Source organism: Triticum urartu, chromosome 3A, assembly GCF_056163025.1.
Source record: "Triticum urartu cultivar PI428250 chromosome 3A, HENAU_Tu73, whole genome shotgun sequence".
In the NCBI taxonomy this organism is placed as follows: Eukaryota; Viridiplantae; Streptophyta; class Magnoliopsida; order Poales; family Poaceae; genus Triticum; species Triticum urartu.
The window spans coordinates 52,782,436-52,854,524 of record NC_141875.1 but is presented as its reverse complement, the minus strand read 5'-3'; positions in this window follow the sequence as shown (position 1 = coordinate 52,854,524).

The window sequence follows — 72,089 nt, the reverse complement described above, 5'->3', positions numbered from 1 at the left end:
CCAAGCTTAGACGCTTGAGTCTCCTTGAATATTTACTTGGGGTGCCTCGGGCATCCCCAAGCTTGAGCTCTTGCCTCTCTTCCTTTTCCTCATATCGAGACCTCCTCGTTTAGACACTTCATCCACACAAAACTTCAACAGAAAACTCGGTAAAATCTGTTAGTATAATAAAGCAAATCACCTCTCTAAGTACTGTTGCAAACCAATTCATATTTTGTTTTTGCATTGTGTCTACTGTAACATAACTTTTTCATGGCTTAATCCACTAATATAAATTGATAGTTTCATCAAAACAAGTAAACTATGCATCAAAAACAGAATCTGTCAAAAACAGAATAGTCTGTAGCAATCTAAACATCCACCATACTTATGGTACCCCAAAAATTCTACCAAAATTAGGAAAAACAAACAAGTTGTATAGCAAGACAGTGAAGAAGGAATCAGAACCAATTGACGTTCCAGTTAAAAATGTAAAATCTCGCACTACAGCTAAAGTTTCTGTCCTGCACCGTACAAACCAACAAGCATTGTAAACATCCTAAAGGCAAACCATGGCACATTATTTTTATAATACAATGGAATTGTACAAGGGGATAATTATTTTTGATGAAAAGTCTCTGTAATCAAGATTCACAAAGTTTCTGTGAGCATGAACAAAGTTCAAGGAGCTCTCCCACTTCAACAATGCTTGTCTTTCTCACTTTCACTTTCCTTTTTGAAAAGTTTTTTGGGTTACCCTCTTTTTTTTAAACTATATGAAAGCACTCAACAGAAATAAATGACTCTCTAAAACTTTCGGGTTGTCTCCCTAGCAGCGCTTTCTTTAAAGCCATTAAGCTAGGCATATAGTGCTCAAGTAATGGATCCACCCGGATCCCAAGGTATATCAAAGCCAATTTTAATTAACAATGATTTGTAATTTAGTAGTGAGCAAAAAGTAACATATATCATGCAACAACGAAGTCTAACTCTCTTCCTATGCATCGGCATGTCATAAAAGAACAATTCATGCACATAAAGTAAAGGCCAATGCATAGTATAAGCAGTTTCTTGCAATTTTATCATATTGGATACATAGAGAGGTGGAGATGTAGTTCCTCTCTCATAATAATTGCAAGTAGGAGCAGCAAGAACATGCATATTATATTCATCAAAATCATCACGTGCAACCGTAAAAGGCAACCCATCAATGTAATCCTTAATAAGCACAAACTTCTCCAATATAGTGTAGTTGGGAGAATTCAAAAAGATAATAGGATTATCATGTGTGGGTGCAATAGCAACAATTTCATGTTTAACATAAGGAACTATAGCAAGTTCATCTCCATAAGCATAATTCATATTGGCATCTTGGCCACAAGCATAGCAAGCATCATCAAAAAGGGATATTTCAAGCAAATTCAAGGGATCATAGCAATCATCCTTCGGTAAGCACGAAGGGGAATTAAACAATGTATGAGTTGAAGAGTTAATCTCATTAGAAGGTGGTCACGGGTGATCAATCCGCTCTTCCTCCTTTTGTTCTTCGCTCTCCTCATCATCTTTTTCATCCAATGAGCTCACAGTTTCATCAATTTCTTCTTCCATAGCTTCCTGCAAAATATTAGTCTCTTCTTGGACAGCGGAGACTTTCTCAATAAATGCATTAATATTGTAATTGTATTCATAATTTTCATAGAAATATCTAAGTATAGCAAAATTTTCAGGCCTATAAACACCATCATCATCAAAAGCTTCATACTTTTCAATCAAAGATTCAATTTCATAAGTAGCCTCAAAAGCAACACATTCTTCTATTTGTTCAACATCATAGTAATCATATATACCATTATCATAAGAAGCTAAGGTTTCATTATCATTAAATTTGCATGAAAAGGGAAGGTGCGGAGCCTTCATCCTAGAGCAACAATTATAATCATATCTCAAGCATATATCCCGAGCATACCAACGCAACATATTAATTTGATCCCATAATAGTTTCCCTTTTTGTGTAAAGCGATAATCCCTAAAGTATTCATGTTGATCCAATGTGTCTCCCATTATAAAGTTGAATGGGGTTTTCTCAGGATTATCAAAGTAGTACATAATATCTCTCACATAATGAGAATTGAGGGTTTTAGGAGTTACCCCATCTCCATGAGTAGCAAGTACACCTAATTTTTTTGGTATTTCGTGTTCCATATCCATAACTAAAGATAGAGAACAACTGAGAACAGCAAATAAAAATTCCTTAGTGATAAAGCAAACAAGCACACACGAGAATATTCACCCCACGCTATGACTCCCCGGCAACGGCGCCAGAAAAAGGTCTTGATAACCCGCAAGTATACCGGATAGTTGTAGCCTCTTTCGATAAGTAAGAGTGTCGAACCCAACGAGGAGCTAAAGGTAGAACAAATACTCTCTCAAGTCATATCGGCCACTGATACGACTCTATGCACGCTTGACGTTCGCTTTACCTAGAACAAGTATGAAACTAGAGGTACTTTGTAGGTGTGATAGGATAGGTTTGCAAGATAATAAAGAACACATAAATAAAAAGTAGGGGTTGTTCAGATAAAGATTCAAAAAAGTAAATATAGCGAGTGTGGAAAAGTGGTGGTAGGAGTTGTGGAATTGTCCCTAAGCAATTGACTACTTTATTAGACCGATAGCAAGTTTTATGTGGGAGAGGCCACTGCTAGCATGTCATCCCTGACTTGGAATTCTATGCACTTATGATTGGAACTATTAGCAAGAATCCGCAACTACTAACGTTCATTAAGGTAAAACCCAACCATAGCATTAAGATATATTGGTCCCCCTTCAATACCGTATGCATCAATTTCTATGCTAGGTTGAAGCTTCTGTCACTCTAGCCCTCCAATACATAGTCCTATCAACATACAACTAACCCTATGGTGTGATCCACGCGCGCGCTCATATGATGGGCACCAAAGGACAGCAACATAACCACAAGCAAATTAAATCAATCATAGCAATTCATCAACCACCAATAGGACAATGAAAATCTACTCAGACATCATAGGATGGCAACACATCATTGGATAATAATATGAAGCATAAAGCACTATGTTCAAGTAGAGGGTACAGCGGGTTGCGGGAGAGTGGACCGCTGTAGATAGAAGGGGGAAGGTAATGGAGATGTTGGTGAAGATGGTGGAGGTGTTGGTGAAGATTGTGGTGATGATGATGGCCCCCGGCGGCGTTCCGGCGCCACCGGAAGCAAGGGGGAGAGAGCCCCCTTCTTATTCTTCTTCTTCTTCCTTGACCTTCTCCCTAGATGGGAGAAGGGTTTCCCCTCTGGTCCTTGGCTCCCATGGCTTGGGAGGGGCGAGAGCCCCTCGAGATTGGATCTATCTCTCTGTCTCTCCCTGTTTCTGCGTTCCCAGATCCTTCCCCTTCACCGTTTCTTTTATATCCGGAGATTCGTAACTCCGATTGGGGTGAATCTTTCGCCCAGATTTTTCTCATAAAATTAGCTTTCTTGCGGCAAAAGAAGAGCGTCAACTGCCTTACGGGTGGACCACGCGAGTGCCAGGCGCGCCCAGGGGGGTGGGATGCCCCCCTGTCTTGTGGCCACCTCGGACACTGTTTCGCGTTGATTCTTCCTTCGGAAAATCCCAAATATTCCAAAATAATTCTCCGTCCGGCTTTATCCCGTTTGGATTCCGTTTGATATTAGGTTTCTGCGAAACATAAAACATGCAACAAACAGGAACTGGCACCGGGCACTGGATCAATATGTTAGTCCCAAAAATAGTATAAAAAGTTGCCAAAAGTATATGAAAGTTGGATAATATTGGCATGGAACAATAAAAAATTATAGATACGACGGAGACGTATCACCGCCCTCCCCTAGTCCAATTCGGACTCCCCATGGGAGGGGCATGCCACCTCCTGGGCTGCTTCCCTCTCTCTCCCCTGAGGCCCACTAAGGCCCAATACTTCCCCTGGGGTTCCGGTAACCCCTCCGACACTCCGGTTTTCTCCGAAACTTCTCCGGAACACTTCCGATGTCCGAATATAGCCGTCCAATATATAAATCTTTATGTCTCGACCATTTCGAGACTCCTCGTTATGTCTGTGATCACATCTAGGACTCCGAACTATCTTCGGTACATCAAAACACATAAACTCATAATACCGATCGTCACTGAACGTTAAGCGTGCAGACACTACCACTACAAAAAAATACACTTCCGTGATGATACGTGTTTGTCACACTAGGTCACTTTTTTTTTCATGCATGTACATCCATGACAAATTTATGACAGAATCAAGATAGTCATACCTGTGCTGTCGTAGAAGTGTTCCATGACATTACCAAAATTATCATCACGGAAGTGTCCACTTCCATGACGATAAATCACGCGTCACAGAAGTGCTTTCGTCAAGGGTGACCAACATGTGGCATCCACCATAACGGAACGCTGTTAAACTGTCGGGTCGGGTTTTGGATCTGATAACCCGTTAACAGCCCCGACCAATGGGGATTTTCCACGTGTAAAATCATCATTGGCTAGAGGAAACACATGTCGGCTCATCGTCGGGACAGATATCATCCACTCACTGGACAGAAGGCGCCTATGATACGTCGACATGTGGCATGGCCAACAAGTTTAAATGGGCCGGCCCAACTAAAGGCCCACAAGATTTTGCGGACCATAATGGGCCGGCCCAGCTAAAGGCCCATGAGATTTTGCGGATCATAATGGGCTGGCCCAGCTAAAGGCCCACAAGATTTCGCGGGCCATAATGGGTCGGCCCAGGTAAAGGCCCACAAGTTTTTTGTGTGCCATAATAGGCCGGCCTAGGTAAAGGCCCACAAAATTCTTGCGGATCATAATGGGCCGGCCCAGCTAAAGGCCCATGAGATTTTGCCGACATTAATGGGCCGGCCCAGCTGTAGGCCCACAAGATTTTGAGGACCCTAGTAGGCCGGCCCGTTAACTGGCTGCCATGTTTTGGGCCAAATGCCGGCCCATATTTGATCCGGTATATTAATGGCCTGCCACGGTCCGGGCCAAATAGTGGCCCATATGAGATCCGGCCCGTTAAAAGCCTACCACATTCTGGGCCAAATTATGGCCCAGATCAGGTCCGGCCCTTTAAGAGGTTTTGGGCCTAATTATGGCCCATATCAGATTCGGCCCGTCAATTGGACACTAAGATTTTGGGCCCACTTGCTAAAGGCCCACTTAGTAATTCGGCCTGATATTAGTTTTGGCCTGTTAAGGGCCCGTTTAACATTTCGGCCCCATATTAATTTCAGCCTGTTAAAAGCCCGTCATATAGTTGGGCCTAACTACGGCCCGGTTTGCATCCGGCCTGCTCACAGCCGATATCTGATTGGGCCAAACAAGGACCGAGACAATTTTTCGGCCTGTTAAAAGCCCGTGATTTGATTCACACAATCATGGGCCGGGGTTCATTCCGGGCTGCTGCCGGCCCATGAGCTGATCGGCACGTTTCAGGCCCAACCTACATCGTGATTGCATGACGGCCCGATTATGTACCGTAATTTTACGGTTTGGCCAGTTTACTACGAAGACAGGATATATATATACTGTAGAATAACTACAGCATCGTGAATAAGAAAAAACCTATACTATACAATAAAGAAATTATGGCATATTACATCCACTGGGCATCAAAGTTCGCCACTATGATAATAAAGCACAACCAGACAGTAGATTACATACACTGGGCATCAAAGATCGCCACCAGTGCAAATAAACACGCTGACAAAATAATATACAAAACCGACAACACTTCAATAGAGTTCAAGAAAGGTTAGCCCTGCTGGGGAGCTGCAGCGCAAGCAGCTGAGCAAGATGATGAGACTGCACTTGTCAACACTTATATCTTCCTCACTCTGAAAGATAAACAAGCGGACAGATGACATGTTTTGCACATAAAAGTATCAGTGCTGACAATTCGTCACATTTCTAAAGTGACACAGTTTAAATTTGCATTAACACAATATGGTATTGTTCAGGTCAAGACATGGCAGGAAATGACATTGTGAAGGAGTTGGCAGCTTCACGACACCACTGGATTACAGATCAAGAACTCATAAGTATCAATGGTTAGTGTGCTGTCAATTTATACCATTTCAGATTGGCAAATAAAGAGACGGTTTAAATAACAGTAGAATGATATGACATTCTTCATAGTTAAGACATTGCAGAATATGACATTGTGCTGTAGTGGGTAGGTTCACCACACCACTGGATTACAGATGAAGAACAGAAGCATACATGCAGTGCAAAAAAAGATCACTTGCTCTGTATAGTTTAATTTACATGGTATGAAGAAGGAACTTGGTTGTACAACTGAAAACTTAAATTGAGAAAGGACGAACTTTTGTTTATGAACTACATATAATAAACTTTAAACAAGCAATTTGATGCAAACACCAAAAATAAACAACTGTTGCAGTCATGCCTAACCAAATATGTACAACAAAGTTTGAAGGCTTGAGATGGACAAACTTACATTATTGGTGAAGACAGGCTCTATAAAGGCCATGTCCATGCTGATGGGGGGGGGGCAATTCAAGAAGTTTACCACAGAATCTTCTTCAAAAGCATTGCCTTTATTCTACATTTTGTTAAGAGTAAATATAGATGTGATAATATATGAAAAAATGGAGAATATTTAAGATAAGATGAAGAGTGATGCTACATAACCAAGTAGCTATAAATGTAAGTGCAGCGAGACAGGCAAAAGGTACAGCCAAGAGCAATGCACAGCTAAACTTCTTCGGTACCAACCTTATGGTAAGAGTAAATATAGATCTGATGTGTAGAAAATGGAGGGCAAAGGAAAATAAGCTGCAAAGTGATGGTACATGAACAACTACCTGTCATTACAAGTACAATGATAAAGGACAGCATGTACTTACAAGAACAATGCAGAGCTAAAAAAACATTGGCATTGGATATATTCTACACTAATGTAACCATTCATACAGATCAGATAATTTGGAGCGAACAATTGATAAGCAAGCTATCATGCATACTGCTGTCACATAATGAACCAGGTATGTATGCAAGTACAGTGATACAGGACAACAGGTACTAACAAGAGCAAAGCAGCGGGCAGCATATTTGCGATATCCTGTCGTTCTTGTCAAAGCAGAATTCTTCTTCGAGCAGATTTCCTGCAAAAAAGATCCGTAAGGCACATGCGGAAAAGTAGAAGTTCAAATTTTCATGTGATTTCATAGAGAGTACCTCATCCTGGGAACGAGACCAGTGCATAAGAAGGTTTTTCCATTCAATGTCTTCTAAATTTAGCACAGGAGACTTCACCGGAAATTCGTTTATAGACTTGCCATCAGAGTGTGATTTCCTCAGGTAACACCGATACTGCTGCAATGCTTCCTTGAAAAGCACAAGCAAGCTTTGCTCGTCATGACAACAATGTAATGTAAATCATTGATGTGTTCAATCAGCAGAAAACAGGAAAATAATAACCATGAATAATAGCACTTACACGTAAGTTGGAGAGGAAGATGTGAAAATGGTGTTTGTCTTCACAATAATCTTCCCATGATGGGAATATATGCACGTAGTCCCTAACAACATTGAAAGCATTGTCTTTTAAACTGGGAATAAATGGAATGGGGTTCCAATCTGCAGGAATTGGCCGTCTTTGCAGTTGGGATAGGTCTTCGGCCGGTGGACTTGCTGTACTTTTTGCTGGAGTGAGATTTTTCTGTGGTACAGCTGGTGCTATGGCAAATGGAATCGGTATACCTTTTGCTGGAGTGCAGGTCCTGTGTGGTGGGGCTAGTGGTGTGGCCAGTGAAGTATGGGTACAGTCTGCTGAAGTCGGTCCTACGTTTTGTGTCACTGGTTGTACAGCCAATATAAGCGGGGTGTTGTTTGATTTCTCCGGCACCACCATGTTTTTCAAGGACTTTGCTGGTTCTCCTTCAGGTTCGGCAATCACCCTCTTCCTTTTTGATGTCTGATGCACAAGAACAACATTTGAGTGGAAAAACATGGTATGATGACAGATGAAATATGTATTGATAATGGATGGGCATGGCATCTCGACATATATGATGAGTAAACTAAGCAGATGGCGGTGCAACAAAGTAGAAGAAATGCAAGACAACATATGCAAGATACGCGCAATCAATAAAACCTTGCCAAATTAGAACATGCACCTTGATGGGTGAACAGGACAGGCCATCTTCCTTTGACTCCTCGAGGTTTGAATAGTCATTAGGATGATATTCTGAACAAGAATCAACAGGTGGGGAGTGTACGAGTTTCATTGCTTCCAGAATGGCACTGAATGCCTTGCTGCCAATTTTGTAAGTCATTGCAGTGTTCCACAATATTTTTCTGATGCGCGAATTCTGATATTCACTGTAATTGCGTATAATATCTGAGAACCATGAAAACATAAATAGTTGTGAGATTATCTTTGTAATGCAGATGATATTCTAATATAGGGGCGCCCCTGTAAACACTTGTGTGCTATCACTGGATTCTGATGAGAGAGCTCATGTGTGCTGTAATATGGTGCGTGCATTTATATAATCTGGCACAAGTCCACAAAATAATAGGCTCTAGAAGTAAGGATAGCTGGCAGATGATAGGTTCATAATATACTGTATAGAGAGTTTATTGCCAAACCATGATAACAAGAGCACACAGCAACTAGGCAGATCATAGTGTACATAACAGGGGTACACCATAACCAGGATATATAAATCGGGAAAGTGGAACTGGCTGGAAATTACTGTGTTGTATTGCCGCTAGTAATTGAAAGCCTATCGATCACATACAGGCTAGCTCTATCAGCTGTTGACTGCAGATGTCCCTGCTCCCCTTCCTAACAAGGAACATACTGTGCTTCCCATACAGAACACCGCACGGGCCGCCGGCTGAACCACCGGCCCAACCGTCTGTGTTCCTCCGCCACCCCCACCCCCACCCCCACCCGCGTCGAGTTTTCTTCGTTCGACAAGGCCCCACCACCGCCCCCCACAACCACCGTCCCCACCCGAGCCCCTTCGATTACACCGGCGAACTCCGGCAAGCTCTGAAAAATCGACTGACCCAATTTTGAAATTTAGTCTACTGTGATTTAACTAGTGTGGAATATCAAAGGGGAAAACCATAAGCATTGCGAGGATGGTGTTGAGCGTGCCATGGCGGATCTGAAGGTGCAAACCGGACAAAGGCAACTTCGCAACCAAGACAAGAAATCAGAGTAAAGCAGTGGCGATCTATTTTCTTGCTGCGATAAATAAGTTGAGCAGATACGAAAGAGTACCGCCTCTGGTGCGGCGCCGTGTACGCATCTGCTGAGAATTTGACGGTGCTGCGGTAGCGGTGGCTGTCGGCGGCGTGGAAGCAGATCTAGGAGGGTAGACGGTGGCGGCGGGGCGCAGTGGACGAGACGGTCGTAGGAGCGGCGCCGGCAAGGTGGACGACGGCGGGGATGAAGCGAGAGGACGGGATGCAAGGATCCCGGTCCGAAGCCGTGGATGAGAGAGGTCAATCTCTTTTAATGGACGGCGGTGTCTGGGTATCATCTCCGGCATGGTGGAGGAGGACGGCGGTGGATGGGGTGGCGGACGGCGGCGGACGGAGGAGGGTGGGGTGGAGAGGGTGTTTTGGCGCCCACGGAGTATGAATGGGGAAAAGGGAGGTAGAGAGGAAGGGGGAACTATGTATTCAGGGCGCGCTTGTCTCAAATGCGAGGAAATTTACAAACTTAGCCCCCGTTTCAAATTTCTACTACATCACAGCAAGACTAGTCAGTTGGGGATAGGACGGTAATCTCGCATACACCAAATATTTGCCGACGAGAGTTTGTTTTTGGCGCCCACCGTGTATGAATATGAATCGGGGAGGGAGTCAATTTTGGCCGAGGACACACTGTGTTTTGGCGCCCATCGTGTATGAATCCGGGTGAGAGGCGGCTATGTCACGTTTGGGTGAAATTACAAACCTACCCCTATTGAAACCTATAGAAATCCAGCAGATAGGCTTTGCGTGGCAGGGATAGGCAGTAGTGATTTCCATCTCGCAGATTTTGGTTTCGGGCGGTTACTGCGACTTTCCCCGCTTCGTTCAAATTTTTGCAGAGTGCACGTTTACCGTGCCAACTCAATTCGAATCCCGTTTGTATTCTATTTGTTTTCGGGCGGGATCCATTTTCAATTGGAATTACATTCTATATACATCATTTTTTTATATACTTCCAAAAGCACAATACCATTTATACATAAATATGGTTTACAAATGGCATGATCTCAGATTCATAAGGTTGTATCCATCAATTTGGATTTTCAAATATTTGAAACCACTTTATGTTGAAATCCAATGTATGCATTCCTCGCTAACTGTCTACAATTAATGTGTGTCTCATGCGGGTTTTTTTTAACTTCTCAAACATGTATAATGTGTTTCACACACGCAACATATTTGTAATCCCGTTTAGACATTAATTGCATATAAACCATGCATTGTTTGTAATTGAAGAATCTATGGATCACCAATATTGATAAACTATATAACATTACACGTGTGCCCAAATTCAAATGAATATGCATGTTTGATACACCAATTTGCGTTATGATATTATCGATGTCGTGATCTCCAGTTTAAATATTTGAATCCCCTTTAATCCAGATATTCGTCTCATATAGCTATCACTCATGCTTATATAGGACTATCTCTCTGGACCTATACGCGTTCATCGTCTCTCAGGTATCTCTCGTGCTACCTGTATGTCGACAATGATCTTTTATCTTCATAACACACTGACGGTACTCTCTCCCTCGACCTTCATCACTCTATCTCTCTCTAAGTATATCCCACTCCCTATTATGTGTCTCTAACTATGATTCTCCGTGTGGAATCTCTTTCTCTCACACAAACACAAAACTTTATCTCCCGGGTTCTCATTTCTCTCTACTATTCCCATGTGTGCCACTCGCACACCCCTATACAGAGATGTCTTTCGCTCCTTAGATATGAGAACCTACGACTCTTCCTCTTCAAGATCTCTTTCTCACACACAAACAAAAACTCTGTCTCCCAGGGTCTCATATTTCTCCATTGTTCTCTTGTATGTCGCTCACACACACCCTCTCTCCCTAGAGATATCTTGCGTTCCCTCGTATGTCTCTCTAGCTATCACTCTTGTTGTGAAATATCTTTCTCTCTCACAGACACAAAACTCCGTCTCTCTGATATTTGTTTGTATGTGACTCACACACACCCTCTCTCTCTATCTCTCTCACACCCACACACATAACCCAGCCTTGTGATCCACTCGACTCCTATCTCTAACGCACACTAGCTAGCATCTTTATCTTTTTTCTATTTATCTGTTTCTCCATCAACCTTCTTTCTCGCCCTCACTCTTGATTCCTATCACGCACACTACATATGTTTCTCTCTACATGCAGTCAAGTGCCCTCTCACACACATATATAACTTCACCCTTTGAACCACCCGATGGTCATCTCCAACACCCAAACTAGCGGATGTCCCTCTAGCTAGCATCTCCATCTCTGTATCTATCTATAGTTTCTCCGTCAACATTTCTTTCTCGCACTGAGTCTTGCTTCCTATCACCGACACTATATATGTGTCTCCATACATATGAATTTATAGGTTGGTCTCTTTTGCACAATCGTTGCGCCTCACTCCCTCTGCTCGCCATAGATGCATGCTCCAGCCCACGCCACTATGTCTTAAAGACAAAAACACATGCTCAATTGTCAGGACTTCTTCCATGCATTCTCACATGCATGCATATTGTCACACCGATCCGTCTCTCCCATGTCGTTGATTTAATGACTTATGTCTTCTTTCTTTTATCTCGATCATGCGCGCGCGCACACACACATCCCACGTATACATGTATACCTCTCACACATGCACGTTCAAGGTCTTTATGTCTCCATACATAGTTAATTACCCTCAATCCTAACGCCACATCGAATCGTTCTCCTCTTTTGTGCACATAACTTCCGCCTGGATGGGTAAAACACACACTCACACTTAACAATCTCCTTCTAGCTACCCCCCCGCCTCTCACTCTTCCCCTATATCCCCGAAACCAATAAGACCATCCCTTAGTTTAATTCCTGCCTACTATGGAGGTAGTAACAAAGTCTAGGGACGTGTGTAAGTTACTAGCTTATGTTCTTGCCCATTGTGACCAGCCTAACTGGAGATAGTTCTCATTGGGACCACTGAAAAATCACTTTTCTCTCTCCATGAAGTGCATTTATTGTCAATCTAACCCTGTCACCCAAACACCTCTTTGGCTACAGTTAGTTCAGGGTTAGTCATGAGTTAGTCTAACCTTTAGCTAAGTTAGAGTATCAAACAGCAGCAGTATAGGACATGCAAGTTGCTCAAAGCATACATGCAAATTTGTACGTGAAAGGATTTTTTTTCTTTTTGAAAACGGAACGTGAAAGGAATTTTTTTTAGAATGCACTTGGCATGTCGCTAACATGTGATAGTTAATCGACCTCAATAGACGGCAGAAACGCCAGCCCGCCACACTTTGATAGAGACGAGGAGGGAGAAGCGATACAGGCTGCTGGATTACTATAGATAGGTGTCACACGGAAGCCAAGAATATGGTGATAGCGTGGGTTAGCCATGTACTAGTATGATACTGTACTACATTGGGATGTCGTGTTTCATACTCTTCCAGTCCACTGTGGAGATGATTGGTTAATTTTATATCGCTAAATAATATTAAATATTATGAGTGCAGATGATCCACCACGAGGTTCCTTGCTCCTTCTCGGTCGTTCGGAATCTATGTTCTTCCACTCTATTATTTTTACGTGAGCTTTGTTCATCCTTTTGCCAACACGCGAGACATCTAGCATCAAGGTGCACGTGTTATGCAAGGATCGTTCCATCTATATGAAGAACACGTGGGACTGGAACTACGAGACGAACATGTACCCAAGAGTGGACGTACGAACCTGAGTAATGTAGCACAGTAAGTGAAGTAGAAAGGCACAAATGGTATGAACATGCGTGGCATATAGGGTGTGTTTGGTTGCATTCTCGTCTCAATATAGTTGCTCCCTCTTCATGCATGCTCAACTCAACACCCCTCTTCATGCATGCTCTGTTCATGCATGCTTCTAGTGTATTTGTGCTAAACTAGTGTGGACTCATGCACTCTCCATACACTCTACCAAACACCCAAAAGTAGGTCGAGAAGGGAACTCTTGGGCGGCATTTGTCTCTTACTACGTACTACCACTAAATGTTGTACGTGCAATGCATGGTGATGTTATGGAGTACATGCCTAAGTACTCTACTACTACTATATTAGTTGGAGGCACATATTAACTTTTATATTTGTTTATGTGTATGCCCCGAGACCTTCCAACTAGACGTGTCTTTGTCTCCAGGTCGCACTTTGTATCGTTCATACCACTAAGTACTACTACGTGTGGTCTCTGACCCAGAAGTGGAAGAAGTGGAGACGCTCTACCACGCTGTTTTTTTACGCTAGGCTCTACCACGCTGTTCATGTCCCACTCCTTTCGCTGACGTGTGGGACATCCAGCATGTGCCGTGTTTGGCACCCTTCGTCGTAAGAGTTGAAACGCTAGCATTCATCATAAATAAAAAAATAATTATAAATCGGCGGTGATACTATTTTTTGCGAACCAATCAGCAGTGATACTATACCACGCGGTTTCCTTGCTCCTCGATATCGAAAAGAATACTTCCATTCGCCAACATGTGGGACGTCGACTATCCTGGTCCACTTGCCATGCACGCAGAACTCCAAGGGAGTCACCCAGGTCATCGCGCCGCAGTAACAATGACTAATGAGCCGTCAAATCACAGACCCACTTCCCACTTTGAAGTTGCTTGGATGAAGGAACCATCATGACTTCGTTGAATTCTGCTTCTTGAAAAAACTACTGTACCAGCAGTACTGCTAGCTACAGTAGTTACTCCAACAGAGGCCTCCTTTCGTTCATAGGATAGGAATATGAAAATCATAGGAAGTGAGATGAGATGCATCTCAATTCCTATAGAGAAAGAGATGCCATTTGATGCTTAGGATAGGAATTTTTCTATTTAGTCTAGGCTAATGTACTGGTAATTTGCTCTAAAAACTACAGTAGTAACTAGTAGTATTGGTACATGCTCGTACTCAGACACAGACACACACACTAACTACTAGTACTACTACTTCTCACATGCTGGCCAGACGCCGTCGTTCTCCTTCCCGGCTTTGTCGGCGACACCCCACCATGCTTGGATCTCCGCCGACCTCTCCGCAGTAGTGCGTGCGTCCTTCTCTTTCTTGCGGCGGCGGGCCTTTCTTTTCTTGAGTGCTTTCTAATTTTTCCGCTCCCTCTGTGCGGCTTTGGCCGCCTCTTGCTCTACCGCCCATTCGGCCTTGGCATCTTCAAATTCCTCCCACATAGTTGTGAGGTCGCGAGCGGCAATGAACTCAGCACAGCGGGATGCCATCGCTTCCCTACCATTTTGTGTGCGGTCGTGGGCGGCGAGGAACTCGGCGCGGCGGGATGCCATCGCTGCCTTACTGGTTAGTGTGCGGCGCGGTGGCATGAACGACGCTTGGTGAGAGCTCTGGGGTGGAGTGGCCGGACAACCGTATAGTGCATTGGTTTGTCAAGAGCTCAAGGACAGAAGACGAAGCAAATTTGGATTCCCCTTCAATCCTGGTCATTTATTACCGAGTAAAATGCATTAGCGGTCATCGAACTTGTCTTGATAGCTGGTTCAGCGTATAGCTCCGTATTTGTCTGGTTGACCAGTCAAACAGCCCGCATGCGCCTCATCAGCTCGTGTTCTTTATCTATCTATCTATGCGGGCCTACCTGTCAGTGAAGAAAGAAATAAAAACCAAAATTATGCGTATGTGACATTACTGTTTAGACGTTTGCTGGAGGCCTCCGCGAACACTGAGCATGTATTCACCTAGCTCAACGCCAACGGTCATACTCGTGACTCGGCGCCTTGCTCATGTATATCATCAATCACAACGACAATCTATAAAACAGCCTAGCTAGAGAGGGTACTATGGTGCGGAGTATGTACTATCGTGAGCAACCGATCATAGTGCCACTGCACACGAGTGTGTGTCTGATCTATTCGTCCATTATTCATAAGTTATGTATGGTTGTGTAGTGTCTAATGGTGGTCATCGAATGCTAGCTGGCGACAAGAGCGGTTGCATGGACGCCTGGTTGTCAATACGTGCCGCATACACTTCAAAGGCTCGTCATCCATGAGTTCACATTTTACCACCACGCCAGCGTCTGACCGCCCTAGCCTACCGAAACCCCTTCCATCGCTAGCGAGCGCTTCTCGCCTGAAACGATCACCGTCTCTCTAGAACGTCAATCCCGCATTCACCATCCTTAACTGCAGGTGCAGTTGGTGTGTCACTGACATGCGGGCCTGATGCCCGTTGGGCCCACATGTTAGTGAGAGAATGCACCTGCGCTTAAGTCACTGAAGCAGCATCCGCATTCACGCCCGATGCGACCTCTCACTGGTGCCGGCATTGCATCAGCGCGCCGGCCAAGAGAGTGCCACCCGCGCGGCATCCCGGTGCAAGCGACTGCTCCGTGTTAATGACACCATGGCTGCCGACGAACCTACTCTGCTGCCAGCCATCCATCCGTCTGCCGCGGCTCATTGCCATTCGCCCGCTATATTAACTTGAGCCCCAGCTCCCAGCCATAGCCAAAGACCCACACTCATTCTTCTCTGGTCCCTTCCTTTTGTTGGCACCACTCCAACCATGGCCTCCGGGCACTCCAAAGATCTCTTGGACGTACTGTCGCAGGAGCAGACGAAGGACATCGGTGGCTCCGCTCCGGGTGCGCTCCAAAGCTCTCTTGGACGTACTCTCGCAGGAGCAGACGAAGGAGATCGCCGGCTCCCCCCCGTCCGCCCTCCGCCGCCACGACCACGAAGTCGGCGCGCGTGCGCGGGCGCAACTGGCAGCGAGGAAGAGTAGTACACGGTAGGTCGCCACCGCTCTGGTCCTAGGAAGGCCACCGCTCCTCCACTCAGTCGACGCCAAGCTTGGTGGGATAAAAATCAGCGGCCGATTAGCCGCTTGATGGCGACGTGGAGGCGGAAATCTTCATAACCTTGTGCTCCGGAGGATGAGGTTATCGAGGCGGATAAGGAGGAGGCAAACGCAATAACCGGCTTTCTCGGGTTAATGGCCGGACATGGTGGTCGGGGCCCAACGATCATTTAGATTAGGTTTTAGTACGGTTTGTGCGAAATATGTAATGAATTTCATCCAGTTTATAGGAAAAGTTCTCGAAATGTAATGAATTTCATCCGGTTAATTTGAAATTTGCTTTGTTTGCACGAATTTCGTCCGGTTAGTTCATATAGTTGTCGAAAGGTATGCGGGCAGCATCGGATGGCATCCATCAGTGTCCTTGGACAGATGCTGGTGTAAATTTGTGGGCCAGCACTGGAGATGCCCTAACTATCATGCTATAATCGCTATAACAATCCTCCATTATTTGGCAGGGAACAGTTATCCCTCGATCAAAATCAGATCCGCGGTGTTTCGCACTCCTCCCGCGTAAGAGTGTAAACTCTTGCTTACATAAAAATGGAGCAAGTGGACGGCACTGTAGCACGTCAAATCACTCGAACTAGCCCGCCTAACGAGCGGGAAAGCACCGCCCTCGTCATTTTGTTCTAGATTTCTATCAATCGATCGCGCGAAAATGTTACGCTTCGCAAGTTCTGAAGGAAAAGGCAGCACACTTACGACTCGTATGAGTCGCAACCCCGACAGTCCGGCTCGCACGCTGCTCACCAGAGGGGACACGCGTTGTCTTGAAATTTCACTGACATGTGGGACCGTAATTGAATAAACCGTCGATAGCCGAAATGTAATCGCTCGGCGGCCGTCGGCTGAGAAGAGAGAAACGGGGGAGGGAGAAGAGATCACCCGCCCGCCGCACACGGACTCCAAGAAATATATGGTGATAATGTGAGGTGGGCCATGCTGGAGTCCGGACCGCTTCCGGAGCTGGCTCTCACCGCCCTGGCCCCTCAAGACGCCAGCTGCCCGCCGCCCCGCCGCATGCATGCATAGCAAGTAGTACTCCTTATGTGGAGGAGAGAGAGGCATTGACAAAGTCAAGGAGTGGGCTGTGCAAGAGCCCGTCTCTACACGTGCTCCTAGGTATAAAAAAATAATTCTAAAAAAGTCATAAAAAACAATTGTGTCTTAAAAAAAGAAAGGTAAAAAACATTTGAGAGGAAATAGATAGAGAGAAAGTGAGAAAAAGCTGTAGCCTGGGCATTACATGAGGAAGGAGGGAGCTGTGCACATGCCAAGTTCACTGGGCTGCCGTGTTTCACACTCCTCCATTGTAACAGTGGAGACAATAGCTTTCATCAAAAATAAACAATGAATACTCGTTTCTCGTCCTCTATATCGGAAAGAATACTTTCATTCGCCGACATGTGGGACGTCGACCATCTTGGTCCACCTGCCATGCACAAAATTATCCTAGTCTACCCCGGTCATATCGCAGGCCCAACCTTTCCTAGTGTAAGTTATTCGGATGAAGGAACCATCATGACTTCGTTGAATTCCGCTTCTTCAAGAAAACTTATTGTACCCGCAATACTGCTACCACACGCGAAGACTGGACGGCACTGTACCACGTCATATCACTAAAACCCACTAGGCCAAACTAGCCCGCCGAGGTCATCTATTTTGGAACGGAGGGAGTACGTCTCTGCACTGCTATGATTTTGTGTTGCATGTCATATCACTGAAACCCACTAGGCCAAACTAACCCGCCTAGGTCATCGATCGCTAAGCCTACAATTTTAGAGCTAGGGCTATTGGTCGATCGACGAGGGATAAGTATAAGCGTACCACGAGCTCATCAGCCCCAACGTTTCTCTTCGGTGAGTGTTTTGCAAGTAGTACTATAGCTCGCACAGTAGCTAGCCTAGTAACACCAAGAATCATCAAACAAGCCCTGCTGATATGATAAACAGTTCAAACTTACATCTAATCATGTCATATATTACATCAAAAGCTGGTGAGGATACATCTATTTCCATAACTCGGAGAGGGTTCGCATGATTCACTATCAAACAAAAGTAGCAAGATCCGCCCACACAAGACAGTGCACTAGCCCTAAGATGGTTTGATAACACGCATCGTTCTGGTAATTAAACACAGGGCAATGCAAACCACCCTGAAGGATTAGCGCGACCAACTATTTCTTGTCATCGATCTCTCGGGCAATGACCACAGCATGGACAGCGGCATGGGAATCGATTTCTGGGGCGATGTCCGCAGGACTGACCGCGACATCGGAATCGATCTCTAGGGTGATGTCCACAGGATGGACAGAGGCATCGGAATCGATCTCCGGGGCGATGCCAATAGGACGGGCCACGACATCGGAATCATTAAGAACGTCCACCGGCACCTGCACAACCCTAACATATTAGCAAGCACATTGCAAATAATTAAAAACCACAACTATGGTACTAAGCCATTATTTTTTACCTTGTGCAGCTCACCTGGGGATCTCATCCCTCCGGGGGCCATCTCCTCGTCCTCGATGGGGGCCATCACCTTGCCAGGGGAATACTGCTTCTCAATGGGGACTATCTCCTCAAACTCGGTCTTGAGCCTCACAAAGGTGGCAATCAGAGTTCCTAGGGTAGGCACGGTGGGGCCCTTGTTGTTCTTCCAACTTTCTTTAAGGAGTTCGTCCGCCAACGTCCTCAACTCTTGGGCCAGTGCTTGTTTCTTGGAGTTCTTCGTCTCCATGGGTTGGCCCGCCAACATGGTCAACTCGTTGGTCGGTGCTCACTTCCTCGAGATCGCTGCCTCCAGTGGGTTGTCCGCCGGTAACTCTTTGCCTAGTGCTCCAAGATCCATCAATGAACTGACAAACAAAAAGCAATCGAAAGGAAACCACAATCGCCATGAAAACGGGAAAAGAATAGGATGTGAGAATCGGTCAGTGCTTCACAAAAAGAAGATTCTTGGAATGAAAATATAGCAGCATAACTGATTCGCCCACCTTTCCTTCATCGGTACAGAAGAAAAATGGTAGAAGTGAGTAGCCTGGAGTGAGGTTTTCTTTAAGAAAGGGAAGGAAGGGCTTGAACGAGCGTTCCAGTGAAATGATGGTTGCTTCGTCCAGTCCAACTTGGAGGCCACCTTACCACTGCTGGTAAAGGTGTGGGTTTTGTGATATGACGGGTCATGACGGCCACACAGGGGTGACAGGTGAGTCTCGGCTGTAGCACCTCGCTGTGATTTGGTGGATGGCACGCGGGCCTGGATGCTTTGAAATGTCCCGCATGTAGATAGAGCGGCTAGTCATATCGGAGTGCTCAATATTGTGCACCGCGACCAAGGCGGAGAGGAAAACGAGATAACTACGTAATTAATGCATGAGTTTAATTAGGGTAGTTTTGTAAAGTATGAGATACATTCCTCCAATCGCAAAATGCCTTGGGTTCATGAGATTTGAGATTTGAGCCCTATTAACCGGAAGGGAGGGAGTACTGCACACGGTGTAGTCTAGTCACTTGTTGAAATCTCTAGAAAGGCAAATACTCCTTTTCGGTTTACAGGGCTATACTACTCCCTCCGTCTAGGTGTGTAAGTCATCTTACGAAAACCAAATAGTCCCAAAACACTTAGGCGCGGTGCATTAACTTCTACCTTGTTTCTTGTTTCTTGACATATCAACCAATAAGAGATGAGAGGTGTGCATGCTTTTAATTACTTGCAATGGCTAGTTCATTGCATGCAATGCTACTCCCTCCTTTTCGGTTTATAGGGCTCAATTCAAAAATCTCACCAACCAAGGTAGATGATGAATGGTGGAATACTTTTTGTAGTTTGCAAAAGCACCTAATTAATGCACTTGTTTTCCTCAAAAAATTATGTTTATCAATGCATAAATTGCAACGCATGCATGCATAAAGTACATGCATTGGTCAATTTTCTCTTAATACTTGCATGCAATGATTTAATGCACGTTGGAATCTGAACATGTGATGGAAAACAACCAAATTGAGCCTTATAAAATGGAAAAACTAAAATTTTGAGATAAGCCCTATACGGCTGGTCATAGTGGGGAGTAACATATACTAGTATCATGCATATGTTACTAGTGTATGATACTACCTCCATAATGCATAGTAACATAAAGTAGTATCATACATGATCATATTTATTGCCATGCATAACACAAAGTAGCATAGCATTTAACATGATATGGTATCTACCTATGTTACTCTAACCCTCTCTCTCCTCTTTAATTATGTGCCACATAAGCATGTTTGCTAGTCCCAAGTGCATGTTACAGGTTATGTTACCCCCACTATGGCCAGCCTAAACCGAAAAGGAGGGAGTATTAATTAGCAAATAAACATTGGTGACCCCAGGAGGAAATGGTGCTAAGCGCGTGGACCTATGCAGAATGAGTATCAACCAATGGATAATGGAGTTTAATTCTTAAACAATAGCAATTTTGTCTCATGCAAGAGCCTGGCTAGTACTCGAAGGAACCGCACCAAGCGAGCGTTCGCAACTGCCACGTTCGGGTTGCGCTTGGCTCTTCGCCTCTTCGAAAAGACGAACAATAATGATGTTACTCCTACTTCTACAGTATCGAATCCACTGCTGCATGTCCGTCCACCTCGTGCGGGAGGGATAGCGAAAGCTTCAACTTACTTCTCCTGCCTTTGCGTCTATGACAGGTGGGCCCAACAGGTGGTTGGCCCTCCTGTCATGCAGCCAAAGGCAGGTGCAGTTAAGGCACCGGAGCTCAGTCCGCTAGGGAGAGGGCGTTGTAGTAATCAAATTTCTCGGTCTTGTATGAGTTGACGAAGATAGGGGTTGCTTGCTTGCTAGGGTTGCTTGCTAGGGTTGCTCACTACGTATATATAGGCTGGAGCCTCCACGCTTGCTTGCTAGGGTTGCTCTATTCACAAACTCTCATCCTCTCCAGATTTAAACAAGATAGGGGTAGTAACACTGTCTTTCTCCCTTCAAAAAACACTGGCTTTCTATCCTCACCGCTGGTTACAAATCCGGACGTATCCCCCTCCGCCGGTGAAAGGGAGGAGGGGAAGCGTTTAGGCCGTCATCGACAGTGAGGGAGGAGAACCACTGCTGGCTGCACCGTTATCTCTGGCCGAGCGCCGGCGCGGGAGGTCCTCCGATCCCTTCGTCCTTTCTTGTGGGCGGATCCAGCCTCCCGCCGCCCACCTATCCACATCCCGACGACCTTCAGGTATATCTTCGTTTGAAACCGCCTTAGCTCTACTTCCCCAGCTCGCTTCGTCGCTGCATGTGCATCATTTTCTACCTCTCAGCCCCTCTCGATCGGATGGTCCAACGTCACATTTTTTTCTTCTATTGTTAGTGGTAAAGCTACTTCATGGAGTCGAATCTTGTACTCCCTCCGTCCGAAAATACTTGTCATTGAAATGGATGTATCTAGATGTATTTTAGTTCTAGACACATCCATTTTGATGACAAGTAATTCCGGACGGAGGGAGTACTTGGTTCAAACAAGAAATAAAGTGGGGGTGGGGGAATTTAGTATGTACATCGGACTTGGTACAAACAGGAAGGAAAGGGGGTGAAAGTAGTACAGACTGGTCATCCAACCGGTCTCTTGGTCGAGAAGGGAAATATAGGGGTAACGCTGTACACAGTGGTATGACCAGAACTAGATTTGCTATCCACACATAGGAGCAGGTGGCTAGAGTGAACAAAAATGGGACCAACCAAGATATGTTTCTTGGATGTTTGTTTCTCGGGGCAACAAACTATGAATCAACACTTTATGCCCCTGTTTACATACATGGTGCTGGACTGCTGGTGCACCCACAGTCCCATGCCCTTATACCAAATATTTAGGCTCCGTTCGGAATAAAGGGGCAGAAAACATAGGTCTTGATGAAAATAGAGGAATTGGAAAGGAATGTAGGTATAAATCTATGGAACAGCGAACCGGAGGAAACTCTCAAGAGAATGTGTTCGGATGGACTATGAAATGTACAGATTTGTTTTTTTAGAGTAGCATGCTTGGCAGTATGAGATGCTATTTCTTTATTCAGCTGCACAGTGACTACTCTTGTCCTCACCTCACGTACTACTGATCCAGCTAACACGCGGTAGTACCGCTCTCCAGCGGTAGTACTGTGTCGGATTTTTGCACCGATCTTTTTCCAGCGGAAGTAGGCACGGATGTATTTTTCTTCAACCGTGCCCTTCCCAGGCTAGGGTTTTCCTGCCTTGCGGTAGTACCACAAGGGGGAGCGGTAGTACCGCGAGCACGGTAGTACTGCCCCTTGTCAGGCCTGCCCTAGCCCCCGCTGCTGCCGCGGTAGTACCGTGGTGGCTCACGGTAGTACCGCGCGGCCTTGCGGTAGTACCGCGCCTCCAGAGCGGTAGTACAGTGTGTCACGGGCTGGTTAAGTAGATAACGGTTGGATTTCATCCACCCCTATATAAGGGTCGTCTCCTACCTCTAGTTGACTACCTCTTCCAACCCTAAGCTCCATTGTTGCTCCAAGCTCCATTTTCGCCCGATCTCACTCCCTAGCCAATCAAACTTGTTGATTTGCTCGGGAGTGGTTGAGAAGGCCCCGATCTACACTTCCACCAAGAGAGATTTGATTCCCCCCACTAATCCCTTGCGGATCTTGTTACTCTTGAGTGTTTGAGCACCCTAGACGGTTGAGGTCACCGCGGAGCCATAGTCCATTGTGGTGAAGCTTCGTGGTGTCGTTGGGAGCCTCCAATTAAGTTGTGGAGATTTCCCCAACCTTGTTTGTAAAGGTTTGGTCGCCGCGTCCAAGGGCACCAATAGTGGATTCATGGCTTCTTGCATTGTGTGAGGGCGTGAGGAGAATACGGTGGCCCTAGTGGCTTCTTGGGGAGCATTGTGCCTCCACACCGCTCCAACGGAGACGTACTTCCCCTCAAAGGGAAGGAACTTCGGTAACACATCCTCGTCTCCACCGGCTCCACTCTTGGTTATCTCGCGCCTTTACTTGTGCAAGCTTTCTCATGTTGTATCTCTTGCTTGCTTGTGTTCTTATCGTTGTTGCATCATATAGGTTGCTCACCTAGTTGCATATCTAGACAACCTACTTTGATGCAAAGTTTAAATTGTTAAAGAAAAGCTAAAAATTGTTAGTTGCCTATTCACCCCCCCCTCTAGTCAACTATATCGATCCTTTCAATGCTCAATATGTAAGTAGCTTTACTGAGGTCTGTCTTTTGAAGAACTCCTTTCAAACACTCCTTTATGCTTTCCAGAAAATTCTACATCATTTCTGATCAACAATATGTCACTCAGATATACTTATCAGAAAGGCTGTAGTGCTCCATTCACTTTCTTGTAAATACAGGCTTCACCACAAGTCTGTATAAAACTATATGTTTTGGTCAACTCATCAAAGCGTATATTCCAACTCCGAGATGCTTGCACCAGTCCATAGATGGATCACTGGAGCTTGCTCACTTTGTTAGCACCTTTAGGATCGACAAAACCTTCTGGTTGTATCATATACAATTCTTCTTTAAGAAAACCCTTAAGGAGTGCAGCTTTACATCCATTTGCCATATTTCATAAAATGTGGCAACTGCTGACATGATTCAGATAGACTTAAGCATCTCTATGAGTGAGAAAATCTCATCGTATCAACACCTTGAACTTTGTCAAAAACCTTTTTTTGACAAGTCTAGTTTTGTAGATAGTAACACTACTATCAGCGTTCGTCTTCCTCTTGAAGATCCATTTGTTTTCTATGGCTTGCCGATCATCGGGCAAGTCAACCAAACTCCACACTTTGTTCTCATACATGGATCTCATCTCAGATTTCATGGCCTCAAGCCATTTCACGGAATCTGGGCTCATCACCGCTTCCTCATAATTCGTAGGTTCGTCATGGTCAAGTAACATGACCTCCAGAACAGGATTACCGTACCACTCTGGTGCGGATCTCACTCTGGTTGACCTACGAGGTTTGGTAGTAACTTGATCTGAAGTTACATGATCATCATCATTAGCTTCCTCACTAATTGGTGTAGGAGTCACAGGAACAGATTTCTGCGATGAACTACTTTCCAATAAGGGAGTAGGTACAGTTACCTCATCAAGTTCTACTTTCCTCCCACTCACTTCTTTCGAGAGAAACTCCTTCTCCAGAAAGGATCCATTCTTAGCAACAAAGATCTTGCCTTCGGATCTTTGATAGAAGGTGTACCCAACAGTCTCTTTAGGGTATCCTATGAAGACACATTTCTCCGATTTGGATTCGAGCTTATCAGGTTGAAACTTTTTCACATAAGCATCGCAGCCTCAAACTTTAAGAAACGACCACTTGGGTTTCTTGCCAAACCACAATTCATAAGGCGTCGTCTCAATGGATTTAGATGATGCCCTTTTTTAACGTGAATGCAGCTATCTCTAATGCATAACCCCAAAATGATAGTGGTAAATCGGTAAGAGACATCATAGATTGCACTATATCCAATAAAGTACGGTTGTGATGTTCGGACACACCATTATGCTGTGGTGTTCCAGGTGGCATGAGTTTGTGAAACTATTCCACATTGTTTCAAATGAAGACCCAACTCATAACTCATATATTGTCCTCCACGATCAGATCGTAGAAACTTTATTTTCTTATTACGATGATTTTCCACTTCACTCTGAAATTCTTTGAACTTTTCAAATGTTTCAGACTTATGTTTCATAAAGTAGATATACCCATATCTGCTCAAATCTCCCGTGAAGGTCAGAAAATAACGATACCCTCCACGGGCCTCAACACTCATCGGACCGCATACATCAGTATGTATTATTTCCATCAAGTCTGTTGCTCGCTCCATTATTCCGGAGAACGGAGTCTTAGTCATCTTGCCCATGAGGCATGGTTCGCAAGCATCAACCAATTCATAATCAAGTGATTCCAAAAGCCCATCAGCATGGATTTTTCTTTCATTCGCTTTACACCAATATGACCTAAACGGCAGTGCCACAAATAAGTTGCACTATCATTATTAACTTTGCATCTTTTGGCTTCAATATTATGAATATGTGTATCACTACGATCGAGATTCAATAAACCATTCACCTTGGGTGTATGACCATTGAAGGTTTTATTCATGTAAATAGAACAACAATTATTCTCTGACTTTAAATGAATAAATGTATTGCAATAAACATGATCAAATCATAGTCATGCTTAACACAAACACCAAATAACATTTATTTAGGTTCAACACTAATCACGAAAGTATAGGGAGTGTGCGATGATGATCATATCAATCTTGGAACCACTTCCAACACACATCGTCACTTCACCCTTAACCTGCTCTGTTTATTCTGCAACTCCCGTTTCGAGTTACTAATCTTAGCAACTGAACTAGTATCAGATACAGAGGGGTTGCAAACACTAGTAAAGTACACATCAATAACATGTATATCAAATATACCTTTGTTCACTTTGCCATCCTTCTTATCCGCCAAATACTTGGGGCAGTTCTGCTTCCAGTGACCAGTCCCTTTGCAGTAGAAGCACTTAGTCTCAGGCTTAGGTCCAGGCTTGGGCTTCTTCACTTAAGAAGCAACTTGCTTGCCGTTCTTCTTGAAGTTCCCCTTTTTCCCTTTGCCCTTTTCTTGAAACTAGTGGTCTTGTCAACCATCAACACTTGATGCTTTTCTTGATTTCTACCTTCGTTGATTTCAGCATCACGAAGAGCTTGGGAATTGTTTCTGTTATCCCTTGCATATTATAGTTCATCACGAAGTTCTAGTAACTTGGTGATAGTGACTAGAGAACTTTGTCAATTACTATCTTATCTGGAAGATTAACTCCCACTTGATTCAAGCAATTGTAGTACCCAGAAAATATGAGCACATGCTCACTGGTTGAGCTATTCTCCTCCATCTTGTAGGCAAAGTACTGTTAGAGGTCTCATACCTCTTGACACGGGCATGAGTATGAAATACCAATTTCAACTCTTGGAACATCTTATATGCTCCATGGTGTTCAAAACATTTTTAAGCCCCGATTCTAAGCCATAAAGCATGGTGCACTAAACTATCAAGTAGTCATCATACCGAGCTTTGCCAAATGTTCGTAACGTCTGTATCTGCTCCTGCAATAGGTCCGTCACCTAGCGGTGCATCAAGGACATAATTCTTTTGTGCAGCAATGAGGATAATCTGCAGATCACGGATCCAATCCACATCATTGCTACTAACATCTTTCAACTTGTTTTTCTCTAGGAACATATAAAAAATAAACAGGGAAGCTATGCGCGAGCTATTGATCTACAACATAATTTGCAAATACTATCAGGACTAAGTTCATGATAAATTAAAGTTCAATTTAATCATATTACTTAAGAACTCCCACTTAGATAGACATCCCTCTAGTCATTTAAATGATCACGTGGTCCAAATCAACTAAACCATGTCCGATCATCACGTGAGATGGAGTAGTTTTCAATGCTGAACATCACTATGTAGATCATATCTACTATATGATTCACGCTCGACCTTTCGGTCCAGTGTTCCGAGGACATATCTGCATATGCTAGTCTCATCAAGTTTAACCCGAGTATTCTGCGTGTGCAAAACTGGCTTGCACCCGTTGTATGTCAACGTAGAGCTTATCACACCCGATCATCACGTGGTGTCTCAGCACGAAGAACTGTCGCAATGGTGCATACTCAAGGAGAACACTTATACCTTGAAATCTTATAAAACTACCGCCGAACTAAGAAAAATAAGATGTATAAAAGATAAACATCATATGCAATAAAAATATGTGACATGATATGGCCATCATCATCATGTGACTTTGATCTCCATCTCCAAAGCATCGTCATGATCTCCATCATTGCTGGCATAACACCATGATCTCCATCATCTTGATCTATATCAATGTGTCGTTACATGGTCGTCTCGCCAACTATTGCTCTTGCAACTATTGCTATCGTATAGCGATAAAGTAAAGCAATTATTTGGCGCTTGCATCTTATGCAATAAAGAGACAACCATAAGTCTTCTGCCAGTTGCCGATAATTTCAAAAAAAACATGATCATCTCATACAACAACTTATATCTCATCACGTCTTGACCATATCACATCACAACATGCCCTGCAAAAACAAGTTAGACGTCCTCTACTTTGTTGTTGCATGTTTTACGTGGCTGCTACGGGCTGAGCAAGAACCCTTCTTACCTACGCATCAAAAACCACAACGATTTTTCGTCAAGTATGTGATGTTTTAACCTTCAACAAGGACCGGGCGTAGCCACACTCGATTCAACTAAAGTTGGAGAAACTGACACCCACCAGCCACCTGTGTGCGAAGCACGTCGGTAGAACCAGTCTCGCGTAAGCGTACAAGTAATGTCGGTCCGGGCCGCTTCATCCAACAATACCGTCGAATCAAAGTATGACATGCTGGTAAGCAGTATGCCCACAACTCACGTGTGTTCTACTCGTGCATATAACATCTATGCATAAACCTGGCTCAGATGCCACTGTTGGGGAACGTAGTAATTTTAAAAAAAATCCTACACACATGCAAGATCATGGTGATGCATAGCAACGAGCGGGGAGAGTGTGTCCACGAACCCTCGTAGACCAAAAGCAGAAGCGTTATATCAACGCGGTTGATGTAGTCGTACGTCTTCACGATCCGACCGATCCTAGCACCGAACGTACGGCACCTCCGTGTTCAGCACACGTTCAGCTCGATGACGTCCCTTGTACTCTTGATCCAGTTGAGGCTGACGGAGAGTTTCGTCAGCACGACGGCGTGATGACGGTGATGATGAAGTTACCGACGCAGGGCTTCGCCTAAGCACCGCTACGATATGACTGAGGTGGAATATGGTGGAGGCGGGCACCGCACATGGCTTGGAACAATCAACTTCTGTCTTAGGGTGCCCCCGCCCCCGTATATAAAGGAGCAAGGGGGAGGCCAACCGGCCTTGGTGCGCCCCAAGGAGAGGAGGAATCCTCCTCCTAGTAGGAGTAGGATTCATCCTTTCCTAGTCCTACTAGGAAGGGGAAGGGGGTGGAAGGAGAGGGAGAGGGAGAGGGAAAGAGGGGTCGCGCCCCCCTCCCCTAGTCCAATTCGGACTCCCCATGGGAGGGGGCGTGCCACCTCCTGGGCTGCTTCCCTCTCTCTCCCCTCAGGCCCACTAAGGCCCAATACTTCCCCGGGGGTTCCGGTAACCCCTCCGGCACTCCGGTTTTCTCCCCTCAAGCCCACTAATGTCCGAATATAGTTATCCAATATATCAATATTTATGTCTCGACCATTTTGAGACTCCTTGTTATGTCCGTGATCACATCTGGGACTCCGAACTATCTTCGGTACATCACAACACATAAACTCATAATACCGATCGTCACCGAACGTTAAGCGTGCGGACCCTACGGGTTCGAGAACTATGTAGACATGACCGAGACTCATCTCCGGTCAATAACCAATAGTGGAACCTGGATGCTCATATTGGTTCCTACATATTCTACGAAGATCTTTATTGGTCAAACCGCATAACAACATACGTTGTTCCCGTTGTCATCGGTATGTTACTTGCCTGGCATTCGATCGTCGGGATCTCAATACCTAGTTCAATCTCGTTACGGGCAATTCTCCTTACTCATTCCGTAATGCATCGTCCTGCAACTAAATCATTAATCAAATTGCTTGCAAGGCTTATAGTGATGTGCATTACCGAGAGGGCCCAGAGATACCTCTCCGACAATCGGAGTGACAAATCCTAATCTCGACCTATGCCAACTCAACAAGTGCCATCGGAGACACCTGTAGAGCACCTTTATAATCACCCAGTTATGTTGTGACATTTGGTAGCACACAAAGTGTTCCTCCAGTATTCGGGAGTTGCATAATCTCATAGTCATAGGAACATGTATAAGTCATGAAGAAAGCAATAGCAACATACTAAACGAACAAGTGCTAAGCTAACGGAATGGGTCAAGTCAATCACATCGTTCTCTAATGATGTGATCCCGTTAATCAAATGACAACTCATGTCCATGGCTAGGAAACTTAACCATCTTTGATTCAACAAGCTAGTCAAGTAGAGGCATACTAGTGACACTCTGTTTGTCTATGTACTCACCCATGTACTAAGTTTCCGCTTAATACAATTCTAGCATGAATAATAAACATTTATCATGATATAAGGAAATATAAACAACAACTTTATTATTGCCTCTAGGGCATATTTCCTTCACGGAATATACAAGCCAAGTTCTATAATGAAAAATTCCCACTAGTATATGAAAGTGACAACATAGGAGACACTCTCTATGAAGAACATGGTGCTACTTTGAAGCACAAGTGTGGTAAAAGGATAGTAGCATTGACCCTTCTCTATTTTTCTCTCATCTTTTTTTGTTTTCTCTTTTTTGGGCTCTATTTTTCTTTTCCTTTTTTACCTTTTTTTTTATTTTTTTATTTTTTCATCCGGAGTCTCTTCCCGACTTGTGGGGGAATCATAATCTCCATCATCCTTTCCTCACTAGGACAATGCTCTAATAATGATGATCATCACACTTTTATTTACTTACAACTCAATATTACAACTCGATATCTAGAACAATATGAATCTATATGAATGCGTCTGGCAGTGTAGCAGGATGTGCAATGATCTAAAATAGCAAATATCAAAAAACTGACAAGCCATGAAAATATCATGCTAGCTATCTTATGGTCATGCAAAGCAATATGATAATGAATGCTCAAGTCATGTATATCATGATGATGGAAGTTACATGGCAATATATCTCGGAATGGCTATGGAAATGCCATGATAGATAGGTATGGTGGCTGTTTTGAGGAAGATATAAGGAGGCTTATGTGTGATAGAGTGTATCGTATCACGGGGTTTGGATGCACCGGCGAAGTTTGCACCAACTCTCGAGGTGAGAAAGGGCAATGCACGGTACCGAAGAGGCTAGCAATGATGGAAGGGTGAGAGTGCGTATAATCCATGGACTCAACATTAGTCATAAAGAACTCACATACTTAGTGCAAAAGTCTATTAGCTATCGAAACAAAGTACTACGCGCATGCTCCTAGGGGGTTATATTGGTAGGAAAATACCATCGCTTGTCCCCGACAGCCACTCATAAGGAGGACAACCAATAAATACCTCATGCTCCAACTTCGTTACATAACGGTTCACCATACGTGCATGCTATGGGAATAACAAACTTTAACACAAGTATTCTTACAAATCCACAATTACTCACTAGCATGACTCTAATATCACCATCTTTATATCGCAAAACTATTGCAAGGAATCAAACATATCATATTCAGTGATCTACAAGTCTTATGTAGGATTTTATGACTAACCATGTGAATGACCAATTCCTGATGACTCTCTAAATAGATATAAGTGAAGCAAGAGAGTTTAATTCTTTCTGCAAAAGATATGCCCACGCTCTAACAAATATAAGTGAAGCAAAAGAGCATTCTAAAAATGGTGGTTTTCTATGTGAAGAGAAACAGGCAATCCAAACTTCAAATCATATAAGTGAAGCACATGAAGCATTCTATAAAGCCATACTCAAAAGATATAAGTGAAGTGCAAAGAGCATTCTATAAATCAACCAACACTACAAAAAAATACACTTCCGTGATGATACGTGTTTGTCACAGTAGGTTGCGTTTTTTGTCATGCATGTACATCCGTGACGATTTTATGACAGAATCAAGATAGTCATACATGTGCTGTCGTAGAAGTGTTCCATGACATTACCAAAATTATCATCACGGAACTGTCCACTTCCATGACGATAAATCGCGCGTCACAGAAGTGCTTTCGTCAAGGGTGACCGACACGTAGCATCCATCGTAACGGAACGCTATTAAGCTATCGGGTCTGGTTTTGGATCCAATAACACGTTAACAGCCCCGCCCAATCAGGATTTTCCACGTGTAAAATCATCATTGGCTGGAGGAAACACGTGTTGGCTCACCGTTGGGACAGATGTCATCCACTCATTGGACCGAAGGCGGCTATGATGCGGCGACACGTGGCACGGCCCAACAGAGGACCATTCCTGTGAAAAGGCCGGCCCGTTTGACTTGGTCAAAAGGTGGCGGGCCGGCCCATGGAAATCCTGTTAACGGCCTATTCGCATATGGCCCATTTACAGCCCGCTAAACCAGGGCCCATTACGACCTCACCGAATTAGGCCCAGTAGCGTCATTTGGGCCGTCCAATATGATTCCAGCCTGTTTTAACTTCCGGCCCATGTGTGGCCCATGACTTCTTTCGGCCCATATGAGGCCCTTTGTAACTCTTGGCCCATTAACGGCCCGTGGTGAAACTGGCCCGTAATGAACTGTGTATCACTTTCTACCCATTAACGGCCCGTTATTCCATTCGGCCGTTTCCAGCCCAAGTTATCTTTTGGTCTTCTGAGGGCCCATTTATTCTTGGGCTCATTTGCAGCATTCGGTTACTTATGGCCCGTTACTGTCACTTTCTGCTTGTGGGCCAAATTCAGCCCGTAGTTACAGTCGGCCCGTTTGTGGACCATTAATCTGTTGGGCCATTTTCATAGCATCACCAGATACGGCCTATTAACGGCCCGTTATGGTCAGCCCATAAAACGTATGATTTCCACTCTAGCCCGTCTACGGCCCATTAAAGGCCCGTACAAGGCCCATAGATGAGTCGGCCCTTACAAGGCCCATGGATCCTACGAGACGTAGAAGGCCCATGGATCCTACGAGACGTAGAAGACCCATGGATCCTATGAGACGTAGAAGGCCCATTGTCAGGACCCCGATTCCAAGTCACATTGGTCTAGCCGGTAACACCTCATATCACTTTGCGGCCTCACGCACGGTATCCCTCGGGTGTCGCCTTACCATGGCCCGGGACCGTTTGCGCCTTTTGGCTCACGTATATGATAGTGTCGCTAGCATCCATATGACAGAGAACCCGGGCCGACATGGCTAGTCTTGAACCCAAAGCGGCACAGACCTATGGAGACAGGCATACATGAATCACATCGAACATGTCGGTCATCAACGAGTAATTCCGGGCTGTAGCACTGGGCTAACAGGACTCCGGGGAACCCCGGGCTGTAGCAGGCTAGGCAGGACTCCGGAAGTCACCGTGTGACATTTCCCCGAAGGGACAGACATAGGGACGAAGTGAAACACATGCCGGCCAGTCAAGTGTCCTGAACAGTAGTGCTGGGCTAGCAGGACTCCGGTGAACCGGGCTGTAGCGGACTACTATGGCTCGAGGAACACTAGACTACATTTCCCCATAAGAAAGGCTGCCAAGGATAAACAACTAGATTGTCGGATCCCATTCATACCAAGCATTTCAATCATACACACAATATGCTCGATATGAGTACATACAACATGGCATCACAACAAAACTCTACAACTCAAGTATTTTATTTAAAGGCTCCAGAGAGCCATACATAACATGTTCATACAGATAGGGGTCACACGACCCGACACTCAAGTCATACAAACATACAAGCACATGCGGAAGCAACTAGTCTGAGTACAGACTCTAGAAAGAAAGAAGGCTTCTCGAAGCCTGTCTAACTACATAGGGCCCTCCATGGCCAGGATCACCACCTGGGTGGCTAGTCACTCGTCGACGTCAAGGTCTACATAGAACCCATCCGGGTGGGCGGTGTTGTCGTCTGGAAAGAATAAATAAACAAACATGAGTACAAAGGTACTCAGCAAGTCTTACATCAGAACCTACTATACATGCTTATTCTCAAGAAGGTGGTGGGGTTAATGCAGCAAGCCAGCTTTGACTCTTGGCTAAGCTATCCTGCAGGACTCCACCAGTAAAATAGTTTTCGCACACGAGTCCACTACTCACCAACACAATACTCCACCGGGGATCCTCCCTCGTCATCCTACGAGAGGGCCATCCTCGATACTCACACTTTTCTTGAGTCTTTTAGTAGTGTCCATTAACTTGTCTATGAACTGTATAGGCAACCAAGTAGTCCTTTACCACGGACGCGGCTATTCGAATAGTTTTATACCCTGCAGGGGTGTACTTCGTCACACACGCTTTCACCACTTACCACCGCTTACACGACATGTACTCGGCAACCTTCAAGCGGAAACCCAGCGAGGGTGTTGGCCACGGCCTACCTAAACACTTTAGTCTCTAGTCCAGGTATATCGCCTATCCTGGTTCCATCCGCAGGGAGTCCGGCTGGGGCATTGGTTAAACCGAAGGACATCACGGTGTACTCGTATTGGCCATAACGAGTAACAAAGGCCGTTTTGGGTATGTCCCCGTTTCTGATTTTGATTTGATGGTAGCCCAACCTCAAATCCATCTTGGAAAAGACTGAAGATCCAGCGAGCTGATCATACAGATCGTTGATCCTGGGAAGCGGATATTTGTTCTTGATGGTGATCAAATTGACAGGTCGGTAATCCACAACCATTCGATCCGTTCCATCCTTCTTCTTGACGAAGAGGACGGGGCAAGCCCAAGGAGAGGAACTAGGACGGATGAAACCCTTTTTCAAGGACTCATCGAGTTGGTTCTTAAGCTCGGCTAGTTCTAAGGGTGCCATCTTGTAGGGTCTTCTAGAGATTGGAACGGTTCCTGGGACAAGGTCTATCACGAACTCAACATCCCTGTCAGGTGGAACACCTGGCAGTTCTTCTGGAAATACATCCGGAAAGTCTCGGACTACCGGAACATCCTCAAGGTCTGGAAGAGGGTTGGCATTTAGAGAGTAAAGCTGGCGCTTGGCCACTCGAGTTAAGACATTGACTGTCTAGCCCGAGGGGTGAGTAAGTTGTACGGTTCTAGTGGCACAATCGATCTTAGCATAATGAGCTGACATCCAGTCCATACCCAAGATGATATTTATGTCGGAGGACTTGAGAGCTATTAAGGATGCAAGGAAGACAAGTCTGTCGACAAGAATTTCATTCCCATGGCTTACTCTAGAAGTTTGCCATTTGGAGCCCGGGGTCTGAAATACCATGGAAGTGGGTATGTCACAGAATGACGTGTTATGCAATCGAGCATAGCTTTCGGATATGAATGAATGAGATGCTCCAGTATCGAAAAGAACAGATGCCGGATGGCAGTTAACAAGGAGCGTACCAAGGACGACGTTGGGATCCTCATGAGCCTCCTCGGCTGAAACATAGTTGACATGGCCACGTGCAGTGGTGGCCTGCTTGGCGTAGAATGTTTTTCCCGCGGGCTTACCACGGCCAATGGATTTTCCAGTTTGATTGGGGTTGTTGTTCTGGGGACACTCTCGGCTATAGTGACCCGGCTCTCCACACTTAAAGCATGTCACCACATTGGGGCGTGGAGCAGCATTAGCAGCGGGGCCACCATAGGGCTTGGGTGGTGCAAATTGCTGGTTGGGACGAGGCACCTCAAAGGATGGCCTCGGGATGAAACTGGGTGGCAGTGCCGTGCTTGGGATCCACACCCGGCGCTTCTGAGCTCCCGAGCAGGATGAAGAGCAAAAATCACGGGAGTGCTTGCGTGAAGCGTCATAATCAGTACGGCCTGTCTCAGTGCTGATGGCTTTATTGACCAGCTTTTGAAAAGATGTGCACTCGTGCAGACGGAGATCGCGGCGAAGCTCAGGGCTAAGTCCCTTGCGGAACCTTGCCTGCTTCTTAGCGTCAGTAGAAACCTCTTCAGGGGCATAGCGTGCCAGATTCCCAAATTCACGACTATATGCATCCACAGTCAGTCTTCCTTGGGTGAAGTTGCAGAAATCCTCCCTCTTGCGATCCATGAGGCCTTCTGGAATGTGATGCTCACGGAACGCCTCACTGAATTCAGCCCAAGAAGTGATTTGGCCGACCGGGCGCATAGCTTTGAAGTTTTCCCACCAAAGGCTAGCAGGGCCTTCGAGATGATAGGCAGCATAGGTAACCTTGTCGGCTTCGGCTACGTTGGCAGAACGTAGCTTGTGGGTGATGCTGCGAAGCCAGTCATCCGCGTCGAGGGGCTCGACGGAGTGATTAAACTTTGGCGGGTATAGCTTGACAAAGTCATTGATTGACACCAAGTCATTTCGCGGGTGGCGTGCAGTGTTCTGCTCAATCCACTCTAGCAGGCGTTTAGTCTCACGCTTGTTTCTTTCCGCCTCCAACATTACTTCGGCCAGAGAAGGCGGGTGAGGCAGATCTTCCCCCCTAGCTGCACTGGCTTCCCCCTGCTCCGAGGCAGCAGGGTTGCCGCGGGTGTTGACCATCCTAGGAGAAAACAAGACAATGGTTTAGATAAGGATGGCTCAAACTTAGCAAGGAGGTGCAGAATGTAATGTATAACACGGAATGCAGAGATGTTCATCCGTATGTCATGGTAATATAAAACTACCATATATATACCAATGATCATACACATCATACATAGTTTAGTACAAGCCCAGGCTACAGTACAACTATGATGAAAGACATCACATCTCATCGGAGGCATTCCAAGCTCCTATACATTATTTGTCTACACCTCCGGAATTGATTACACACAAAGTCATATTCCACAAGTCATGCAGGACAGTGGAGATACAACTACTACAATACTAGTGGTACTACTACTAACTCAGACAGCTCCGTAATAGTTCTCATAGAAGTCACCCCCATAGCCTGGAAGTTCGACATGACCATCCGGGAACAGACAGTCCTGAGGAGGCTGTGGACCATAGGGGCTAGGATGAGGTCTTGGACCAACAAACGGTGGCCTACGGGGACCACGGGGTGGGGTGATGCCTCCCACATCATGCCAATCCACCATGTCTGGCAGAGCTGATCTCACAGGATACAGATCCCTTGTATCCATACATCCAGCTTGCACCGCAGGTGCAAACCGAGTCAATGTGGCCCAATGATCAGCACGGGTATTGAAAAGCTCCAATCTCAAGGCCCGATTCTCTCGGTCCTTATCTTCGAGCATCTCGGCAGTGGTATGAGTTAATGAATCCTCCTGAGTGGAGTCAGCATAGATAGACTGAAGATACCCTTGCGCTCCCGGGAGTGAAGCTGGCATGTAATGGAAATCGGTGTTCCAAAGCAGGCCAGTCCGGACTCGCAAGATGGTCATCATGGAATAGGCAGCATCCTGCACAGCCATCTCAACAGTAACCCCGAGTCCATAGGAACAGTGAAGGGGCTCGGTAGATCCAGGATAAGAAGGAAATATCCTGACGGTGCAGAGATATTGACTTTGATTAAAGTCGCGGAACTGCCCTTCGACGGTGTATTCGGGATACCAACGGTAGCCCGTCTCGATCATTACCCGGACTAACATAGCAGTATGACCGGTCACGTCGAGGCACCGGGTCAGGCGAACCACTTGATTTCGAACATGGTTGGCCATCTGAAAGCACAGCCACAATGCAACAGCATCAGAATTTCTAGGGAAAATTGGACAGCATAACAGCTGTAAATGCTCAGAAAAAGATTTGAGTCATCCACAACAGTTCGCAATACCACTCAACAACATCATATCAAGATTCCGATCCAATTAGCAACATACTAAAGTAGTAGAACTGAACTGGGGCTTGTAACAACAATCCTATAAGCTACTACGGATTAGTAACACGTGAACCTGGTAGAAGAGGAGAGCCTAGTCCTTAACCCACGTTGAATGAGAAGAGAATGACTCAGATCAGAGGCATAGGTAAAGGAGTAAAAGAACCTTATGTTCCCTCCCACAATCAATTCCCCTACATATAACTAGAGCATTTCTACACTTGACATCGACCAGTTTGGCTCAACGAACCTACAGGCAGTCCGGCTCTGATACCAACGCTGTCAGGACCCCGATTCCAAGTCACATTGATCTAGCCGGTAACACCTCATATCACTTTGCGGCCTCACGCACGGTATCCCTCGGGTGTCGCCTTACCATGGCCCGGGACCGTTTGCGCCTTTTGGCTCACGTATATGATAGTGTCGCTAGCATCCATATGACAGAGAACCCGGGCCGACATGGCTAGTCGTGAACCCAAAGCGGCACAGACCTATGGAGACAGGAATACATGAATCACATCGAACATGTCGGTCATCAACGAGTGATTCCGGGCTGTAGCACTGGGCTAACAGGACTCCGGGGAACCCCGGGCTGTAGCAGGCTAGGCAGGACTCCGGAAGTCACCGTGTGACATTTGCCCGAAGGGACAGACATAGGGACGAAGTGAAACACATGCCGGCCAGTCAAGTGTCCTGAACAGTAGTGCTGGGCTAGCAGGACTCCGGTGAACCGGGCTGTAGCGGACTACTATGGCTCGAGGAACACTAGACTACATTTCCCCATAAGAAAGGCTGCCAAGGATAAACAACTAGATTGTCGGATCCCATTCATACCAAGCATTTCAATCATACACACAATATGCTCGATATGAGTACATACAACATGGCATCACAACAAAACTCTACAACTCAAGTATTTTATTTAAAGGCTCCAGAGAGCCATACATAACATGTTCATACAGATAGGGGTCACACGACCCGACACTCAAGTCATACAAACATACAAGCACATGCGGAAGCAACTAGTCTGAGTACAGACTCTAGAAAGAAAGAAGGCTTCTCGAAGCCTGTCTAACTACATAGGGCCCTCCATGGCCAAGATCACCACCTGGGTGGCTAGTCACTCGTCGACGTCAAGGTCTACATAGAACCCATCTGGGTGGGCGGTGTTTTCGTCTGGAAACAATAAATAAACAAACATGAGTACAAAGGTACTCAGCAAGTCTTACATCAGAACCTACTATACATGCTTATTCTCAAGAAGGTGGTGGGGTTAATGCAGCAAGCCAGCTTTGACTCTTGGCTAAGCTATCTTGCAGGACTCCACCAGTAAAATAGTTTTCGCACACGAGTCCACTACTCACCAACACAATACTTCACCGGGGATCCTCCCTCGTCATCCTACGAGAGGGCCATCCTCGATACTCACACTTTTCTTGAGTCTTTTAGTAGTGTCCATTAACTTGTCTATGAACTGTATAGGCAACCAAGTAGTCCTTTAGCGTGGACGCGACTATTCGAATAGTTTTATACCCTGCAGGGGTGTACTTCGTCACACACGCTTTCACCACTTATCGCCGCTTACACGACATGTACTCGGCAACCTTCAAGCGGAAACCCAGCGAGGGTGTTGGCCACGGCCTACCTAAACACTTTAGTCTCTAGTCCAGGTTTATCGCCTATCCAGGTTCCATCCGCAGGGAGTCCGGCCGGGGTTTCCACATACGGCCCCGAACAATTCGATCAGGGTTCCCGGGACACCAAACGGGTGACTCGGTACACCGTGCCACGGTGTATCTACCGCAACATAGCCCACCCCTAGGGTCAGCGCTACGCACGGCCGCCAACACATAACCTACAAACACCAGAAACTATTTGCAACTCCTGGACAGAGTACTAGGGTGGTTAAGAAGCCGAGAGGGTCAATTAAGGATCCCAATGCATGGTAGTAGCTGAATCTTAAATCACACATACAGATCTCAGTTCTTAGGGGCGGCCGCAATGAAACAACCCACCATGTACTCCTACATGGCCTCTCATCGATACCTTTACCGAAACATGTTCAACACATCCCTCACGTTACCGACATAAACATTTCACTCTAGCCCATCACCTAGATGAACCAGACCTGACACAACTCTAAGCATAGCAGGCATAGCACGGTAGGAATCACATACATGGCTCAATCAAATCCTACACATGCTAGTGGGTTTCATCTAGTTACTGTGGCAATGACAGGTCATGCAGAGGATAAGGGTTCAACTACCGTAGCACACATCAGTTTGAATCGCGTTGTCTTAATGCAGTAAACAAGAGCAGAAGCGAGAACATGGGTTTGTATCGGAATGATCAATGGTTGCTTGCCTGATGGAGTGGTAGTGGGATACTGCCCTTCAGTTGGATACTCGTGAATATCCTCGGAGGCAGAACCTACCACGAAAAACACATCGTAACACAATCAACACATGACGATATGCAACAATATGATGCATGCTATGACATGGCAATATGAATGTGTCTTGGCCTAATGCAAGTTATAACAGAGGGGAATGAACTCATTTGAATCAAAGATTCAAATATTAGCTCATTAAACATGGCATTTATAGTGCATTTCCTTATTCTGCCTAAATAGCAAGGTAAACTTGTTTTGTCATGCATGAAACCATTACAGATGGATAGATTGAATTTTTCTGATAATTTTTCATGTATAATTTATCTCATTTGGAGCTATGGTTGAATTTCTATGAATTTTTGAAGTTTGAACTATTTTCTGGAATTTCCTGAATAAGAATAAATCCAGAAAATCAATTACTGCGTCAGCATTGCGTCAGGGTGATGTCAGCAGGTCAAAGGTGCCAGCCCGGGTCAAACCTGACTGGTGGGCCCCTTCTGTCAGCCTCTCAACTAATTAGCAAAATTAGATTAACACTAATTAGTTGTCGGTGGGGCCTGGGCCCACATGTCAGTGACTGATTTAATTAAAATTAATTAAGACTAATCCTAATTTAGTTAGCCGACCGGCCCCACCTGTCATAGACTCAGGGGGGGTCTTCCCGGGCCCACCCAGGGGTCAAACTGGGTCAACTCGCCGGCGGCTCGACGCCGGCGAGGCCCGAGACGGCGGAGGGCTTCGGATTTGGTCCTCCGGTGACCAAATCGACGGCGGAGACGTGCTGCGCGTAGCTGGGGCTCGTGCGCATCTAGTGGGGCATGTGAGAGGAGCTGGGGTGGAGCGAGCTCGCCGGAATCAAGCTCGTGGCGGCGGCCGGAGTTCGGGCGAGGTCGGAATCGACGCTACGGTGCATGGGAGGGAGAACTGGGGGTGGCTACAGGTTCCTGGTGCTGCACTGAGCACGGTGAGGCGCTCGGACGCGTGCTTACACGGCCGTAGCCACGATGGCGACATGGCCGGCGGCGAGGAGCGCTCGGGCTCGGAGGGAGCGGTCGCTACGAGGCGTAATTGAGCACGGGAACTAGGGGGAAAGGAAGAGGGGCTCACAGCGGAGTCGGAGAGGGGGTCAGCGGGCTCGGGGAGGTCCTGGCGGCGGCGAATTCGACCGGAGATGGCTCGGGTGCCCAAGGTTGAAGACGAAGGCGAAGGCGGCGATGCAGGGCCTCCGGCGATGCGTGGCTCGGTGGGGAGGACGAGGGAGTCGAGGCGGAGCTAATGGGCTCGTCGGAGGGGCGCGGGGGTGTCTGTGGTGGCAACTACGGCGATCGGCGGCGATGCACGCGCTCGGCCGTCGCGGGAGAGAGAGAGAGAGAGACGAGGGGGAGAGTGAGCGAGTGCGAGAGGGAGACGTGGGGGTCGCGTGGCACTTCAGGGCGTCTCCCGGGCGTCGGCGGAAGCAGGAGGTGGCCGGCGTGTGGCCACGGGCGCCGGCCACGCGCTCCGCGTCCTTCTGGCGCGAGGAGGACGACGACTGGCAGCGCCAGCAGGCTGGGCCGGGCCAGGTGGCTGGGCCAGCACAGGTAAGGCCCAGGTGGGCTTTCTTCTCTCTCTTTTTTTTTGATTTTTGTTTCTGTTTTCTATTAAACTGCAACTGTTTAGCTTTAGATAAAATACTAAAACGTTTCCAAAAATCCTGAAAATAAATGTGGCCTCTGTTTAGATTATTTCCAACAGGAAACATTTATTCCCAGAATTATTTGAGACTTTGGATTATTTTATAGCATTTAAATGCCCAAATTCAAATATTTATGATTTAATTCAATGACCTTCTGTTGACCTAGAAAATTGTGCACCAATTTTGCCAGAGGTTCTAACCTAAGACAAAGAGGGTGAACTTTTTAGAAGGGCATTTCAGGTTCATTGAAAATATTTTTAGTAAACCCTAGTTGTTTCCAGGGGGGTGTTGGGGGTTTCTGCCTTCCCCATTTCAAATTTAAAAGAAATTTAAACATGATGCACATTCTAATGCTTGAACTAGCTAGGGTGTGACAACTCACCCCCACTCAAAAGAATCTCGTCCCGAGATTTAGGATCCTCTGGAAAGAAGGTGGGGTACTCGAGTCGAAGACGATCCTCCCTTTCCCAAGTGGCTTCTTCCTCGGAATGGTGTGACCATTGAACCTTGAGAAACTTGATATTATGACGTCGAGTGGTACGCTCGGCTTGATCAAGGATACGAACGGGATATTCCCGATAAGAGAGGTTATCTTGTAGATCAAGCGTTTCGTGGTCCACTCCACGGATAGGATCCGCGAAGCAACGCCTGAGTTGTGAAACGTGGAAGACATCGTGAACTCTGGAAAGATGCGGAGGTAGTTCCAATTGGTAGGCAACTTCTCCTCGTTTGGCAAGAATGCGAAAGGGTCCAATGTAACGAGGGGCCAATTTACCTTTGATACCGAAACGATGGGTTCCCTTTAACGGAGTAACCCAAAGGTAAGCCTTCTCGTGGACTTCATAAGTCATAGGCTTATGTTTATGATCATATTGACTCTTTTGGCGAGATTGGGCTGTTTTCAATTTCTCACGAATAACGCGAACCTGCTCTTCTGCTTCCTGAATCATATCCGGGCCAAAGAGTTGTCTTTCCCCGGTTTCTGACCAGTTAAGAGGCGTTCGACATTTTCGTCCATAGAGAACTTCGAATGGAGCTTTCCCCAAGCTAGCTTGATAACTATTGTTATAAGCAAACTCTGCGAATGGAAGGCATTTCTCCCAGCTTATTCCGAACGAGATGACAGAAGCTTGGAGCATATCTTCCAGAATTTGATTGACTCGCTCTACTTGACCACTTGATTGAGGATGGAAGGCAGTGCTAAAGGAGAGATGAGTTCCCATAGCATTTTGGAAACTTTCCCAAAATCGAGAGGTTAAGAGACTCCCACGGTCTGAGTTAATTTCCAATGGAACACCATGAAGAGAGACTATTCGGGAGATGTATAGATCAGCTAGCTGGCTAGCAGTGATACTCTCACGAACAGGTAGAAAGTGGGCTACTTTGGAAAGTCGGTCGATCACAACGAAGATGGCATTATTCCCTCTCTTGGTCCTGGGAAACCCAGTGATGAAATCCATACTGATTTTATCCCATTTCCATTCAGGAATAGCCAAAGGTTGAAGGGTGCCAGCAGGCCGTTGATGCTCTGCTTTAACACGACGACAAACGTCGCAATTAGCAATGTATTGAGCGATTTCTCTCTTCATCCTAGTCCACCAAAACCTCTGGCGTAGGTCTTGATACATTCTGGTACTACCGGGATGAATGGTGAGAGGGGATTCATGAGCTTCCTTAAGGATCAATTGGCGTAGATGTTGTTTCTTGGGAACCACCAAACGGTTCTCAAAGAAGACAGCACCCCACTTATCCATGGAAAAACATTTAGCAACTCCGCTAGCAATGTTTTCCTTAATCCGGGATATGCCCTTATCATACCGCTGGGCGGTTATGATCTGATCCATAAGGTTAGGTTTCGCCACCAGGGTGGATAGGAATCCTCGAGGAACAATGTGAATATTAAGCTTACGAAATTCCTCATGGAGAAGTGGTTGACTTTGTTGTAACATCAGGTTGTTACAATAGGACTTACGGCTTAGCGCATCAGCCATGACATTGGCTTTGCCTGGGGTGTAAGTTATTCCTAAGTCGTAATCCGAGATCAACTCGACCCAACGTCTTTGCCTGAGATTCAAATCTGGTTGGGTGAAGATATATTTCAAACTTTGGTGGTCGGTGAAGATCTCGCAACGATTACCGAGAAGGTAATGTCGCCAGGTTTTAAGTGCATGGACTACAGCTGCAAGCTCTAGATCATGTGTGGGATAATTTTCCTCATGTGGGTGTAATTGCCGTGAAGCATAGGCAATTACCTGACGATCTTGCATGAGTATGCAACCTAGTCCTTGTCGCGAGGTGTTGCAATAGATAATAAAGTCCTTGGAGAAGTCTGGTGGTACCAGTACGGGAGCAGATGTCAGGCGTCTTTTCAGTTCCTGAAAGCTGAACTCGCACTGTGGAGTCCACTCGAACTTTTTATCTTTCTTGAGGAGTTCAGTTAGAGGTTTAGCAACCTTGGAGAAATTTTCGACGAAGCGGCGGCAATAGCTCGCTAAACCAAGGAAGCTCCGAACTTGCTTAACCGTCTCAGGTGGAGTCCAATCAAGGACGGCTTGAACTCGCTCGGGATTGACAGCAATACCCTTACCAGAAATTACATGGCCCAGATAGGTCACTTCTGGCAACCAAAATTCACACTTGGAGAATTTGGCATAAAGGCGATGCTCTCAAAGTTTCATCAATACCAGCCTTAGATGTTCGGCATGTTCCTCTTCATTCTTGGAGTAGATGAGTATGTCATCAAGGTATACTACGACAAATTTGTCCAAGTACTCCATGAAAACTGAGTTCATTAACCGGGAAAAGGTGGCTGGGGCATTGGTTAAACCGAAGGACATCACGGTGTACTCGTATTGGCCATAACGAGTAACAAAGGCCGTTTTGGGTATGTCCCCGTTTCTGATTTTGATTTGATGGTAGCCCAACCTCAAATCCATCTTGGAAAAGACTGAAGATCCAGCGAGCTGATCATACAGATCGTTGATCCTGGGAAGCGGATATTTGTTCTTGATGGTGACCAAATTGACAGGTCGGTAATCCACAACCATTCGATCCGTTCCATCCTTCTTCTTGACGAAGAGGACGGGGCAAGCCCAAGGAGAGGAACTAGGACGGATGAAACCATTTTTCAAGGACTCATCGAGTTGGTTCTTAAGCTCGGCTAGTTCTAAGGGTGCCATCTTGTAGGGTCTTCTAGAGATTGGAACGGTTCCTGGGACAAGGTCTATCACGAACTCAACATCCCTGTCAGGTGGAACACCTGGCAGTTCTTCTGGAAATACATCCGGAAAGTCTCGGACTACCGGAACATCCTCAAGGTCTGGAAGAGGGTTGGCATTTAGAGAGTAAAGCTGGCGCTTGGCCACTCGAGTTAAGACATTGACTGTCTTGCCCGAGGGGTGAGTAAGTTGTACGGTTCTAGTGGCACAATCGATCTTAGCATAATGAGCTGACATCCAGTCCATACCCAAGATGGTATTTATGTCGGAGGACTTGAGAGCTATTAAGGATGCAAGGAAGACAAGTCTGTCGACAAGAATTTCATTCCCATGGCTTACTCTAGAAGTTTTCCATTTGGAGCCCGGGGTCTGAATTACCATGGAAGTGGGTATGTCACAGAATGACGTGTTATGCAATCGAGCATAGCTTTCGGATATGAATGAATGAGATGCTCCAGTATCGAAAAGAACAGATGCCGGATGGCAGTTAACAAGGAGCGTACCAAGGACGACGTTGGGATCCTCATGAGCCTCCTCGGCTGAAACATAGTTGACATGGCCACGTGCAGTGGTGGCCGGCTTGGCGTAGAATGTTTTTCCCGCGGGCTTACCACGGCCAACGGATTTTCCAGTTTGATTGGGGTTGTTGTTCTGGGGACACTCTCGGCTATAGTGACCCGGCTCTCCACACTTAAAGCATGTCACCACATTGGGGCGTGGAGCAGCATTAGCAGCGGGGCCACCATAGGGCTTGGGTGGTGCAAATTGCTGGTTGGGACGAGGCACCTCAAAGGACGGCCTCGGGATGAAACTGGGTGGCAGTGCCGTGCTTGGGATCCACACCCGGCGCTTCTGAGCTCCCGAGCCGGATGAAGAGCCAAAATCACGGGAGTGCTTGCGTGAAGCGTCATAATCAGTATGGCCTGTCTCAGCGCTGATGGCTTTATTGACCAGCTTTTGAAAAGATGTGCACTCGTGCAGACGGAGATCGCGGCAAAGCTCAGGGCTAAGTCCCTTGCGGAACCTTGCCTGCTTCTTAGCGTCAGTAGAAACCTCTTCAGGGGCATAGCGTGCCAGATTCCCAAATTCACGACTATATGCATCCACAGTCAGTCTTCCTTGGGCGAAGTTGCAGAACTCCTCCCTCTTGCGATCCATGAGGCCTTACGGAATGTGATGCTCACGGAACGCCTCACTGAATTCAGCCCAAGAAGTGATATGGCCGACCGGGCGCATAGCTTCAAAGTTTTCCCACCAAAGGCTAGCAGGGCCTTCAAGATGATAGGCAGCATAGGTAACCTTGTCGGCTTCGGCTACGTTGGCAGAACGTAGCTTGTGGGTGATGCTGTGAAGCCAGTCATCCGCGTCGAGGGGCTCGACGGAGTGATTAAACTTTGGCGGGTATAGCTTGACAAAGTCATTGATTGACACCAAGTCATTTCGCAGGTGGCGTGCAGTGTTCTGCTCAATCCGCTCTAGCAGGCGGTTAGTCTCACGCTTGTTTCTTTCCGCCTCCAACATTACTTCGGCCAGAGAAGGCGGGTGAGGCAGATCTTCCCCCCTAGCTGCACTGGCTTCCCCCTGCTCCGAGGCAGCAGGGTTGCTGCGGGTGTTGACCATCCTAGGAGAAAACAAGACAATGGTTTAGATAAGGATGGCTCAAACTTAGCAAGGAGGTGCAGAATGTAATGTATAACACGGAATACAGAGATGTTCATCCGTATGTCATGGTAATATAAAACTGCCATATATATACCAACGATCATACACATCATACATAGTTTAGTACAAGCCCAGGCTACAGTACAACTATGATGAAAGACATCACATCTCATCGGAGGCATTCCAAGCTCCTATACATTATTTGTCTACACCTCCGGAATTGATTACACACAAAGTCATATTCCACAAGTCACGCAGGACAGTGGAGATACAACTACTACAATACTAGTGGTACTACTACTAACTCAGACAGCTCCGTAATAGTTCTCATAGAAGTCACCCCCATAGCCTGGAAGTTCGACATGACCATCCGGGAACAGACAGTCCTGAGGAGCCTGTGGACCATAGGGGCTAGGATGAGGTCTTGGACCAACAAACGGTGGCCTACGGGGACCACGGGGTGCGGTGATGCCTCCCACATCACGCCAATCCACCATGTCTGGCAGAGCTGATCTCACAGGATACAGATCCCTTGTATCCATACATCCAGCTTGCACCGCAGGTGCAAACCGAGTCAATGTGGCCCAATGATCAGCACGGGTATTGAAAAGCTCCAATCTCAAGGCCCGATTCTCTCGGTCCTTATCTTCGAGCATCTCGGCAGTGGTACGAGTTAATGAATCCTCCTGAGTGGAGTCAGCATAGATAGCCTGAAGATACCCTTGCGCTCCCGGGAGTGAAGCTGGCATGTAATGGAAATCGGTGTTCCGAAGCAGGCCAGTCCGGACTCGCAAGATGGTCATCATGGAATAGGCAGCATCCTGCACAGCCATCTCAACAGTAACCCCGAGTCCATAGGAACAGTGAAGGGGCTCGGTAGATCCAGGATAAGAAGGAAATATCCTGACGGTGCAGAGATATTGACTTTGATTAAAGTCGCGGAACTGCTCTTCGACGGTGTATTCGGGATACCAACGGTAGCCCGTCTCGATCATTACCCGGACTAACATAGCAGTATGACCGGGCACGTCGAGGCACCGGGTCAGGCGAACCACTTGATTTCGAACATGGTTGGCCATCTGAAAGCACAGCCACAATGCAACAGCATCAGAATTTCTAGGGAAAATTGGACAGCATAACAGCTGTAAATGCTCAGAAAAAGATTTGAGTCATCCACAACAGTTCGCAATACCACTCAACAACATCATATCAAGATTCCGATCCAATTAGCAACATACTAAAGTAGTAGAACTGAACTGGGGCTTGTAACAACATTCCTATAAGCTACTACGGATTAGTAACACGTGAACCTGCTAGAAGAGAAGAGCCTAGTCCTTAACCCACGTTGAATGAGAAGAGAATGACTCAGATCAGAGGCATAGGTAAAGGAGTAAAAGAACCTTACGTTCCCTGCCACAATCAATTCCCCTACATATAACTAGAGCATTTCTAGACTCGACATCGACCAGTTTGGCTCAACGAACCTACAGGCAGTCCGTCTCTGATACCAACGCTGTCAGGACCCCGATTCCAAGTCACATTGATCTAGCCGGTAACACCTCATATCACTTTGCGGCCTCACGCACGGTATCCCTCGGGTGTCGCCTTACCATGGCCCGGGACCGTTTGCGCCTTTTGGCTCACGTATATGATAGTGTCGCTAGCATCCATATGACAGAGAACCCGGGCCGACATGGCTAGTCGTGAACCCAAAGCGGCACAGACCTATGGAGACAGGCATACATGAATCACATCGAACATGTCGGTCATCAACGAGTGATTCCAGGATGTAGCACTGGGCTAACAGGACTCCGGGGAACCCCGGGCTGTAGCAGGCTAGGCAGGACTCCGGAAGTCACCGTGTGACATTTCCCCGAAGGGACAGACATAGGGACGAAGTGAAACACATGCCGGCCAGTCAAGTGTCCTGAACAGTAGTGCTGGGCTAGCAGGACTCCGGTGAACCGGGCTGTACCGGACTACTATGGCTCGAGGAACACTAGACTACATTTCCCCATAAGAAAGGCTGCCAAGGATAAACAACTAGATTGTCGGATCCCATTCATACCAAGCATTTCAATCATACACACAATATGCTCGATATGAGTACATACAACATGGCATCACAACAAAACTCTACAACTCAAGTATTTTATTTAAAGGCTCCAGAGAGCCATACATAACATGTTCATACAGATAGGGGTCACATGACCCGACACTCAAGTCATACAAACATACAAGCACATGCGGAAGCAACTAGTCTGAGTACAGACTCTAGAAAGAAAGAAGGCTTCTCGAAGCCTGTCTAACTACATAGGGCCCTCCATGGCCAGGATCACCACCTGGGTGGCTAGTCACTCGTCGACGTCAAGGTCTACATAGAACCCATCCGGGTGGGCGGTGTTGTCATCTGGAAACAATAAATAAACAAACATGAGTACAAAGGTACTCAGCAAGTCTTACATCAGAACCTACTATACATGCTTATTCTCAAGAAGGTGGTGGGGTTAATGCAGCAAGCCAGCTTTGACTCTTGGCTAAGCTATCCTGCGGGACTCCACCAGTAAAATAGTTTTCGCACACGAGTCCACTACTCACCAACACAATACTCCACCGGGGATCCTCCCTCGTCATCCTACGAGAGGGCCATCCTCGATACTCACACTTTTCTTGAGTCTTTTAGTAGTGTCCATTAACTTGTCTATGAACTGTATAGGCAACCAAGTAGTCCTTTACCGCGGACGCGGCTATTCGAATAGTTTTATACCCTGCAGGGGTGTACTTCGTCACACACGCTTTCACCACTTACCGCCGCTTACACGACATGTACTCGGCAACCTTCAAGCGGAAACCCAGCGAGGGTGTTGTCCACGGCCTACCTAAACACTTTAGTCTCTAGTCCAGGTTCATCGCCTATCCAGGTTCCATCCGCAGGGAGTCCGGTCGGGGTTTCCACATACGGCCCCGAACGATGTGAACAGGGTTCCCGGGACACCAAACGGGTGACTCGGTACACCGTGCCACGGTGTATCTACCGCAACATAGCCCACCCCTAGGGTCAGCGCTACGCACGGCCGCCAACACATAACCTACAAACACCAGAAACTATTTGCAACTCCTGGATAGAGTACTAGGGTGGTTAAGAAGCCGAGAGGGTCAATTAAGGATCCCAATGCATGGTAGTAGCTGAATCTTAAATCACACATACAGATCTCAGTTCTTAGGGGCGGCCTCAATGAAACAACCCACCATGTACTCCTACATGGCCTCTCATCGATACCTTTACCGAAACATGTTCAACACATCCCTCACGTTACCGACATAAACATTTCACTCTAGCCCATCACCTAGATGAACCAGACCTGACACAACTCTAAGCATAGCAGGCATAGCAAGGTAGGAATCACATACATGGCTCAATCAAATCCTACACATGCTAGTGGGTTTCATCTAGTTACTGTGGCAATGACAGGTCATGCAGAGGATAAGGGTTCAACTACCGTAGCACACAGCAGTTTGAATCACGTTATCTTAATGCAGTAAACAAGAGCAGAAGCAAGAACATGGGTTTGTATCGGAATGATCAATGGTTGCTTGCCTGATGGAGTGGTAGTGGGATACTGCCCTTCAGTTGGATACTTGTGAATATCCTCGGAGGCAGAACCTACCACGAAAAACACATCGTAACACAATCAACACATGACGATATGCAACAATATGATGCATGCTATGAAATGGCAATATGAATGTGTCTTGGCCTAATGCAAGTTATAACAGAGGGGAATGAACTCATTTGAATCAAAGATTCAAATATTAGCTCATTAAACATGGCATTTATAGTGCATTTCCTTATTCTGCCTAAACAGCAAGGTAAACTTGTTTTTTCATGCATGAAACCATTACAGATGCATAGATTGAATTTTTCTGATAATTTTTCATGTATAATTTATCTCATTTGGAGCTATGGTTGAATTTCTATGAATTTTTGAAGTTTGAACTATTTTCTGGAATTTCCTGAATAAGAATAAATCCAGAAAATCAATTACTATGTCAGCATTGCGTCAGGGTGACGTCAGCAGGTCAAAGGTGCCAGCCCAGGTCAAACCTGACTGGTGGGCCCCTTCTGTCAGCCTCTCAACTAATTAGCAAAATTAGATTAACACTAATTAGTTGTCGGTGGGGCCTGGGCCCACATGTCAGTGACTGATTTAATTAAAATTAATTAAGACTAATCCTAATTTAGTTAGCCGACCGGCCCCACCTGTCATAGACTCAGGGGGGGTCTTCCCGGGCCCACCCAGGGGTCAAACTGGGTCAACTCGCCGGCGGCTCGACGCCGGCGAGGCCCGAGACAGCGGAGGGCTTCGGATTTGGTCCTCCGGTGACCAAATCGACGGCGGAGACGTGCTGCGCGTAGCTGGGGCTCGTGCGCATCTAGTGGGGCATGTGAGAGGAGCTGGGGTGGAGCGAGCTCGCCGGAATCAAGCTCGTGGCGGCGGCCGGAGTTCGGGCGAGGTCGGAATCGACGCTACGGTGCATGGGAGGGAGAACTGGGGGTGGCTACAGGTTCCTGGTGCTGCACTGAGCACGGTGAGGCGCTCGGATGCGTGCTTACACGGCCGTAGCCACGACGGTGACATGGCCGGCGGCGAGGAGCGCTCGGGCTCGGAGGGAGCGGTGGCTACGAGGCGTAATTGAGCACGGGAACTAGGGGGAAAGGAAGAGGGGCTCACAGCGGAGTCGGAGAGGGGGTCAGCGGGCTCGGGGAGGTCCTGGCGGCGGCGAATTCGACCGGAGATGGCTCGGGTGCCCAAGGTTGAAGACGAAGGCGAAGGCGGCGATGCAGGGCCTCCGGCGATGCGTGGCTCGGTGGGGAGGACGAGGGAGTCGAGGCGGAGCTAATGGGCTCGTCGGAGGGGCGCGGGGGTGTCTGTGGTGGCAACTACGGCGATCGGCGGCGATGCACGCGCTCGGCTGTCGCGGGAGAGAGAGAGAGAGACGAGGGGGAGAGTGAGCGAGTGCGAGAGGGAGACGTGGGGGTCGCGTGGCACTTCAGGGCGTCTCCCGGGCGTCGGCGGAAGCAGGAGGTGGCCGGCGTGTGGCCGCGGGCGCCGGCCACGCGCTCCGCGTCCTTCTGGCGCGAGGAGGACGACGACTGCCAGCGCCAGCAGGCTGGGCCGGGCCAGGTGGCTGGGCCAGCACAGGTAAGGCCCAGGTGGGCTTTCTTCTCTCTCTTTTTTTTGATTTTTGTTTCTGTTTTCTATTAAACTGCAACTGTTTAGCTTTAGATAAAATACTAAAACGTTTCCAAAAATCCTGAAAATAAATGTGGCCTCTGTTTAGATTATTTCCAACAGGAAACATTTATTCCCAGAATTATTTGAGCATTTGGATTATTTTATAGCATTTAAATGCCCAAATTCAAATACTTATGATTTAATTCAATGACCTTCTGTTGACCTAGAAAATTGTGCACCAATTTTGCCAGAGGTTCTAACCTAAGACAAAGAGGGTGAACTTTTTAGAAGGGCATTTCAGGTTCATTGAAAATATTTTTAGTAAACCCTAGTTGTTTCCAGGGGGGTGTTGGGGGTTTCTGCCTTCCCCATTTCAAATTTAAAAGAAATTTAAACATGATGCACATTCTAATGCTTGAACTAGCTAGGGTGTGACAACTCACCCCCACTCAAAAGAATCTCGTCCTGAGATTTAGGATCCTCTGGAAAGAAGGTGGGGTACTCGAGTCGAAGACGATCCTCCCTTTCCCAAGTGGCTTCTTCCTCGGAATGGTGTGGCCATTGAACCTTGAGAAACTTGATATTATGACGTCGAGTGGTAGGCTCGGCTTGATCAAGGATACGAACGGGATATTCCCGATAAGAGAGGTTATCTTGTAGATCAAGCGTTTCGTGGTCCACTCCACGGATAGGATCCGCGAAGCAACGCCTGAGTTGTGAAACGTGGAAGACATCGTGAACTCTGGAAAGATGCGGAGGTAGTTCCAATTGGTAGGCAACTTCTCCTCGTTTGGCAAGAATGCGAAAGGGTCCAATGTAACGAGGGGCCAATTTACCTTTGATACCGAAACGATGGGTTCCCTTTAACGGAGTAACCCGAAGGTAAGCCTTCTCGTGGACTTCATAAGTCATAGGCTTATGTTTATGATCATATTGACTCTTTTGGCGAGATTGGGCTGTTTTCAATTTCTCACGAATAACGCGAACCTGCTCTTCTGCTTCCTGAATCATATCCGGGCCAAAGAGTTGTCTTTCCCTGGTTTCTGACCAGTTAAGAGGCGTTCGACATTTTCGTCCATAGAGAACTTCGAATGGAGCTTTCCCCAAACTAGCTTGATAACTATTGTTATAAGCAAACTCTGCGAATGGAAGGCATTTCTCCCAGCTTATTCCGAACGAGATGACAGAAGCTCGGAGCATATCTTCCAGAATTTGATTGACTCGCTCTACTTGACCACTTGATTGAGGATGGAAGGCAGTGCTAAAGGAGAGATGAGTTCCCATAGCATTTTGGAAACTTTCCCAAAATCGAGAGGTGAAGAGACTCCCACGGTCTGAGTTAATTTCCAATGGAACACCATGAAGAGACACTATTCAGGAGATGTATAGATCAGCTAGCTGGCTAGCAGTGATACTCTCACGAACAGGTAGAAAGTGGGCTACTTTGGAAAGTCGGTCGATCACAACGAAGATGGCATTATTCCCTCTCTTGGTCCTGGGAAACCCAGTGATGAAATCCATACTGATTTTATCCCATTTCCATTCAGGAATAGCCAAAGGTTGAAGGGTGCCAGCAGGCCGTTGATGCTCTGCTTTAACACGACGACAAACGTCGCAATTAGCAATGTATTGAGCGATTTCTCTCTTCATCCTATTCCACCAAAACCTCTGGCGTAGGTCTTGATACATTCTGGTACTACCGGGATGAATGGTGAGAGGGGATTCATGAGCTTCCTTAAGGATCAATTGGCGTAGATGTTGTTTCTTGGGAACCACCAAACGGTTCTCAAAGAAGACAGCACCCCACTTATCCATGGAAAAACATTTAGCAACTCCGCTAGCAATGTTTTCCTTAATCCGGGATATGCCCTTATCATACCGCTGGGCGGTTATGATCTGATCCATAAGGTTAGGTTTCGCCACCAGGGTGGATAGGAATCCTCGAGGAACAATGTGAATATTAAGCTTACGAAATTCCTCATGGAGAAGTGGTTGACTTTGTTGTAACATCAGGTTGTTACAATAGGACTTACGGCTTAGCGCATCATCCATGACATTGGCTTTGCCTGGGGTGTAAGTTATTCCTAATTGGTAATCCGAGATCAACTCGACCCAACGTCTTTGCCTGAGATTCAAATCTGGTTGGGTGAAGATATATTTCAAACTTTGGTGGTCGGTGAAGATCTCGCAACGATTACCGAGAAGGTAATGTCGCCAGGTTTTAAGTGCATGGACTACAGCTGCAAGCTCTAGATCATGTGTGGGATAATTTTCCTCATGTGGGTGTAATTGCCGTGAAGCATAGGCAATTACCTGACGATCTTGCATGAGTATGCAACCTAGTCCTTGTCGCGAGGCGTCGCAATAGATAATAAAGTCCTTGGAGAAGTCTGGTGGTACCAGTACGGGAGCAGATGTCAGGCGTCTTTTCAGTTCCTGAAAGCTGAACTCACACTGTGGAGTCCACTCGAACTTTTTATCTTTCTTGAGGAGTTCAGTTAGAGGTTTAGCAACCTTGGAGAAATTTTCGACGAAGCGGCGGCAATAGCTCGCTAAACCAAGGAAGCTCCGAACTTGCTTAACCATCTCAGGTGGAGTCCAATCAAGGACGGCTTGAACTCGCTCGGGATTGACAGCAATACCCTTACCAGAAATTACATGGCCCAGATAGGTCACTTCTGGCAACCAAAATTCACACTTGGAGAATTTGGCATAAAGGCGATGCTCTCGAAGTTTCATCAATACCAGCCTTAGATGTTCGGCATGTTCCTCTTCATTCTTGGAGTAGATGAGTATGTCATCGAGGTATACTACGACAAATTTGTCCAAGTACTCCATGAAAACCGAGTTCATTAACCGGGAAAAGGTGGCTGGGGCATTGGTTAAACCGAAGGACATCACGGTGTACTCGTATTGGCCATAACGAGTAACAAAGGCCGTTTTGGGTATGTCCCCGTTTCTGATTTTGATTTGATGGTAGCCCAACCTCAAATCCATCTTGGAAAAGACTGAAGATCCAGCGAGCTGATCATACAGATCGTTGATCCTGGGAAGCGGATATTTGTTCTTGATGGTGACCAAATTGACAGGTCGGTAATCCACAACCATTCGATCCGTTCCATCCTTCTTCTTGACGAAGAGGACGGGGCAAGCCCAAGGAGAGGAACTAGGACGGATGAAACCATTTTTCAAGGACTCATCGAGTTGGTTCTTAAGCTCGGCTAGTTCTAAGGGTGCCATCTTGTAGGGTCTTCTAGAGATTGGAACGGTTCCTGGGACAAGGTCTATCACGAACTCAACATCCCTGTCAGGTGGAACACCTGGCAGTTCTTCTGGAAATACATCCGGAAAGTCTCGGACTACCGGAACATCCTCAAGGTCTGGAAGAGGGTTGGCATTTAGAGAGTAAAGCTGGCGCTTGGCCACTCGAGTTAAGACATTGACTGTCTTGCCCGAGGGGTGAGTAAGTTGTACGGTTCTAGTGGCACAATCGATCTTAGCATAATGAGCTGACATCCAGTCCATACCCAAGATGGTATTTATGTCGGAGGACTTGAGAGCTATTAAGGATGCAAGGAAGACAAGTCTGTCGACAAGAATTTCATTCCCATGGCTTACTCTAGAAGTTTTCCATTTGGAGCCCGGGGTCTGAATTACCATGGAAGTGGGTATGTCACAGAATGACGTGTTATGCAATCGAGCATAGCTTTCGGATATGAATGAATGAGATGCTCCAGTATCGAAAAGAACAGATGCCGGATGGCAGTTAACAAGGAGCGTACCAAGGACGACGTTGGGATCCTCATGAGCCTCCTCGGCTGAAACATAGTTGACATGGCCACGTGCAGTGGTGGCCGGCTTGGCGTAGAATGTTTTTCCCGCGGGCTTACCACGGCCAACGGATTTTCCAGTTTGATTGGGGTTGTTGTTCTGGGGACACTCTCGGCTATAGTGACCCGGCTCTCCACACTTAAAGCATGTCACCACATTGGGGCGTGGAGCAGCATTAGCAGCGGGGCCACCATAGGGCTTGGGTGGTGCAAATTGCTGGTTGGGACGAGGCACCTCAAAGGACGGCCTCGGGATGAAACTGGGTGGCAGTGCCGTGCTTGGGATCCACACCCGGCGCTTCTGAGCTCCCGAGCCGGATGAAGAGCCAAAATCACGGGAGTGCTTGCGTGAAGCGTCATAATCAGTATGGCCTGTCTCAGCGCTGATGGCTTTATTGACCAGCTTTTGAAAAGATGTGCACTCGTGCAGACGGAGATCGCGGCAAAGCTCAGGGCTAAGTCCCTTGCGGAACCTTGCCTGCTTCTTAGCGTCAGTAGAAACCTCTTCAGGGGCATAGCGTGCCAGATTCCCAAATTCACGACTATATGCATCCACAGTCAGTCTTCCTTGGGCGAAGTTGCAGAACTCCTCCCTCTTGCGATCCATGAGGCCTTACGGAATGTGATGCTCACGGAACGCCTCACTGAATTCAGCCCAAGAAGTGATATGGCCGACCGGGCGCATAGCTTCAAAGTTTTCCCACCAAAGGCTAGCAGGGCCTTCAAGATGATAGGCAGCATAGGTAACCTTGTCGGCTTCGGCTACGTTGGCAGAACGTAGCTTGTGGGTGATGCTGTGAAGCCAGTCATCCGCGTCGAGGGGCTCGACGGAGTGATTAAACTTTGGCGGGTATAGCTTGACAAAGTCATTGATTGACACCAAGTCATTTCGCAGGTGGCGTGCAGTGTTCTGCTCAATCCGCTCTAGCAGGCGGTTAGTCTCACGCTTGTTTCTTTCCGCCTCCAACATTACTTCGGCCAGAGAAGGCGGGTGAGGCAGATCTTCCCCCCTAGCTGCACTGGCTTCCCCCTGCTCCGAGGCAGCAGGGTTGCTGCGGGTGTTGACCATCCTAGGAGAAAACAAGACAATGGTTTAGATAAGGATGGCTCAAACTTAGCAAGGAGGTGCAGAATGTAATGTATAACACGGAATACAGAGATGTTCATCCGTATGTCATGGTAATATAAAACTGCCATATATATACCAACGATCATACACATCATACATAGTTTAGTACAAGCCCAGGCTACAGTACAACTATGATGAAAGACATCACATCTCATCGGAGGCATTCCAAGCTCCTATACATTATTTGTCTACACCTCCGGAATTGATTACACACAAAGTCATATTCCACAAGTCACGCAGGACAGTGGAGATACAACTACTACAATACTAGTGGTACTACTACTAACTCAGACAGCTCCGTAATAGTTCTCATAGAAGTCACCCCCATAGCCTGGAAGTTCGACATGACCATCCGGGAACAGACAGTCCTGAGGAGCCTGTGGACCATAGGGGCTAGGATGAGGTCTTGGACCAACAAACGGTGGCCTACGGGGACCACGGGGTGCGGTGATGCCTCCCACATCACGCCAATCCACCATGTCTGGCAGAGCTGATCTCACAGGATACAGATCCCTTGTATCCATACATCCAGCTTGCACCGCAGGTGCAAACCGAGTCAATGTGGCCCAATGATCAGCACGGGTATTGAAAAGCTCCAATCTCAAGGCCCGATTCTCTCGGTCCTTATCTTCGAGCATCTCGGCAGTGGTACCAGTTAATGAATCCTCCTGAGTGGAGTCAGCATAGATAGCCTGAAGATACCCTTGCGCTCCCGGGAGTGAAGCTGGCATGTAATGGAAATCGGTGTTCCGAAGCAGGCCAGTCCGGACTCGCAAGATGGTCATCATGGAATAGGCAGCATCCTGCACAGCCATCTCAACAGTAACCCCGAGTCCATAGGAACAGTGAAGGGGCTCGGTAGATCCAGGATAAGAAGGAAATATCCTGACGGTGCAGAGATATTGACTTTGATTAAAGTCGCGGAACTGCCCTTCGACGGTGTATTCGGGATACCAACGGTAGCCCGTCTCGATCATTACCCGGACTAACATAGCAGTATGACCGGTCACGTCGAGGCACCGGGTCAGGCGAACCACTTGATTTCGAACATGGTTGGCCATCTGAAAGCACAGCCACAATGCAACAGCATCAGAATTTCTAGGGAAAATTGGACAGCATAACAGCTGTAAATGCTCAGAAAAAGATTTGAGTCATCCACAACAGTTCGCAATACCACTCAACAACATCATATCAAGATTCCGATCCAATTAGCAACATACTAAAGTAGTAGAACTGAACTGGGGCTTGTAACAACAATCCTATAAGCTACTACGGATTAGTAACACGTGAACCTGGTAGAAGAGGAGAGCCTAGTCCTTAACCCACGTTGAATGAGAAGAGAATGACTCAGATCAGAGGCATAGGTAAAGGAGTAAAAGAACCTTATGTTCCCTCCCACAATCAATTCCCCTACATATAACTAGAGCATTTCTACACTTGACATCGACCAGTTTGGCTCAACGAACCTACAGGCAGTCCGGCTCTGATACCAACGCTGTCAGGACCCCGATTCCAAGTCACATTGATCTAGCCGGTAACACCTCATATCACTTTGCGGCCTCACGCACGGTATCCCTCGGGTGTCGCCTTACCATGGCCCGGGACCGTTTGCGCCTTTTGGCTCACGTATATGATAGTGTCGCTAGCATCCATATGACAGAGAACCCGGGCCGACATGGCTAGTCGTGAACCCAAAGCGGCACAGACCTATGGAGACAGGAATACATGAATCACATCGAACATGTCGGTCATCAACGAGTGATTCCGGGCTGTAGCACTGGGCTAACAGGACTCCGGGGAACCCCGGGCTGTAGCAGGCTAGGCAGGACTCCGGAAGTCACCGTGTGACATTTGCCCGAAGGGACAGACATAGGGACGAAGTGAAACACATGCCGGCCAGTCAAGTGTCCTGAACAGTAGTGCTGGGCTAGCAGGACTCCGGTGAACCGGGCTGTAGCGGACTACTATGGCTCGAGGAACACTAGACTACATTTCCCCATAAGAAAGGCTGCCAAGGATAAACAACTAGATTGTCGGATCCCATTCATACCAAGCATTTCAATCATACACACAATATGCTCGATATGAGTACATACAACATGGCATCACAACAAAACTCTACAACTCAAGTATTTTATTTAAAGGCTCCAGAGAGCCATACATAACATGTTCATACAGATAGGGGTCACACGACCCGACACTCAAGTCATACAAACATACAAGCACATGCGGAAGCAACTAGTCTGAGTACAGACTCTAGAAAGAAAGAAGGCTTCTCGAAGCCTGTCTAACTACATAGGGCCCTCCATGGCCAAGATCACCACCTGGGTGGCTAGTCACTCGTCGACGTCAAGGTCTACATAGAACCCATCTGGGTGGGCGGTGTTTTCGTCTGGAAACAATAAATAAACAAACATGAGTACAAAGGTACTCAGCAAGTCTTACATCAGAACCTACTATACATGCTTATTCTCAAGAAGGTGGTGGGGTTAATGCAGCAAGCCAGCTTTGACTCTTGGCTAAGCTATCTTGCAGGACTCCACCAGTAAAATAGTTTTCGCACACGAGTCCACTACTCACCAACACAATACTTCACCGGGGATCCTCCCTCGTCATCCTACGAGAGGGCCATCCTCGATACTCACACTTTTCTTGAGTCTTTTAGTAGTGTCCATTAACTTGTCTATGAACTGTATAGGCAACCAAGTAGTCCTTTAGCGTGGACGCGACTATTCGAATAGTTTTATACCCTGCAGGGGTGTACTTCGTCACACACGCTTTCACCACTTATCGCCGCTTACACGACATGTACTCGGCAACCTTCAAGCGGAAACCCAGCGAGGGTGTTGGCCACGGCCTACCTAAACACTTTAGTCTCTAGTCCAGGTTTATCGCCTATCCAGGTTCCATCCGCAGGGAGTCCGGCCGGGGTTTCCACATACGGCCCCGAACAATTCGATCAGGGTTCCCGGGACACCAAACGGGTGACTCGGTACACCGTGCCACGGTGTATCTACCGCAACATAGCCCACCCCTAGGGTCAGCGCTACGCACGGCCGCCAACACATAACCTACAAACACCAGAAACTATTTGCAACTCCTGGACAGAGTACTAGGGTGGTTAAGAAGCCGAGAGGGTCAATTAAGGATCCCAATGCATGGTAGTAGCTGAATCTTAAATCACACATACAGATCTCAGTTCTTAGGGGCGGCCGCAATGAAACAACCCACCATGTACTCCTACATGGCCTCTCATCGATACCTTTACCGAAACATGTTCAACACATCCCTCACGTTACCGACATAAACATTTCACTCTAGCCCATCACCTAGATGAACCAGACCTGACACAACTCTAAGCATAGCAGGCATAGCAAGGTAGGAATCACATACATGGCTCAATCAAATCCTACACATGCTAGTGGGTTTCATCTAGTTACTGTGGCAATGACAGGTCATGCAGAGGATAAGGGTTCAACTACCGTAGCACACATCAGTTTGAATCGCGTTGTCTTAATGCAGTAAACAAGAGCAGAAGCGAGAACATGGGTTTGTATCGGAATGATCAATGGTTGCTTGCCTGATGGAGTGGTAGTGGGATACTGCCCTTCAGTTGGATACTCGTGAATATCCTCGGAGGCAGAACCTACCACGAAAAACACATCGTAACACAATCAACACATGACGATATGCAACAATATGATGCATGCTATGACATGGCAATATGAATGTGTCTTGGCCTAATGCAAGTTATAACAGAGGGGAATGAACTCATTTGAATCAAAGATTCAAATATTAGCTCATTAAACATGGCATTTATAGTGCATTTCCTTATTCTGCCTAAATAGCAAGGTAAACTTGTTTTGTCATGCATGAAACCATTACAGATGGATAGATTGAATTTTTCTGATAATTTTTCATGTATAATTTATCTCATTTGGAGCTATGGTTGAATTTCTATGAATTTTTGAAGTTTGAACTATTTTCTGGAATTTCCTGAATAAGAATAAATCCAGAAAATCAATTACTGCGTCAGCATTGCGTCAGGGTGATGTCAGCAGGTCAAAGGTGCCAGCCCGGGTCAAACCTGACTGGTGGGCCCCTTCTGTCAGCCTCTCAACTAATTAGCAAAATTAGATTAACACTAATTAGTTGTCGGTGGGGCCTGGGCCCACATGTCAGTGACTGATTTAATTAAAATTAATTAAGACTAATCCTAATTTAGTTAGCCGACCGGCCCCACCTGTCATAGACTCAGGGGGGGTCTTCCCGGGCCCACCCAGGGGTCAAACTGGGTCAACTCGCCGGCGGCTCGACGCCGGCGAGGCCCGAGACGGCGGAGGGCTTCGGATTTGGTCCTCCGGTGACCAAATCGACGGCGGAGACGTGCTGCGCGTAGCTGGGGCTCGTGCGCATCTAGTGGGGCATGTGAGAGGAGCTGGGGTGGAGCGAGCTCGCCGGAATCAAGCTCGTGGCGGCGGCCGGAGTTCGGGCGAGGTCGGAATCGACGCTACGGTGCATGGGAGGGAGAACTGGGGGTGGCTACAGGTTCCTGGTGCTGCACTGAGCACGGTGAGGCGCTCGGACGCGTGCTTACACGGCCGTAGCCACGATGGCGACATGGCCGGCGGCGAGGAGCGCTCGGGCTCGGAGGGAGCGGTCGCTACGAGGCGTAATTGAGCACGGGAACTAGGGGGAAAGGAAGAGGGGCTCACAGCGGAGTCGGAGAGGGGGTCAGCGGGCTCGGGGAGGTCCTGGCGGCGGCGAATTCGACCGGAGATGGCTCGGGTGCCCAAGGTTGAAGACGAAGGCGAAGGCGGCGATGCAGGGCCTCCGGCGATGCGTGGCTCGGTGGGGAGGACGAGGGAGTCGAGGCGGAGCTAATGGGCTCGTCGGAGGGGCGCGGGGGTGTCTGTGGTGGCAACTACGGCGATCGGCGGCGATGCACGCGCTCGGCCGTCGCGGGAGAGAGAGAGAGAGAGACGAGGGGGAGAGTGAGCGAGTGCGAGAGGGAGACGTGGGGGTCGCGTGGCACTTCAGGGCGTCTCCCGGGCGTCGGCGGAAGCAGGAGGTGGCCGGCGTGTGGCCACGGGCGCCGGCCACGCGCTCCGCGTCCTTCTGGCGCGAGGAGGACGACGACTGGCAGCGCCAGCAGGCTGGGCCGGGCCAGGTGGCTGGGCCAGCACAGGTAAGGCCCAGGTGGGCTTTCTTCTCTCTCTTTTTTTTTGATTTTTGTTTCTGTTTTCTATTAAACTGCAACTGTTTAGCTTTAGATAAAATACTAAAACGTTTCCAAAAATCCTGAAAATAAATGTGGCCTCTGTTTAGATTATTTCCAACAGGAAACATTTATTCCCAGAATTATTTGAGACTTTGGATTATTTTATAGCATTTAAATGCCCAAATTCAAATATTTATGATTTAATTCAATGACCTTCTGTTGACCTAGAAAATTGTGCACCAATTTTGCCAGAGGTTCTAACCTAAGACAAAGAGGGTGAACTTTTTAGAAGGGCATTTCAGGTTCATTGAAAATATTTTTAGTAAACCCTAGTTGTTTCCAGGGGGGTGTTGGGGGTTTCTGCCTTCCCCATTTCAAATTTAAAAGAAATTTAAACATGATGCACATTCTAATGCTTGAACTAGCTAGGGTGTGACAACTCACCCCCACTCAAAAGAATCTCGTCCCGAGATTTAGGATCCTCTGGAAAGAAGGTGGGGTACTCGAGTCGAAGACGATCCTCCCTTTCCCAAGTGGCTTCTTCCTCGGAATGGTGTGACCATTGAACCTTGAGAAACTTGATATTATGACGTCGAGTGGTACGCTCGGCTTGATCAAGGATACGAACGGGATATTCCCGATAAGAGAGGTTATCTTGTAGATCAAGCGTTTCGTGGTCCACTCCACGGATAGGATCCGCGAAGCAACGCCTGAGTTGTGAAACGTGGAAGACATCGTGAACTCTGGAAAGATGCGGAGGTAGTTCCAATTGGTAGGCAACTTCTCCTCGTTTGGCAAGAATGCGAAAGGGTCCAATGTAACGAGGGGCCAATTTACCTTTGATACCGAAACGATGGGTTCCCTTTAACGGAGTAACCCAAAGGTAAGCCTTCTCGTGGACTTCATAAGTCATAGGCTTATGTTTATGATCATATTGACTCTTTTGGCGAGATTGGGCTGTTTTCAATTTCTCACGAATAACGCGAACCTGCTCTTCTGCTTCCTGAATCATATCCGGGCCAAAGAGTTGTCTTTCCCCGGTTTCTGACCAGTTAAGAGGCGTTCGACATTTTCGTCCATAGAGAACTTCGAATGGAGCTTTCCCCAAGCTAGCTTGATAACTATTGTTATAAGCAAACTCTGCGAATGGAAGGCATTTCTCCCAGCTTATTCCGAACGAGATGACAGAAGCTTGGAGCATATCTTCCAGAATTTGATTGACTCGCTCTACTTGACCACTTGATTGAGGATGGAAGGCAGTGCTAAAGGAGAGATGAGTTCCCATAGCATTTTGGAAACTTTCCCAAAATCGAGAGGTTAAGAGACTCCCACGGTCTGAGTTAATTTCCAATGGAACACCATGAAGAGAGACTATTCGGGAGATGTATAGATCAGCTAGCTGGCTAGCAGTGATACTCTCACGAACAGGTAGAAAGTGGGCTACTTTGGAAAGTCGGTCGATCACAACGAAGATGGCATTATTCCCTCTCTTGGTCCTGGGAAACCCAGTGATGAAATCCATACTGATTTTATCCCATTTCCATTCAGGAATAGCCAAAGGTTGAAGGGTGCCAGCAGGCCGTTGATGCTCTGCTTTAACACGACGACAAACGTCGCAATTAGCAATGTATTGAGCGATTTCTCTCTTCATCCTAGTCCACCAAAACCTCTGGCGTAGGTCTTGATACATTCTGGTACTACCGGGATGAATGGTGAGAGGGGATTCATGAGCTTCCTTAAGGATCAATTGGCGTAGATGTTGTTTCTTGGGAACCACCAAACGGTTCTCAAAGAAGACAGCACCCCACTTATCCATGGAAAAACATTTAGCAACTCCGCTAGCAATGTTTTCCTTAATCCGGGATATGCCCTTATCATACCGCTGGGCGGTTATGATCTGATCCATAAGGTTAGGTTTCGCCACCAGGGTGGATAGGAATCCTCGAGGAACAATGTGAATATTAAGCTTACGAAATTCCTCATGGAGAAGTGGTTGACTTTGTTGTAACATCAGGTTGTTACAATAGGACTTACGGCTTAGCGCATCAGCCATGACATTGGCTTTGCCTGGGGTGTAAGTTATTCCTAAGTCGTAATCCGAGATCAACTCGACCCAACGTCTTTGCCTGAGATTCAAATCTGGTTGGGTGAAGATATATTTCAAACTTTGGTGGTCGGTGAAGATCTCGCAACGATTACCGAGAAGGTAATGTCGCCAGGTTTTAAGTGCATGGACTACAGCTGCAAGCTCTAGATCATGTGTGGGATAATTTTCCTCATGTGGGTGTAATTGCCGTGAAGCATAGGCAATTACCTGACGATCTTGCATGAGTATGCAACCTAGTCCTTGTCGCGAGGTGTTGCAATAGATAATAAAGTCCTTGGAGAAGTCTGGTGGTACCAGTACGGGAGCAGATGTCAGGCGTCTTTTCAGTTCCTGAAAGCTGAACTCGCACTGTGGAGTCCACTCGAACTTTTTATCTTTCTTGAGGAGTTCAGTTAGAGGTTTAGCAACCTTGGAGAAATTTTCGACGAAGCGGCGGCAATAGCTCGCTAAACCAAGGAAGCTCCGAACTTGCTTAACCGTCTCAGGTGGAGTCCAATCAAGGACGGCTTGAACTCGCTCGGGATTGACAGCAATACCCTTACCAGAAATTACATGGCCCAGATAGGTCACTTCTGGCAACCAAAATTCACACTTGGAGAATTTGGCATAAAGGCGATGCTCTCGAAGTTTCATCAATACCAGCCTTAGATGTTCGGCATGTTCCTCTTCATTCTTGGAGTAGATGAGTATGTCATCGAGGTATACTACGACAAATTTGTCCAAGTACTCCATGAAAACCGAGTTCATTAACCGGGAAAAGGTGGCTGGGGCATTGGTTAAACCGAAGGACATCACGGTGTACTCGTATTGGCCATAACGAGTAACAAAGGCCGTTTTGGGTATGTCCCCGTTTCTGATTTTGATTTGATGGTAGCCCAACCTCAAATCCATCTTGGAAAAGACTGAAGATCCAGCGAGCTGATCATACAGATCGTTGATCCTGGGAAGCGGATATTTGTTCTTGATGGTGACCAAATTGACAGGTCGGTAATCCACAACCATTCGATCCGTTCCATCCTTCTTCTTGACGAAGAGGACGGGGCAAGCCCAAGGAGAGGAACTAGGACGGATGAAACCATTTTTCAAGGACTCATCGAGTTGGTTCTTAAGCTCGGCTAGTTCTAAGGGTGCCATCTTGTAGGGTCTTCTAGAGATTGGAACGGTTCCTGGGACAAGGTCTATCACGAACTCAACATCCCTGTCAGGTGGAACACCTGGCAGTTCTTCTGGAAATACATCCGGAAAGTCTCGGACTACCGGAACATCCTCAAGGTCTGGAAGAGGGTTGGCATTTAGAGAGTAAAGCTGGCGCTTGGCCACTCGAGTTAAGACATTGACTGTCTTGCCCGAGGGGTGAGTAAGTTGTACGGTTCTAGTGGCACAATCGATCTTAGCATAATGAGCTGACATCCAGTCCATACCCAAGATGGTATTTATGTCGGAGGACTTGAGAGCTATTAAGGATGCAAGGAAGACAAGTCTGTCGACAAGAATTTCATTCCCATGGCTTACTCTAGAAGTTTTCCATTTGGAGCCCGGGGTCTGAATTACCATGGAAGTGGGTATGTCACAGAATGACGTGTTATGCAATCGAGCATAGCTTTCGGATATGAATGAATGAGATGCTCCAGTATCGAAAAGAACAGATGCCGGATGGCAGTTAACAAGGAGCGTACCAAGGACGACGTTGGGATCCTCATGAGCCTCCTCGGCTGAAACATAGTTGACATGGCCACGTGCAGTGGTGGCCGGCTTGGCGTAGAATGTTTTTCCCGCGGGCTTACCACGGCCAACGGATTTTCCAGTTTGATTGGGGTTGTTGTTCTGGGGACACTCTCGGCTATAGTGACCCGGCTCTCCACACTTAAAGCATGTCACCACATTGGGGCGTGGAGCAGCATTAGCAGCGGGGCCACCATAGGGCTTGGGTGGTGCAAATTGCTGGTTGGGACGAGGCACCTCAAAGGACGGCCTCGGGATGAAACTGGGTGGCAGTGCCGTGCTTGGGATCCACACCCGGCGCTTCTGAGCTCCCGAGCCGGATGAAGAGCCAAAATCACGGGAGTGCTTGCGTGAAGCGTCATAATCAGTATGGCCTGTCTCAGCGCTGATGGCTTTATTGACCAGCTTTTGAAAAGATGTGCACTCGTGCAGACGGAGATCGCGGCAAAGCTCAGGGCTAAGTCCCTTGCGGAACCTTGCCTGCTTCTTAGCGTCAGTAGAAACCTCTTCAGGGGCATAGCGTGCCAGATTCCCAAATTCACGACTATATGCATCCACAGTCAGTCTTCCTTGGGCGAAGTTGCAGAACTCCTCCCTCTTGCGATCCATGAGGCCTTACGGAATGTGATGCTCACGGAACGCCTCACTGAATTCAGCCCAAGAAGTGATATGGCCGACCGGGCGCATAGCTTCAAAGTTTTCCCACCAAAGGCTAGCAGGGCCTTCAAGATGATAGGCAGCATAGGTAACCTTGTCGGCTTCGGCTACGTTGGCAGAACGTAGCTTGTGGGTGATGCTGTGAAGCCAGTCATCCGCGTCGAGGGGCTCGACGGAGTGATTAAACTTTGGCGGGTATAGCTTGACAAAGTCATTGATTGACACCAAGTCATTTCGCAGGTGGCGTGCAGTGTTCTGCTCAATCCGCTCTAGCAGGCGGTTAGTCTCACGCTTGTTTCTTTCCGCCTCCAACATTACTTCGGCCAGAGAAGGCGGGTGAGGCAGATCTTCCCCCCTAGCTGCACTGGCTTCCCCCTGCTCCGAGGCAGCAGGGTTGCTGCGGGTGTTGACCATCCTAGGAGAAAACAAGACAATGGTTTAGATAAGGATGGCTCAAACTTAGCAAGGAGGTGCAGAATGTAATGTATAACACGGAATACAGAGATGTTCATCCGTATGTCATGGTAATATAAAACTGCCATATATATACCAACGATCATACACATCATACATAGTTTAGTACAAGCCCAGGCTACAGTACAACTATGATGAAAGACATCACATCTCATCGGAGGCATTCCAAGCTCCTATACATTATTTGTCTACACCTCCGGAATTGATTACACACAAAGTCATATTCCACAAGTCACGCAGGACAGTGGAGATACAACTACTACAATACTAGTGGTACTACTACTAACTCAGACAGCTCCGTAATAGTTCTCATAGAAGTCACCCCCATAGCCTGGAAGTTCGACATGACCATCCGGGAACAGACAGTCCTGAGGAGCCTGTGGACCATAGGGGCTAGGATGAGGTCTTGGACCAACAAACGGTGGCCTACGGGGACCACGGGGTGCGGTGATGCCTCCCACATCACGCCAATCCACCATGTCTGGCAGAGCTGATCTCACAGGATACAGATCCCTTGTATCCATACATCCAGCTTGCACCGCAGGTGCAAACCGAGTCAATGTGGCCCAATGATCAGCACGGGTATTGAAAAGCTCCAATCTCAAGGCCCGATTCTCTCGGTCCTTATCTTCGAGCATCTCGGCAGTGGTACGAGTTAATGAATCCTCCTGAGTGGAGTCAGCATAGATAGCCTGAAGATACCCTTGCGCTCCCGGGAGTGAAGCTGGCATGTAATGGAAATCGGTGTTCCGAAGCAGGCCAGTCCGGACTCGCAAGATGGTCATCATGGAATAGGCAGCATCCTGCACAGCCATCTCAACAGTAACCCCGAGTCCATAGGAACAGTGAAGGGGCTCGGTAGATCCAGGATAAGAAGGAAATATCCTGACGGTGCAGAGATATTGACTTTGATTAAAGTCGCGGAACTGCCCTTCGACGGTGTATTCGGGATACCAACGGTAGCCCGTCTCGATCATTACCCGGACTAACATAGCAGTATGACCGGGCACGTCGAGGCACCGGGTCAGGCGAACCACTTGATTTCGAACATGGTTGGCCATCTGAAAGCACAGCCACAATGCAACAGCATCAGAATTTCTAGGGAAAATTGGACAGCATAACAGCTGTAAATGCTCAGAAAAAGATTTGAGTCATCCACAACAGTTCGCAATACCACTCAACAACATCATATCAAGATTCCGATCCAATTAGCAACATACTAAAGTAGTAGAACTGAACTGGGGCTTGTAACAACATTCCTATAAGCTACTACGGATTAGTAACACGTGAACCTGGTAGAAGAGAAGAGCCTAGTCCTTAACCCACGTTGAATGAGAAGAGAATGACTCAGATCAGAGGCATAGGTAAAGGAGTAAAAGAACCTTACGTTCCCTGCCACAATCAATTCCCCTACATATAACTAGAGCATTTCTAGACTCGACATCGACCAGTTTGGCTCAACGAACCTACAGGCAGTCCGTCTCTGATACCAACGCTGTCAGGACCCCGATTCCAAGTCACATTGATCTAGCCGGTAACACCTCATATCACTTTGCGGCCTCACGCACGGTATCCCTCGGGTGTCGCCTTACCATGGCCCGGGACCGTTTGCGCCTTTTGGCTCACGTATATGATAGTGTCGCTAGCATCCATATGACAGAGAACCCGGGCCGACATGGCTAGTCGTGAACCCAAAGCGGCACAGACCTATGGAGACAGGCATACATGAATCACATCGAACATGTCGGTCATCAACGAGTGATTCCAGGATGTAGCACTGGGCTAACAGGACTCCGGGGAACCCCGGGCTGTAGCAGGCTAGGCAGGACTCCGGAAGTCACCGTGTGACATTTCCCCGAAGGGACAGACATAGGGACGAAGTGAAACACATGCCGGCCAGTCAAGTGTCCTGAACAGTAGTGCTGGGCTAGCAGGACTCCGGTGAACCGGGCTGTACCGGACTACTATGGCTCGAGGAACACTAGACTACATTTCCCCATAAGAAAGGCTGCCAAGGATAAACAACTAGATTGTCGGATCCCATTCATACCAAGCATTTCAATCATACACACAATATGCTCGATATGAGTACATACAACATGGCATCACAACAAAACTCTACAACTCAAGTATTTTATTTAAAGGCTCCAGAGAGCCATACATAACATGTTCATACAGATAGGGGTCACATGACCCGACACTCAAGTCATACAAACATACAAGCACATGCGGAAGCAACTAGTCTGAGTACAGACTCTAGAAAGAAAGAAGGCTTCTCGAAGCCTGTCTAACTACATAGGGCCCTCCATGGCCAGGATCACCACCTGGGTGGCTAGTCACTCGTCGACGTCAAGGTCTACATAGAACCCATCCGGGTGGGCGGTGTTGTCATCTGGAAACAATAAATAAACAAACATGAGTACAAAGGTACTCAGCAAGTCTTACATCAGAACCTACTATACATGCTTATTCTCAAGAAGGTGGTGGGGTTAATGCAGCAAGCCAGCTTTGACTCTTGGCTAAGCTATCCTGCGGGACTCCACCAGTAAAATAGTTTTCGCACACGAGTCCACTACTCACCAACACAATACTCCACCGGGGATCCTCCCTCGTCATCCTACGAGAGGGCCATCCTCGATACTCACACTTTTCTTGAGTCTTTTAGTAGTGTCCATTAACTTGTCTATGAACTGTATAGGCAACCAAGTAGTCCTTTACCGCGGACGCGGCTATTCGAATAGTTTTATACCCTGCAGGGGTGTACTTCGTCACACACGCTTTCACCACTTACCGCCGCTTACACGACATGTACTCGGCAACCTTCAAGCGGAAACCCAGCGAGGGTGTTGTCCACGGCCTACCTAAACACTTTAGTCTCTAGTCCAGGTTCATCGCCTACCCAGGTTCCATCCGCAGGGAGTCCGGTCGGGGTTTCCACATACGGCCCCGAACGATGTGAACAGGGTTCCCGGGACACCAAACGGGTGACTCGGTACACCGTGCCACGGTGTATCTACCGCAACATAGCCCACCCCTAGGGTCAGCGCTACGCACGGCCGCCAACACATAACCTACAAACACCAGAAACTATTTGCAACTCCTGGATAGAGTACTAGGGTGGTTAAGAAGCCGAGAGGGTCAATTAAGGATCCCAATGCATGGTAGTAGCTGAATCTTAAATCACACATACAGATCTCAGTTCTTAGGGGCGGCCTCAATGAAACAACCCACCATGTACTCCTACATGGCCTCTCATCGATACCTTTACCGAAACATGTTCAACACATCCCTCACGTTACCGACATAAACATTTCACTCTAGCCCATCACCTAGATGAACCAGACCTGACACAACTCTAAGCATAGCAGGCATAGCAAGGTAGGAATCACATACATGGCTCAATCAAATCCTACACATGCTAGTGGGTTTCATCTAGTTACTGTGGCAATGACAGGTCATGCAGAGGATAAGGGTTCAACTACCGTAGCACACATCAGTTTGAATCGCGTTGTCTTAATGCAGTAAACAAGAGCAGAAGCGAGAACATGGGTTTGTATCGGAATGATCAATGGTTGCTTGCCTGATGGAGTGGTAGTGGGATACTGCCCTTCAGTTGGATACTCGTGAATATCCTCGGAGGCAGAACCTACCACGAAAAACACATCGTAACACAATCAACACATGACGATATGCAACAATATGATGCATGCTATGACATGGCAATATGAATGTGTCTTGGCCTAATGCAAGTTATAACAGAGGGGAATGAACTCATTTGAATCAAAGATTCAAATATTAGCTCATTAAACATGGCATTTATAGTGCATTTCCTTATTCTGCCTAAATAGCAAGGTAAACTTGTTTTGTCATGCATGAAACCATTACAGATGGATAGATTGAATTTTTCTGATAATTTTTCATGTATAATTTATCTCATTTGGAGCTATGGTTGAATTTCTATGAATTTTTGAAGTTTGAACTATTTTCTGGAATTTCCTGAATAAGAATAAATCCAGAAAATCAATTACTGCGTCAGCATTGCGTCAGGGTGATGTCAGCAGGTCAAAGGTGCCAGCCCGGGTCAAACCTGACTGGTGGGCCCCTTCTGTCAGCCTCTCAACTAATTAGCAAAATTAGATTAACACTAATTAGTTGTCGGTGGGGCCTGGGCCCACATGTCAGTGACTGATTTAATTAAAATTAATTAAGACTAATCCTAATTTAGTTAGCCGACCGGCCCCACCTGTCATAGACTCAGGGGGGGTCTTCCCGGGCCCACCCAGGGGTCAAACTGGGTCAACTCGCCGGCGGCTCGACGCCGGCGAGGCCCGAGACGGCGGAGGGCTTCGGATTTGGTCCTCCGGTGACCAAATCGACGGCGGAGACGTGCTGCGCGTAGCTGGGGCTCGTGCGCATCTAGTGGGGCATGTGAGAGGAGCTGGGGTGGAGCGAGCTCGCCGGAATCAAGCTCGTGGCGGCGGCCGGAGTTCGGGCGAGGTCGGAATCGACGCTACGGTGCATGGGAGGGAGAACTGGGGGTGGCTACAGGTTCCTGGTGCTGCACTGAGCACGGTGAGGCGCTCGGACGCGTGCTTACACGGCCGTAGCCACGATGGCGACATGGCCGGCGGCGAGGAGCGCTCGGGCTCGGAGGGAGCGGTCGCTACGAGGCGTAATTGAGCACGGGAACTAGGGGGAAAGGAAGAGGGGCTCACAGCGGAGTCGGAGAGGGGGTCAGCGGGCTCGGGGAGGTCCTGGCGGCGGCGAATTCGACCGGAGATGGCTCGGGTGCCCAAGGTTGAAGACGAAGGCGAAGGCGGCGATGCAGGGCCTCCGGCGATGCGTGGCTCGGTGGGGAGGACGAGGGAGTCGAGGCGGAGCTAATGGGCTCGTCGGAGGGGCGCGGGGGTGTCTGTGGTGGCAACTACGGCGATCGGCGGCGATGCACGCGCTCGGCCGTCGCGGGAGAGAGAGAGAGAGAGACGAGGGGGAGAGTGAGCGAGTGCGAGAGGGAGACGTGGGGGTCGCGTGGCACTTCAGGGCGTCTCCCGGGCGTCGGCGGAAGCAGGAGGTGGCCGGCGTGTGGCCACGGGCGCCGGCCACGCGCTCCGCGTCCTTCTGGCGCGAGGAGGACGACGACTGGCAGCGCCAGCAGGCTGGGCCGGGCCAGGTGGCTGGGCCAGCACAGGTAAGGCCCAGGTGGGCTTTCTTCTCTCTCTTTTTTTTTGATTTTTGTTTCTGTTTTCTATTAAACTGCAACTGTTTAGCTTTAGATAAAATACTAAAACGTTTCCAAAAATCCTGAAAATAAATGTGGCCTCTGTTTAGATTATTTCCAACAGGAAACATTTATTCCCAGAATTATTTGAGACTTTGGATTATTTTATAGCATTTAAATGCCCAAATTCAAATATTTATGATTTAATTCAATGACCTTCTGTTGACCTAGAAAATTGTGCACCAATTTTGCCAGAGGTTCTAACCTAAGACAAAGAGGGTGAACTTTTTAGAAGGGCATTTCAGGTTCATTGAAAATATTTTTAGTAAACCCTAGTTGTTTCCAGGGGGGTGTTGGGGGTTTCTGCCTTCCCCATTTCAAATTTAAAAGAAATTTAAACATGATGCACATTCTAATGCTTGAACTAGCTAGGGTGTGACAACTCACCCCCACTCAAAAGAATCTCGTCCCGAGATTTAGGATCCTCTGGAAAGAAGGTGGGGTACTCGAGTCGAAGACGATCCTCCCTTTCCCAAGTGGCTTCTTCCTCGGAATGGTGTGACCATTGAACCTTGAGAAACTTGATATTATGACGTCGAGTGGTACGCTCGGCTTGATCAAGGATACGAACGGGATATTCCCGATAAGAGAGGTTATCTTGTAGATCAAGCGTTTCGTGGTCCACTCCACGGATAGGATCCGCGAAGCAACGCCTGAGTTGTGAAACGTGGAAGACATCGTGAACTCTGGAAAGATGCGGAGGTAGTTCCAATTGGTAGGCAACTTCTCCTCGTTTGGCAAGAATGCGAAAGGGTCCAATGTAACGAGGGGCCAATTTACCTTTGATACCGAAACGATGGGTTCCCTTTAACGGAGTAACCCGAAGGTAAGCCTTCTCGTGGACTTCATAA